The following is a 72,089-nucleotide window of genomic DNA, read 5'->3' as shown; positions in this document are numbered from 1 at the left end:
TAAAATAAATTTTTCTCCAAATCTCATATAGACAAACAGAAGAGGGTGGCTAAAGCTCTTATTTAAAATTGGTTTAAACTAATTTGAGGATCACAGATCGTCTGGGTAAGCTCAGATGCAAACAGAACATCTTGACTTGGTCTGCACCCAGGTGCATAAGAAAAGTCCAAGAAACTTCAAGGAACCAATGAGTGTTTCAGGCTGACGGCTAGCCGAAGTCTGCAAGATATCCAGTTCTCTCTTTCTCTATCTCTCAGCAAAACTCTAACTTCCAGCTCAGGGCCTTAGCTGGCAGCACTACCTGTGTGCTGCTGTCCTACTTACAGTAAACCATTTAGTACTGCATTGTGATATGTGGTGAGAGAAACAGCATCTTGCAGATAATGAAGATTATCAGTTCCTCAACAACATGTGTGTGTGTGTGTACATAGAGGAAAATAGAGTATGGGTGTTATGAAGAGAGTGGAAGAGAGAAGGAAAAGACAGACACGGAAGATAGCATTTACTATAGATTAATCTTTACTATCAGGACAGCCCCTGTACAGAGAAAATATTTTCCCCATCAGACTGCTTTTGCAGGTTTTTTCCAAACTGCAGCTTGAAGAAAACAGGAAGAAAAAAATCCCTCTATTTTTCCAGATATCATACCAGGATGCCAGCCTCTTCCTAGGTCATCATATCAACCTTGCTGATTGTTCAGCTCACTGTGATCTGCGTAAGTTGTTTTAGCAGTTGTGTACCAACAGCAAACATTCGCCTTTTGCCTTCCTGTGTCACTGAGCTTCTCTCTTTGCCCAGGAGTTCCTGGCCAGCTGCCACAGACAGTAGACTCACCATCTTGACTCGGTCATATTTATTAACTCAGTCTAGATAAACACAGCTGATCAGCAGCAGCTAGTGTACCTTACTCAGCTATTTTTCTTGACAAACTCTATAGTCATTGGGCAAACTGTGTTATTGACTTGGAGGGTGACTATCTCCACAGAGCTCTGGAGAAGAACATGGTGTCAGTAAGTGAGAAGTGTGAAAACACAAGTCTCCAAAACAAGCCCTGTGAGCCTCTACAACTCCTAGGAAACAACCTTTTCCAGGTCGACTGAAGAAAGAATGAATTAACAGACATGAGCTTAATTAATTCACTGGTTCCAATGGAAAATGACATTTCTTGGCCCGTCTAAAGAAAGGAAAAAATGTGAGTTTAAAGAGGGGAAAATATTACAGCCAAAAGGGCATAATTGTCTTCAGGGAGGGTGATTAATTGCCTGAGAATTAGATCGTCTGAAAGCTGATGTATAAATGTTTAGTAAGCACCTAAGTCCAGTTCATAACAAATTCCTTTGAATGTAACTTTTGCTACACTTGTCAGTTTTGCTTTCAGCTTAAAGATACAAGCATGTCTTGCATCAAGGCTGCTGTTACAGAAAGGATGGGTGTCAGCGACTGTTACGCTATCTGGGAGAGCTGCTGCATGGAAGAGAGCGTCCTGGCAGACCCTTACCACTATAATGATGCCTCTCATCTGCAGCGACTCTGGGGTGGGCAGAGATACATTAAGCTCACATTCACCAAAAGAAAATACTGAGAATCGGAGAGTCAAAACAGTAAGCGAAATGATTACATGCTGTCATCCAGTCTGTCTGCTGTTTAACCATCTGTCACTGCATTGAATTACTCTGTCTTGCATTTTCGGGTTTACATTTTTCTTTTAAACAGTACAACTAGCTAGATGCTTTCTGAAATTCTCTGTGTGGGAGTATTAAAGCTCTGCTAAACAAGCCCTGGAAGAGGAGAGTTAGCTTAATGCATGCTGGTTGGTGAGCTCCAGTTACTACCAGAGATCTGTTGTGGGAGGAAGGAGAATGGAGTCTTTTCACTACTGACAGCTGTAGCATAAATCTTTATTAGTTTTATTGTATTTGATTAAAATAGTTCTCAGCTGGACTCTGTGTGGAAGTCAAGGCTACACATTGCCCCTCTTTTTCACCCTGAATAGGGATTTTGTTCCTATGATCCTCTGATGTCATGAGCTCGATTCTACCCTCGATGCAATGCCCACTTGCACTTCTTCCCTGACTGCCAGCAGCATGGTAACAGGCACAGGGAGATGAGAGAGCCTGTGTGTCCAGTCATCTACCCACTGGGGCATGGGCTGAGAACAGAAAAGGAAGATGAATAGAAAGCAGTCCAAATCCCAGCCCGAATGAGCTGAATAAAGTTACAGAACTGGATAAAAAGTCCTTCTTACCTTTGGACCTGCTGTCTCAGCTTTAGAGGCAATAACAAGCTGGCTTTGTTTTTGTGATCCAGCCTCTGGTCTGTGGGAGAAGGCCAGCAGCCAACTGCCCTTACCCCACGCTGGCAGAGGAGCTGAGGGACGCACTGTCCAGGGCAGGCAGTAGCGGGGTGGATTTAGGTATATCATGCACACCTCAAAATGTCTTTATTTTCCACTACTTTGATGTTATTTGGGCAAGCATGAACCTTTCCAAGGAAGGGATGATACAGTAGAAACAATAAGCAACATTTTCTGAGTAACTTTTCCCTCAACTACTATCTTAAAAAATAAGTTAATAATATGTTATTGGCATTTACCCTGTTCTACAGTAAAATTACTTGAGAATAGAGCAGAAAAGAAAGGGAGGCAAACTGTAACTGCTAGTGATGCATCATTTTCTGGGTGATTTATATTTCAGAGTCTGCTTTTTCATAACACAAAACTAGCATGGGACTTGTTTACCATAAAACTCACAACTAAGAATGAACATGTGTGGTACAGTCTGGCTAAGTCTGTAAGAAACCTGAGAAAAATATTAAATTTTGAGTTTTTAGTAATTCTCACTTCTAATAATCACAAATCAGAAAAATCATGCTCATCCTTCTACATGTGACAAAAATGCTGAAGAAAAGGATGATCACAGTGAGTAGTAATATTTTATATTAGCTTCTGAAGGGAGATGCCAAAGTGCAATAAACTGTCTCAGGTACTGCTATAAACATAGGAGATGAGTTAGAAGGGAGGTAAAAATCCGTGTTGAAGCAGAAAGGTGAAAAAGAGTAAAAAAGATTGAATCTGTTTTCATTTAATTTTTTCAACTTTGTAGAAATATTCAGATTTCCAGTAGGATTATTGTAAAACTGCTTATCAGAATCAGTTACTACCAAGGTTTCCCCATCATTTCCCATTTGCAGGTCCTATTAGCCGTTGTGTATAACGTTTTTGAATTCTTCATTAGGACAAAATTTTCCATGTCTAGTGTCTGCTTTAGGCTGCTTTATTTGTGGAAAAATTCAGCCAAAATGATTCACTGGTTTCCAAGTAAAAGGTTAGTTAAAAATACATTGTTTTTCACACAGTAAAAATGTTCTGGTCGCTTTTCCCTGGAGTCACTGAAGCACCCCTCTCATTTGAAACCTGGAGTAGAAACTGGGCTTGGCACGAAGGCTGAGAACTTGGCACAAAGGTGCTCAGGCAGTACGAGTGGGCTTAGAGCACACTCTGATGTATAGGTAGTAAACCAGCAAGTCTAGTAGTGTCTCCTCACTGGGCTGCTGCCAGAAGATGTCTGTCAAATCTGTTGTTGGGTCATGCATCTTTTTCCCTCTCTTTGCTAGCTGCCACTACTGTGAAAATCCTGTGCAGCAGTCTACATGAACCAGAGAGCTGTGGGCTCTCTGCCCGGACCACTCCTCAGCAGGTGCAAACCATCATGGCCAAAAATTACAGATGCTTCTCTCTCCTTGTCCAGGAGGAACTGAACTGTAGGCATTTGGCTGCTGAGTTGTCGACATTTGGGAAGAGCAGTTGGCATTTCCATGGGTAACACCTAGGGGTATCTCTCTGATTTTCTTTTCTTGTTATTTTTAAAGATGAAATTGCAGAAAAAACTTTTTGAAGAACATCTCACAGGTTGCAAAGTCAGGCAGTGACAGATTGGCTCTCCCCCATCTGTGCCTTTTCATCGTGTGCTGTGGTTTGTACAAGATCTCTGCCTCATCAGTTGTAGAGAATAAATAGTGGGAAATAGTGAATAGTGTGAATAGTGAAATTGGCTGGCAGGTTTTAAGTAATACAGAATCTACTTATTCAGCCTAGGAAAAGGTGCATTGTTATATGGCTCATCTCCATACACAGGGGGAGCACAGAGGCATGGTGATGGTGAGGGAACCCCAATAATCCATCAGAGAAAAGGGACACTGCCTGGACCCTCCCAGCACATCACAAGGGGAGCAATTGGCCCCATGGGGAGTGACTGGGGGTGACAGGCGCCACAAGAGTTAAGGGGAGAGGCTTTCTGGAGCACTCCATGGATTGAGGAGGACTGTGTCTAGGGGTATGAGACTCAGTATGGGATGCAGGAGAAAAGCATTTTGCGGTTTATTATAGGATGTTTATGGCAAGAACCAAAGGCAGGGAGGCAGAGTGATCAAGGTGGCTGGGCAAGAACAAGGATAGGAAAACACAGGGCTAAGGGAATAAAAGGGGTCAGTCACATATAAGCAGGCTGCTGGTCAGTGTGTTTGCCCGGCCATGCCCTGCACTGCATCAGTGCAGCTTGTCCTGGCTTCTCACTCAACTCAATTTCTAATTATTTTCCTCTGCATGCATGCATATGGGTGTCTAAGTGCTAGCAGCTGGACCAGGACCATAGGTCACAAGGCCATGTGTCCGGGTGACAGCACCTGCAGTGGGTGGGGTGGAGTGTGTGAGTGTGTGACTGACAGCCAGCATCTCACTGGACTGGCTGGTGAGCAGAGCAAGGGGCTTGTGAGTGTGTGTGGGGTCTCTGTGTGTGTTTCTGCATTATTATGTATCTTGGCACCAGCTCATGGAGCAGGGCATTGGGCCTTGGGGGTTCGTAAGTCCAGGGGCCAGCTACTGGAGGAATTCACATTAAATATACTTACGTATTTCCCACTGATGGACCTTCATCATGAACTGTCAGGGAAGGGAACAGGATTAGTCTGTTTGTGCTGTCTGTGCATGTGTGTCACTGTTGGTATTGCTTTGTGAGTCCAGGCATGTGTATATGTATATTTGCATATATGTTTGTGTGTGTGTGTGTCTGTAAGGGATACACACTCAGACTTGTCACTGGCTGGACCTGAGGATATGCAGTGGTGGCAGCCTCACCTCTGTTGGGATGCTGGATTCAGCAAATCCAAATAGATATGGCAGTGGTTCTTAACCTGTGGTCCACAGACCCATGGGGGGTCACAATGTCATCACAGGGGGTCCACAAAGGCTTTCTAGCTTTCATTTTCATGTGACTTTTGCATGTGTATGTCGTATTAATGGTTCCATGTGGTTGTAGTTTCGTGTTAGTATGGTTGGTGGGACCCACTTTAACTAGGCGGTTTTTCTCAGGCGGTGAAGGAAAGGTTGAGAACCCCTGAGATAGGGTGTTTCTGTACTGGGTCTGGCTGAGCCGGAATTGGTTTTCCCCTGTAGCAGCCCTCATGGTGCTGTGTTTTATGTTGGGAGCTGGCAGGGTGTTGATAGCACACTGGTGTTGTGGCTACTGCTGAGTAGTGCTTACACAGCACAAGGCTCTTTCTGACATTTCCCCTCCCAGTGGGATGGGGTGGGCAAGATCTTGGGAGGGGACACAGCCAGGACAGCTGACCCGAACTGACCAAAGGGATATTCCATACCATGTGACATCTGCTCAGGTACAAAGCTGGGAGAAAGGAGGAAGGGGGTGGGGGTCACCCTTGGTCCTCCGAGGCAACCACTATGCGTATTGGAGCCCTGCTTCCTGAGAAGGCCCGACATCGCCTGTTCATGGGAAGGAGAGAATAAATCTGTTTTCTTTTTTTTGCTTTCGCGCATGGACCTTTGCTTCGCTTTGCTTATATTAAAACTGCTTTTGTTTTACCCACAAGGGTTGACTATCTTATATTCTTTCCCCTCTTTGCCCTGTTGAGAAAAAAGGGGAAGGGGGGGAAGTGATAGAGCGACTTGGTGGGTACCTGGCATTTAGCCAAGGTCAAACCACCACAGAAAGGTTGAGAACCCCTGAGATAGGGTGTTTCTGAATGTAGAGTCAGCACCTTGTGTGCTAATGGAAACATGAAGGTGAAATGGACAAATAAAATAGGCAGGTAAAACTGATAAAAGCCTTTTAATAGTTCCCATTAAGTGAGAATTGAAATGCTGCTGTGTTTAAACCCCTGCCTCTCCCATGGCCTGTCATTTCTTTGAACACCAGTGGTTGCTGGTCTGTTGGAACACATGGGTCAGGGCTGAGGGGGATGTCGCCGCAGCGGGGGCAGCACCCCAAGAGCAGCCTGATTTTGGGCCGGGCCGGGCCGGGCACCCCGCACCCCAGCGATGCTCTGAGCAAGGGCTGGGACTGAAAAATCCCCCTGCACCGCGGGGTGCCGGGGCTGCCAGTGCCTGCTGCAGCACTAGAGTCATTCTCCCTTGGTTCCACAAGGTGGCAGTGCCTTAATTTTAAATATCTGTTCCGTATTTGTATTTTCTTTATTCTGCTTTTTTCAATTACCTTTCATTTTGGGGCTCTCTGACACTCTCCACTAGTGCTATTTATATCATTAAACTTAAACGAGGCGTTGAAATGATGCTGTTTAGTGATGAGGTTTTGTCTGTATAGCAATTTTGCTTTAGCTCTGGGGTAGGTTAAACACTTTAAAAAGTGACACTGCTTTACCAGTATAACTTGGTGTAAGTGCACCTTTTTTGGCTCCTTTTTGGTGGCATTTATTTCCTTTTTCTTCTGGGAGTAGGCCAGCCACTGCAAATATTTTTATACCGGTATAAATTACAGAAGATGTAATAGTTTACACATAAAATGCCTCAGCTTCTGTCCCTGGCCAAGACCTTAGTAAAAAGATTATTATTTGAAGAAGGCAGGTCTCTGGGTTGGGGTTTTTTTGCTGTTGTAAAGGTATTTTCTCAAGTGCACTGACAGAGCCCGTTGCTGGCGTTGCCTGGATATCAGCTCCTCCCCTCCTACACCTACATCTGTAGGAGATTATCCAGATGGGGACTGAGGATGGGTTTTAATGGATACGTGTACACTGAGCACCCACACCTTCCTTTCCTTTCTTTCATTACTACTGAGCTCTTCCCCTTGCCTGAGAGGGCAGAAGGCAGGGTTTAGGATTGGCATCAAAGACTGTTTAACACCATCCCGTCTAGCTCCTTGTCAGAAGACGGCATTTCTCCCATCCTATGAAGTGTCTTAGCCTTGAAAAGCTGAACAGATACCACATGCAAATCTCTCAGGAGACAGCAGAGAGTGCTGTTCAATAAGCAGTTATTTTTTCAGTCTGGTTCTTTTTTTGTCAAGTTTTAATGCAAAATCGAAGAGGAAAACATGGAAGAGGAAAAAGAAGTACTTGACTGCTCATAGAAAAGAGTCCTCCATCCTCCATCCTGAAAATTAAATGGTGTACTAAATACCAGCTGGTATGGGACAATAAAAAGATGAAAACAGCTTGTCTTGTACAGGCCCTACATCTTGCTCTGTGTGTGCTTGGCAAGTCCATTTTTCTTGTCTGGGTATCTCAGTCGCACATTGCTTAAAGACTAGCGGGTGGGCATAAGGGGACAGATCCATAGCATAGTGTGGGAATGTGACAATTGCCTGCTACCAAGTCCAGAATTCAGCCCTTTAAAATTCCTCCTCTGCTGTTAATCTGCTCTGCAGGCAGGAGCAGCACCCTGTTCTGGTAGTCCTCAGAGCTGAACAAACAAAATAACTACTTCTTTATGCCAGCCAGAGTAAAGTATGTGGCTTTTCCTCTTAGGAGACAAAAGAAAAATTAAAACCTTGGTAGTAAAAGCAAGATCAGCAGGGATGAGATAGTGAAGTAATACAAAATTTCTACCTAGGGTTGTGGAATAGGAATAAAGGGAGGGAAGCCAGAATAAGGAAATTATAGTAGTAAACCAGTTGGGATCTAAACCCAAATAAATGAAAATAACCTCTAGTCCAGCAAGCAATAATTGAAAGGGAACAGCCCTATTTGGCTTGTTAGTGCAGAATTTGAAAACTGAGAGTTTTCAGTGAAAATTAAACTTTGAAGAGGACACTGTATAGATAGATCTATCTTTCTGTCCATGTTGCAGTTGAGACTGACTAGTGAATTTAATATGTATATTCTTCTGATATGAAATCTTCTCCTCAACTTGCAATTTCCAAAATTTTTAACCTCTTCCAATGTCATACAAACACTTTTTAAAAACAAATATATAGAGACACACTCTGTGAAACTGTATTTACAAAACAAAACCCAGAAAAGAACCATTTCTGAGTATCAATTTTGGCAATTTATTATTAGTCCTTTAACAGAGTTTTGGTTATGAACATGATACATGCAAAAATATATCTACAGAAAAAGGAGGTGCTTGGAAAAAGCATGTTTTATCTTTCTATTTACAAGGGAAAGTTCTTATCTGGTTACCAGACTATCTTCTGCCAACACAGGAATGTACTGTAAAGCAGACAGTTTTTGTCAAATCTAAGATTATCTTTCCCAGACAATAAAGACACAGGCCTTCACATAGGAGATGAACAAGCAATTGGAGAGATTTAATGATCAGGAAGTCTTGGCTAATAGTCTTATCCAGCCTTCCATAACTATAGCTTGCCTAATTGTCCCAATTTTCCTTTAATAATTCCTTCTCCTCTTCTGTACCAATACACTCCCTGTATGTTTTCAGCACATTTTCAGATTTATGCACCATCACCTGGTTCGGAGTGTGTCTTGGTTTAGCTGCACGAATATTTCTGGTGATGGCATGGGTAGACTACTGAGCCCCGGACTCCTAGGCTTGGTGTTAAAGGATTTCACCAGACTGTGGGTACCTCTGAAGCCAGTTGTTCCTTCCATCACGCCTTTCAAAAATACCCACAGATGTCATATATAGGGATCTCTTCTCTCTACAGCTCAGTTCTTTCCCACCCTAGCTAAAAAGCTCTAACCTCTAGAGGTATGTTCAGCTGGACATATTTATCTTTACATTCCTTTCCTGCTGTCAGGTTTCTGTGGTGCCTTCCTCAACTTTCTGACCTGCTTTTCTAAATGTTGACAGCCTTGAAGGACCAAATCCTTTGCTGTTGAAGGATGAGGTAGACTCATATAGCTCTATAATGGATTTGTGTCACCTTCCATCAGCAGTGAATCCAACCTAAAAATGTGTCCAGGTTCAGTATTTCAATTACAGTCTCCCTAGAGAGCCACAATCTGAGAGTAGCTTCTGTCAGATTTATTACATGATGCCACAAATAATGGCCAACACTTGAGCAGCTTTTATGGCTTTCACAGCATATTGCAGACTTGTAACTTGATGTCTAAAAGACATAGATATTTATAGAAGTTTTCTGTATTCCCCAGAAATGCCTTGCAGGTTTTGCACAGGTTATAAAGAAGTTTTCAAACCCTATCCCTCAAATATCTTAAGACATCCTCTGATGACAAGCCAGTCGTATAATCTTAAGACAACCAATGAAAAAGAAAAATATACTACGTAACATCCTCTTTTAGTCCTGAGAGCAGAAATTTTTTGTAAAACCAACAGGAGATCCACAGAAATGCTGTTTGCCTTGATTAAGTAGGCATTTTTAATGTATTTTGTATGGTACTGATAATATATGCTTAAATAAACCTGAAAGCCATTTGAGATTATCATATTATTTTTGATCCTTCATAAAGCAGTATTCTGTCAAGCTGTAAGAACCTTTTATTCCCTGGTCACTAGGTTAGAGCAGGGGAAGGAGTTAGCAGCTTGGCTTTTGCCAGGTTTCCTTTCAAGAGATTAGAAATTTCCAGTGAAAAAATACTGTTATCTTTCTTAAAAATCACTGCAAACAGGAAAGTTAAATCATGTTCAAATAATGACAATGAGCTGAGGAGAGGGTTGCTCAGGCCTGTAAAGCTAAAGGACAGAGTAATTTTTTTTTGCTTTGACACTGTTTCATAAGGGAATTGTAAACCACCTGTAATGAGGCTGCCTGGTGGTTAATTAGTAAGAGAACATTCAGCTCCCAGCTGGTTTCTTGCTCACTAAGATGCAAGAAGCTGAAAATATTTACAAGGTGATGTATGTGTAACCCATGGGAGGCATACATAGGAAAGGAGAGAACAGCCTCACAAAAGGCAATTTACTTTGCCAGTAACTCTGAGTCTCCAGGAGTATTTATACAGTCTGTTTGTGTTTTACAATAAGAGTTTTCTGTGCCTCAGAGGTCACCTCAACACCACAGTGTTAGTTGTATTGATAGTGAAATTGCAGTATGTTGTCCTAGATAAGATGTGATGCCTCAGATTTGCTGTTACATGAGTCTGTGACATACAGAGTAGCAAGTGTAAAAAGACATTCACTTAAAGTAAATATTTTGTTCATATGATCTTGTGCAAAGCATTCCTTCACATGAAATACTGCCAGGGGAAAGTTGTCCCAGGAAGACCCATATTCTGCACCATCCTCCTCTGCTAAAAAGAGCAACTAGAGGAGTCAACTGGCTTGAAGCTAGGTAGAGGGAATAACACTTCATGTCATTTAAGGAACTCCCAGGTAAAATCAACAGTATGTAGGGATGCACGGCACCTAGGAAAAAAGGGCTGTCTTTCGTACAGTAAGTACAAAAAAAAAAAAAAAAACCAACCTACATATACTTTTATCAACTAAGGCTTAAAAGACAAGGAAAAGGTCTAAGTTGAATGGGAAATATGTCCCATTGCATATTCTGTATCTTTTCAATTATTAAGAGGTTGTGACGTTTCAGACAGACAGTCAACCCTCTTCCAAAAAGCATGCTCTGCAAGGTAAGAACTGCTGCAATACATATCTATTTAGTTAGTTGTCTATATGCTGCCTATGACATAATAAAAGTTTATTCCGGCAGTATGATCTTAATAATTAAAAACATAGTAGAAATAGTTTAACTCAAATAAAATTAAATAGAAATAATTTAATCCTAGTAAGTCTGAGAGATGAAAGCTTTTGCCTGTCCTAGCTGACACAAGCTGTACTCTGTCCATCTTGGACTCTTCTAGTCAAGGGAGCAAGCAAAGAATTGCACAATGGTTCTATTCTCAGCAAGTGGTGATAAGGCAGTTACTACCATCTGAGCCTGTAATGTTATCACTTGCACACTCCCAGCATATCACCCTTCCTCTTTCTGAAGTAATTTATTTACACTTTTAAGGTTTCTTTGCATTTAAGTAAAAGGGTGGATATTTAATTTGAAAGACCGTCTTAAAAAAAAAAAATACCATTTAAACTTCATTAATTTCAAAAGAACACTCCAACAAGTATTTAATCAGACACCTCTACACCATTCATCAACCTTCCTAACCATGCATGATGGTTATATTATAATGAAGATTTTGCTTTTAAGGCAGTTATTTGCAGGGTACTAAATATTTTCCCTATATATCAGAGCAATTGCCCTCCTTTGAACCATTAAAAAAGTCCCAGTTTCTTTATACCTTTATATTCAGCATCCATGAATATTTAAAATCCATGTAATATATATAATCTGACTATGTGGTTTCTTCAGTTCAGAGTTTGTGTCACATATTAAAATACAGTCTTACCCAATTTTGTGAGTGTATTTTAAAAACAAGGAAATATATTTCACCTACTCCTTATCAGTTTCATTCAGACCCAAGGCAATTTTCAGGGCAGCCATGACAAACCCGGGGGCCACAGTCAGTTCTAGCCCTCCTCACCATGGCCAAGGGGTAAAGAGCAGCAGAGCCCCTGAACTTCTCCACGCACAGCCAGCAGAGAAGTCACCTCTGAAGTCATAAATGACAGGTCACCACCAGTGCTACAAAGACTGGAAAGGCAGGACATGGAGCAAACAAGTGTTGCTGGGTTCAGTGGTTCACTCACCACAGTTGTCTGGGAAAAGCTTCCTGTTCTCTGCATATTTTTACAGCTGTGGTACATGTAGTCTTTAAAGTGTTTACAGGTTGTCTTGAAGGTAGTCAGATTTAGTGTAGGTACTGGAAGCAGGAGTTACTGTTCTCCTCTGCCTTCTGCAGTTACACAAACCAGGGTAAAGTAGATTTTACAACAATTATCTTAATGACAGCACTTAAAAATCATTTTGCACCATTTAATGTTGGCATTTACGCACTACGCAGAAGAAAATGCTCCTCCATGAGCATTACTTCCTAGGTAATATTCATCTTACCTTGAAGAAGAGCAGGATGAGTAGGAGAAGCAGTCACAAATTTAGCAGAGAAACACATTCGTAGCCGTAAAAAATTGCGGTGTAACTGTACCTGTTGAAAATGCTTTTCAACCTTGAATTCTGTGGATACAATGCAAACCAAGTGGATAACAGGAAGAGCCACATCTGATTATGTGGGATTGTTCAAGTGGTGATAGGTGTGATTCTTGGTCAGTAGTTTGGAAGAGCTTGTACTGAATTTCAGCATGCCTTTGTTTGAGCAGGATGCAGTAACTCATTCTAAAATGGCCAGATCTCAGAAGCAGACTATAAGTCACAGTTTAAGACATCCTAAATCATCTTATGTTCACCTGATAACTTATAGTTTTCTTGCAAACTGTACTTACCACAAAAGTAAAAATTCAGTCTGGGAAAATATTCTATTTTGTTAATTTTGATGTGTAAACATAAATTATGTTTATACCTTTATCCTAGGTGAGCACACTAAGTACCAGGCTTTAGGTTTTGGTAGCCAGGGGCAGGCACCTGCACCACAAGCACTTTACAGGGGCTGAAGAAAGGAAACTGCATGGTTGCCCCCACCCCTTTGGTCAGCCTGTGTCAGGCTCACTGCGCCCATAGGGTGGTGGTCTCTAGGGGTCTTAAGCTTCTGGGTGTACCCATGGCACAGGGAAACCTCCGTGGGGATGGAGGAAGCAGCCCATAAGAGCTCTCTGTGCCACAGCTGTCATTTTCTTCTCCCAGGTTTCCCCTCTGCTAAAAGGTCTGGGATAGTTTGCTATCTCTCTCTCTCATGCAAAGACAGAGATGTACCAAAAGTCACAAATAAGAGGCAGAAAGTAGAAGGAGTGGAAATTCTTAAACATTCCAGAAGTAATAATTGGTCTAAAAATAGTCACTTTCTGCATGAAGGGAGCAAAGAGGAGAATGAGGCCAGTGTTTCTGCTGGGTTTTATTTATTAAATTTGTGCCTCTTCAGCATCTGGGATAACATGGCCATACACTCCCTCTTTTTAACCAGCCAGTTCTGTTACCAAGCCAGACCTCCTCAGAGAAAGGGCTTAAGCCCAGCACAGTTGGGCTGACATGGGGCTGTAGGATGGACCTTGTGGATGGGGTATGCAAACAGAGAATATCAACCTCCTCTGTAGGGGCAAATCAAAGAGCTACACAAACTTCAATGCTCCTTTCCCAGTCTTCCTGAGTCCTGCTTTTAAGACACATGGGCAAAATCCCAAATGGTTGTTGATTCAGATAACATGAATATTTGAGGAGAGCCATATGTTCATTAAATGGAAGCTTCATAAAGAAAAAATAATGAAACCAAAAGGGATTAGGTAGTATTAATAGTATACCTAGTCTACAGGTGACAGTCACCATTGCGTGGGGAATCTGATTTAAGGAGAATGGGATTTTCTGCTGTTCCAGAATGCAACTCCTTATCCCACTAAAATATTTATATATTTAGTTTCTCACTAGAAACTCTTAACACATTTTTTCATGTTGAAAAGCTTCGAATGGCAAAATTGTTAAAAGGAGGTATTACGTTTAGTCATTTCGTGTTCATCATCCCTAACTCATTGATTTCCTAGTATATACTCAACATCTTCTCCTTTACCATTGTTTGCTTGAAAACAGTATTCACTGTATATACTTTTAACTATAGCTATTATGAAAGCTTTGGGTTGCAATACAATGCAAAAGTATATGTTTTAGCATAGCACAGTATTGAAAGAAAACCACAGAAATCTGTGCCTGAGAGCTTTTTCGTGTGCAATGTGACCAGGTATCTGTTTACCCCACATATTTTTGCTTCAGTGGCATAGTTTGTGGCATTTGTCACCTTTATCCTTTCTTTGAATTTTCAACAATTTCAGACTTTCTTCTTTTATTTATTTTCTTAAGTTTCTTTAATAATGTAATGTGCTTGCATTTGTTTTCGTTCCTTTTAGTTGGAAGTATCCCAGAACTGTATCACCAGTGTCTCTTTTTATTTACCTGTGAAACCAAATTTTCCTTTCCATTCCTCCAGAAGTCATAAAACACTGTTGCAGGTTAAACAAAATGAACTTTTAGTGTATACAGCAGGTCTTCCTGATATACTGGCAATTACGTCTCACAGACATCCTTTCTGAGCTGGCTTTGCTTTACATCATCTTGTGGCATACTGGATGGTAACAACAAACACCCATCTCTTCACATGTTCATAGGATGGGTGCCCATGGAAAGGAAATCCCCATAGATAAGAAACTGCATCAAATCAGAAAACAGCCAAGTGGATGGAAAATAACCCTAGACCTTGTTGCAAACCAAATCATCATAGGACTGATGCCAGTAGCCCATGTCTATTAGCAAATGAGAGAGGGCATTGTATGTGAAAGGGCTCCCCTGTCCAACACAAATGATCTTTTCTCATTTCATTCCCTATTATTTTTCCCCTCGGTCCCTGACAAAAAGCTGTTCAAATGTGTCCACTTTAGGGAAGGGTTTAAGTGTAAGAAAGGACAAGGCTCCCGCTGACTGCTTTTACAACAAGATGCACCCTGGACTCTGTAATATCTTAGCTGGAGGCTGCCCTAGCTTTTCACATTCAGAACAGATCTGTACAAACAAACACTCTGAAGATTTTTCTGCCTATAATTCACTGTGACTGTTATTTTTCATTTTTCAACCAGTTCTACTCAGGAACATGAAACAGAAAAGCATAATTGTTCTGCTGGCAGGAACAAGACACCTAAATAGTTACATTTCTTTATTGAAACTTCAGGGGGGTGACATAAAAAAATTCATGTTATTTGGCATACACCTTTTCTTTACCTTATCCAGCACCAGTAGGAAGGACAGTGGAACATACCACTGTCCAGGTACGTTTAGAACAAGCAGCTGCCCAGCAACAGCAAAGAGATTTCCTAGGATTTGGTGGGAGTTGCTTTTACCCTAAGTACAGACTGCAGCATCAGGAGGATTTAGTAGGCCCTGTGAACCTCTGTCTTCATGGCTCATTTTAAACTCCCTTTATGCATAAGTTTTGTAGTGAGATTGTTATAGCTCCTGGAAAATTAGCCTATACTTGATTAATTCTCTCATCTCTACTTAAGGCATTAGCTGCTTCAATGCCTCTCTTCTGTGTCAATTGTCACACACATTGTCACTTTGGCTACCCACAAAGGAGCCTTACCAGCTTTGCGATGCTTTCCTACTCACTTCTCAAATACAGTGAGAACAGTTCCCAAATCCTCTCTTTATTTTCCTTCTTATGTGATATTTCTTTGCATCAGAACAACCTGCCCCCATTAAGAGGTGCAACTGCACAGATAGGTATCAGTCGTTAACAGTCAATGAACAAAAATGTTCAGAAAATCAGTTTATCTCAGCTCAATCAGGTTCTTGATCTGCTCTGGACTCACCACACTGCACAAGAGTGCTCAATGACATAAAATGTACATATGTAAGTAAGTCTACAGAGGTTAGTTGTAGTGCAGTTGTTGCACTGGTCAGGGAAACACTCAACATGCAAAACAGACTATTTTTATAGCCACACTCCAGTAAAGTTTATGCAGCACTGTGGAAAAAATTATAGTTTACTGTAACTGCACTCTGGCTATGAAAATAAGGGGTTTTTTTGATGTTCAAAGTCCTTTTCTACTGTGTTGCATAATTTAATTGGGGAGCAATAAATTAGGCATCTTTTGGGAACCTTCCCTGCCCAATACCATTTGAGTAAAAAGTTGCAGATTTCCAAATAAATAAACAAATAAATAAAAAATTGAATACTAGACACAAAAATAACCTCTTAATTAACAGTTTGGCCTATCATGATGCTTGGCATGTGCTAACAATAGCTCCTGGCAGGCTTATATGCTGGTTCCCTCTGCGTGCCAGAGCCTGGCTGTGAGATAGATCTTTATTGCTACTGCTGTCCAGATCATATCTAGCAAAGGTGTGCCTATACCTCACCAAAACTTTATTCACTGTACAAACACCTTAAGACAAAAGAAACGCACTGAATTGCCAGGGACTGGGGAAAAGAAATCCCTACCAAGTTAAAGTGCTCGTACAGGAATCACTATGGGAAGATTTGGGGTTCCACCTGCATTTTCATCCCTTTCACACCCATAGCACCCACTTCTCTTAGGACTTGAGACAGTTTGCAATGTGCTGCTCTCAGAAATGTCCTCCCTGAATGAATCCTTCCTGTAGCTTTATGCCACATGTCAGTAAGACATGCCCAAACACATGTTTGCAAGACATACAGCAATAATTTCATAACATGCAGATGTCAAGAACTGAGACAAAATAATACAGCACACACCAGGTTGAATGTGGTTAACTAAGTTGCTTTTAGTTTATTAATTTTACCCATATACATAGTTGATTTTGAAAACACCACGTGAAAGAGCCAGGACAAAGTGTTACAAAATGGTACGGGAAAAGATTTTAATATGCAATATGCAATGTGCCAGTGTATCTACTGTGTTTTATACATACTTTACAATGAAAACTAAAATCGCCACAGTTTTCAGAGGAAGTACACATTTTATTTTGAACTGGCAAATTTAGTTTATTAATATGTAAAAAAATAAATCTACAATAGCAACAGTGCAAACACATCAGAACTTGCATGGCACACAGAACAGAAATGAATAAAAATTATTATACAAAGGGCCCAATGTTTCCTATGGTACTGGCTGTGACATGTACAATAAACAACAGGGTGAGGAATAAACTGCAATGTAAAGGGGAAGATGAGCTGCATATTACTGGTTCTGTCTTGTACGGTCTCTCTATTTCAGGGGGTAAAGCTGTCATGCCTTGGATCTGCAATTAAAATAATAAAAAATTATTAGAGTTTTGTCACATAAGATTAGAAATCTGTATTTTGCTCTCTAACTAGTTGGCAGCTTCAATGAGAATCTACTGTTAGTTTTGTAGTGGGGTTGTGACTCTTACTGTGGAGACATCAAGCTCAGTAAAAACATTAATATATTGCACGCCAGATGATAAGCCAGTGTGCACATCCATTGTTCTCAGCTTGGAAGCAGCTGTGCACACTGGCATCCTCTCCAGTAAAGCAAGGTTAGGCTTCCATTGGTTGATTGGTATGACATTATTTTGCTTTGTTCAGTTGGCTTGTTTTTTGTTTTCATCTTTCTGGCAGATAAAGATGGAAGTTAACCTTGTAAACCAGTGCTATAGGGATATAGGATGATATTTGAACACATTCATTTGTATATACACAAGGCTTACATTTGCATGTACAAGGCAGTTAATTGTGTATTCATGATTTCACAGAATCACAGAATGGTTGAAGTTAGCAGAGATCTCTGGAGGTCACCTGTTCCAATGTCCCTGCTGAAGCAAAGTCACCTACAGCACTGTCATATTTCTATACATTGAGCATTTTTTACTCTTCCCTTAGAACTCAGTGCAACTTTTATGGAGTTGGACATAACTATTTGGGTAGACTGCTTGGCTATGTTTTTCCTAAATGTACTCCCTACATGAAAAGAAGCTCTGTAAAAAAGCAAGCTCCTGGGCACAAACATTTTTGAAAGTTTAAATGCCCACCTGCACATCATGTTATTGCTTTGTTTTTTTCCCATGTTGCAATTATCCTGCACCGCAGAAAAAAAAAAAAATCTAAATATTGACTTAACCCTAGCAAACACAACACAAAGTGAAAACTCATCAAGGAACCATTCCTACAGAAGGATGAAGGTATTTTCAGCTCAATTCCTCTGCTTCAAATTTATTCCTTCTTGTTACAACTCACTGATTGTTTGACCATTTAGGTTAAATCTGTTCTTGTTTTGATGAGGATGGCCAATTTAATGTAATATCACTAATAAGGGAGGGGAAAGGAAAGAGTCCTAATCTTAGTTTTGATGAATATGCCCTAGTCATTTGAAATAGGAAACTATGATTAAAAGGAAGATCTAAGCACTCCCAGTTCCAGTGAGCTCACCCTTCGACTACATTCCTTAAGTTGTAAGTATTGTTCCTTCATCCTGTAAGATAAAGGGGAACAGCATTTTCCAGAAAGCATAGCATTTAAAAAAAAAAAAAAAAGAGAAGCCTATCCCCTCTTGATAAAATTTCTGTGTGCTTTTCATCATCTTAACTTGTCCTCTGACAAATAGTCAGTGAAAGAGTGGCTACACAGCTGCTACCGACCAGCAGTTGCAAAGGTCAAGAAGTTTAACCAAAACTGGTGAATAGTCGCATGTACTGTCAATAACTACTTTTCACAGGTCTGCAGTAGGACAAATAACAGAAAAAAACCCAGAAACTCTCTGATTACTTATAGTACACAGTGTTTCTTTGACATGTCATGGGCAAAACAGTCTGATTGATGTTGGAAAGACCTGAGAACGCAGCTGCAGGAAGGGCAATTTCTCCACAACCTGAAAGCACTGTGTGACCCGCTACAAGGCAGCATGGGCTGTTCTGTGGGGTGATGAGAATGAGGCAAAGGTCCCTTTCTAGGAAGCATTTCATAGGTAGTATATCGTATCAGCTCTGTTAGCCTGGCCTAAAATCATGGTAGGAGATAAGCCAGTACAATGAGACAATCTCCCCTTCTGAGCAGAAAAGCTCAAAAAAGTAAAATGGAGTCTTGAATTTGGACTCTGTAAAGGAGTTCAAGGAGCGGTATATACTTTTCAGCATCTCCTTCAGGGATGATACTACATGCACTAGTAGTTCTTTATAAACACACATCAATACTAAGGATGACAGCTTTTCCCAGCAGCCCTGTTAAAATACCAGTAGACATTTATAATAAATAACTTACAAGGGAATTATTTTTTATCTCACAGATTTATTCATCAAGAGAATTGGGAAAGGAAAACTACAGAAGAAAAAATCTTCCAAAGGTGCACAAAGAAAACAAACAATCCAAATGTACTTTTTTTGGCCCAATACTATAGATATCTCTAAGACACAAGACGAACAAAAAAGCAAAAGATATTGGAAGAGTACTCGTATAACTTTAGGTAGTCTAGATGCCAGAGTCAAGAAGTTAGATTCTTGAGGCTTTCTTATGCAGTCAATAAGCTTCCTCCTACAGAGTGACTCAGAGAAGAAACCTGGTTTAGGGATTTTGAATCATCTATTGCAAGACCCTGACATAAGTCATTGCCAGTGGAGGCAGTCAAGGGAAAGGAGCTTTCTAACTTGGTCACCTGATCTGGACACATATGGTTACTCCCTGATCAGTCCCAGACACACTGAAAGACTCCATATTACTGATCTCAAGTGCACCAACTTTTCTATTCTTTTAAATACTTCTAGAATTCCAGTTAGGTGAAAGCATTGCTAAAACATTCTCAACCTTTGTTATTGTATGTAAACGTAATATAGCCATGTAAACAGTCTAAAGACGTATAGCCAGGTACTTATTCATACACAATGAAGCACAGTAAATCACATTTGTTTCATGGCATTGTTTACTCCTTTTCAACACTTAGACTTACCGACCATTCTGCATTATCTGTTTTTGAACATCTCACGTTCACTGGTAGTTTAAGCACAAGTTCATTATAGGAGAGACCCTTCGATCTGGACCACTGGAATTTGTTCATTGCATCCATAAAAGACAGGTTTTTATATTGTTTAGGACTCTTGATAATAAAAGGCCAAGTCCTAAAGAAAAATAAATAAATATATTTTTAAAAATAGATAAATATCATCAAGTTCGAACTGATGAGGAAAAGCTTTTGGTGAATCTACTCAGAAAAACAAATGTACTATTAATATGTATATTATGCCAAACTCACATTCTCAGCTAAGTTCTCTGTTACTGAAAACTGATGTAGTTTCATTGATTTTGACAAACTTATATGAAAGTTCATCAGTAGTTTAGGACTTGCTGCTAGATGCTTTTAGAAATGAAGGACTTTAAGTTAAGAAAAAGAATTATATTGCTCTTCTCTGATCTACAAAGTGAATACACAAGCAATACAAAACAGATCTGCTGTAACTTCTCAAAAAACAAAACAAAAAGCCACACCCTCTACTAGGCTTGGCAGACAGTGTTGCAAAGAAACGTTTGCCATTAGAAAGCTACTTCCAGATGGCTCTGCCAAGCTCTGGTCGTAACTCAAATAATAGATCAAAACTCAGCCTAGCACAGGAGTTGCTCTAACATGCATTGGTTGGCAGCAGTGCCAAAAGATCAAATGAGAATAACTGGTCTTGTGGACATTGCCTTTTGTCATGTCCCTACATGCCGGCAGCAAGGAGATTTTTGGTAAGGGGTGGGATAGAGACCTGCTGTGCAACTGTGAGAGATCTGACTATGTGCCCACATGTGGTAATCCTCCCCATGAACAAGTGGGGCCAATCCCATTCCCCACCAGTCAAAGATGTGGAAAGGGAAGGAATGAGATTTCTTTTAATTTTTTTCAAGAAAACTCAGAGAAAATAATGAAGGAAAATAAATAAAAATAAATAAATAAATAAATAAAAAACCACAACAAAAAAACCCCAAACCAACAACAACCCAAACAGCTAAAGAAAACGTTTTCTACTGTTCTTGCTTCCTCCTTGTTTGACTCTACTGGGATGAATGGAAATAACATGGTAAATGGGTCAAGTTTTTTAAAAACAAAAAGTCCAGTACAGCTAGTGGAAGAATGAAAGCAGCTAAAACTTTATTTAAGGAACCTAATTAATACTTTGGTTCGAGCATGAGTTATCTTTTCAAAGCACTTTAGTCAGACCTGTGTTATCTTGCAGTAGGCTGTCTCCCACTTACTTTGGGTTAAGTGCTGCCTATGTCAAAGTTCTGCTCTACTCAACATCTAGGCACAAAGGACATAATTTTAATCAAGCATTTATTTTACACTATTGTGGCCCAATTGCTTTCATCTCCGTTACTCATGATTTATACCACTGTCTGTGCCACCAGACTGAGGAAAAAGAGTTTTAAAGTGAGCCACAGTGCCTTGATCCTGCTTCCAGTTTGCCTTCATGTGTAAGACAAGAGAAACTTTACAGGAGTCAGTGAAGCAATTTCAGTGTAAGACTGACACAAGAGAGATGAGTATCAGGTCACATATCCTTAGGCTGACAGAGTTTAATGAAACAAGAATTGTGGATTAGGTCATAAATACTAGAGGCATTAATAATCTCTTCTTCTAATTACTATTCCATTTGCGGCAGACAGTCTGCATACTTACTCTATTCAAAACATCTTTATTTCCCCAGGCCAAATGTGCATTTTTTCCTTAAGTACAGTTATCATGAATGAACACTCAAGAGAGCATACATTTGTTAGAATATTTTCTTTCTAAGCTCAGAAAGACTCTTTTAGCTAGGACTAATTTAGAAACTGTTCTCCCTGTATTAAAAGATTGTAAATAGAAATAGTGTGGCAAATGAAGTAGACATTGGTTGCATTGTGATTTTCTTCAGACTCTTCTGTCTTGGATATAAATTTCAGAAGTAAGATCAGTAAGCCTGTACATCAAATTACTTTGCAATAATATGGTTTTGTTAAGATGAACTGTATAAGGAAAGACAACTTTTAAACTGTAAATGTGATGACACGCTATTAGTCTATCCATTTTATTTTAAAGTCTTACTCTTACCTTAGTTTAGTGCAACTAGCAATACAAATGCCTTTCACTTTTCACCACTAAAAGTGCATTCTACTTTCTATTGTTTGATTATTTTTCTGCATTTCATTCATTTGGGAACTTTCCTCTTTAAGCTATTCTCACTCTACAATCACTTCTACTGCTGATCTGCTATTGAGATACTTTAATTTTAAGCACTGTAAGGAACACTTAAAAACTGAAATATGCTATTTATTGATTTTTATATATTTGCACACATTTATTCTGTCTATCGTGGGCTTCCTCCCATCTCCTACTGAAATTTAAATTTTATGTTAGATTCTGGAAATCACTCTTGCTCTTAGTGAGCTCTATCATTGTGCAGGTCATCCCATTGACACTAAAGGACAGAAAAGCCAGATCCAACCACACACTGGGAAGCATTTTTGTTCTTGCTGAGGACTCTCATGATGAAGGACAGGAAGATTTCTGCTGACTTACCAGAGAAACTGTAATGCCTTGTTTAAAATTCACCAGCCTGAGGTTTACCCCAGTGGTCAGATGCCAGCTGAATTGCGTGGACCTTCATGGTGGTTATTATAGATCCTGAATTGTCTAAATGGTAACAGCTCCCCACCCCCCACCATTCACAGAGGGGATATTTAATATTTGTGAAGCACTGAAGTAGACAAATCTTACAACAAAATGACATTACCCCTTTTGAGCTGAGCAGCAGGCCAATATTCAGATTCTTGTGGGTTATTTGTCTTAGGAAGAAAAACTGATGAATGAGCTAGGGGTTTTTCATTCTGACATGGATGTACATCTCAAAAATGTTCAGTGTCCTGCGTCTCTGAACAGTAGGAGTCCAAGACTCAGGAGACAGTGTCTTTGCACAGAATTGCAAACCCCTGCAGCCAACGGTTCACCTAAAAAGCTCTTTTCTTCCTGTTCTGGGTTTGTGTGGCAGGGTTTTTGGTAGGGGGGGAGGGGGCTACAGCAGTTGACCCCTGTAAGAAACTTCTTGAAGCTCCCCCAGCTCCAAGTCGGACCCGCCTCTGGCCAAGGCCAGAGCCAATTAATGACAGTGGCTACACCTCTGAGATAAACAACATATTTAAGAAGGGGAACCTGAGAGGGGGTGGGGACTTTGAGAATGAGTTATGAGAAGGCCACCTATGTGAACACCTTCACTGGAAGGAAGGAGGAGGAAGGGGGGAGGTGCACCGGAGCAGTGAGTCCCCCTGTATCCTGTGGTTAGATGGCAGGGCCACCCCCCTGCCACCCATGGAGGTCACCAGAGGAGCAGAGATTCGCCTGCAACCTGTGGATGACCCCAGGACTCTGTGGGAAGAATAAGCACCCACTGTTGTAGTTTGGAGCTGGGAGGACTGCAACACATGGAGGTGACCCACGCCGAGGCATCTCGAGAAGAATGCATCTTGTGGGGAGGATTCATGGCAGAGAAAGTTTGCAGAGGACTGTCTCCTGTGAGGTGGACGCCATGTCGAGCGGGGGAGTCCCTCCCCCTACCTTGGAGGAATGAGCCGTGGACCGACCAAAAAATCCCCATCCCCTGCCACTGTACCACTGGGAAAAGGAGGTAGAGATATGGGCAACAAAACTGAGCCTGGGAAGAATGGAGGGGTGGGGGAGGTATTTTTAAGATGTGGTAATGCTTCTTACTGTCCCATTCTGTCTGTTAAATATTGTTGTTAGTGTTTTGAATTAAAGTGATGGTTTTTTTATTTCCCCTAATGAGTCTGTCTTTCGCTTGTGACTGTAATGGGTGAATCATACCTCTCTGTCCTTATCTCGATTTCTCAGCCTTTTGATTCCTTCCCAGCGCTGGAGGGGAAGGGGTGAGTGAACGGCTGCATGATGCTCAGTTTCCCTCTGGGCTCAAACCACGACACTTCCTCTTGGCTAGATTCCTACCACTGGTTCCATGTTTTACTCTCTACTTACCTTGCACATTATCCTCTGATTTGTTATTCTTCCAAAGCCTCCATTCTCTCATTTCTCCATCATGGTGCATATCTACCATTTATCTTTTACTATGAACAATTTAATATTCTCTCAATCCCTCCATTTCCTTTCTAACTTACAACTTCTTCCTCTTTTGTGAATTTTTCTCAGTGTCACCAAGTCAGTGTTAAGCTCTATATGTGAGCAACAGTTCTAGGATCTGGTTGCACCAACTGACTGCAGCAGAATTACTGACAACAGATCTACCCAGGGTAATTTGATACTCATGCTCCCAAACTCCTTTTTCAAAAATATCTCTATATATGTGAAACACATATGTTTTAATAAACTGATAATTTGAAACATTGATATGACATTGATGCATAGTCTTTTTACAGATGGCTGTAGTGAAAAAAAACCTGCTGTGACAAATATAATTTTTTTAAAAGAAGGAGCTGCTTTTTTATTACAAAAAAAAAAAAAAAAGATGCAAAATAATTTGGCAGGAGAAAAGGAGAAATAAGTATCAGCAGTGTAGTGACCAAAAAGAAGCTGCATGAGTGACCCTGCAATATGTTGCACTACCAGAAAGAAACAAAGGCCGTACAAAAATGACCTTGTAAGTCCACAGACAGAAAGAGAGGTGCCACACATATTCATAAACATTTTACTTGCCTGACTGGTCTATAGATTTCCTTAACACCAATGAACTGGAGCTGTTCCATTATGTCTGGAATACTTGCACATCGGGTGAGGTTGATTCTTGGATAATAGAGCAGATATGACAGGCACATTTCATTCCTGGTGCTCAGACCACCCTGAAAATGGGATTTTTCTTTTAATCAAGATAACATTGGAATCCCACAGATAAAAACACTGATTAGCATTTATATGCTAATGAAATGTGTATCAAGAGGCCTAATTCAACAGGTTTATCTTGCACATTAGGCTATCAAGTAGCAAGAAGTTAATATATAATTAATTCTGAAATACACTGCAAACTCAAGCAATAGCTCCCAAGCTTAAAAGAAGTCAGAAAGAACAACTATCAAGAAAATAAGACTTATGTTGAAGAGTACTATCTGAGAAGTTCAGGTTTATATTCAGCTGTCTCCAAGGTACTTATATCTGCGATGTTTCAGAAAAGGGGCTTCAAAGAGGAGCAGATGTAGAAAAAATCTGCCAAGATAATTAGTGCATTTAGTAAGAAATTACATGAACTTTGCCTAGTAAAATGGAGGTCAGATGGAATATGCAACTCCATGGACTCTCCTTGTAAGTACATACAGATATAAAGAGTAAGAAAGAAAAGTTATTTAAGTTAACAGATAATGTTGACTCAAGAACATATGAGCACTAACTATAAAATGATTAATCAGAGTAAGATTGTTAGCTAGCAGAAGAAACAGACTCTTAAACAGTCTTCCATTGAGAGCCATGGGGCAAACAACTCATTTAAAATTAATCTTGGTAAATATGGACAAGATTATGAGATGCACGTTCCTAAATCCCATGTGGGAACATTTCCATGAATCTCACAGAACCACAAGAATAAGAATGGAGAAGACAAAACACACGAACCAAGGGCCAAGAGCTAGTGTGGTCACCACACAGGAAAATAGGACGAAAAATAAAAAGCCATCATTCTCATTCTTTTGCTTTTCTTTATATACCTACTGCATGTGCCTACATGCAAGCCATGATTCAGGGAGAGGTATCCTTGTGCTCTCTGGATGCCAGGACCAGGTCTTTCTTGCCGAAGAGAAACCCCTCAGGTCTCACCTCCTGGAGGTCTGGATCCAGCCCCTCCCAAGGAAGCGGGCTCAGTCCCTGGCAAAAGCTGGGTGCCGGCAGCTACATCCCTCCCATAAACACAGTGGGTCTGGCATCACTCTCTGGTTTCACAGCCAGCTGGCACAGTCCAGCTCATGTCCCAACAACCGAATTTGCTTCACCTCCATAACCAAGCGGCCACGTTGCAATGGTCGGTGCCTGGTCTCTGTTAACTTAAAAAGCTGCAACTGGGAGACTGCGCACTGCCATGTGCTAAACCTGAGCCGTACCGCCTCGACCCTGGAAGGGATGCCTACTCCCTGGCTGTGGCCCTGTCTTGTCCGCTGTTGTGGACATGCACCCAGGGCTGCAACACAGCTGTTCCTTGTGCCTCAGTTGCAAGGGTGCACAGGTACGATGCAGGCTCCTCCTGCACCACCCCGGGGGCAGCAGCTGTCCAAGAGGGTCCCTGCCACTGGAAAATCCACCCTGTGAGAAAGGTGACACACAGAGGCTCACTGCACCCAGCCTCCTCCTCCCAGCCCAAAGGACCTGCATTCTGCCTGGGTTCTATATAAGGCACAAAAGCAAGTGGTCCCATCTTGGTCACAGCATAAGTAAAAATCAATATGTAAGAACTGGCAACTACAACTTCAGGGGAAAATGCATAACAAGCTCATAAAAAAATTCATTAAAATATGCTGAATTTGCATGTTAATACATGTTATGAAGAAAGCACTCCTTATACTAGCAAAGTCTGATTTTTAAAGATCTTTTATGAGCTGGCTTTCTTATTTTTATAAACTAGTCCTATGAATGTCTTATGTAAGAGATCAGACTATGACCATAATAGTCCTGAATGACTTCAAAACCTAAGAATCTCTGAGAGGAAAGATAATACATAATTACATGCACACAGGCATTAGCACATTTTTTAATAACATTTTATGAAAAAGAATTTAGTCCCCAATATTATCTTTGTACTTATTTTGATCCATTCAAATTTTTCTTACCCATGTCATACGAATTCGGTCCACAGTACTGTAGTGACATTCTGTGATTAAATTATCCCCCTGAAACACAAGATTTAGGAAGTTCACAGTTCTGAAGTTTATCAACACCAGCTTCAGGTAACCACAGATGACAGCAAACACTTAAGAAACAAAGATCAGAGCAGTGGATACAACTTTTTGAAAGAGCAGAAGATTAATTAACTGGTGTATGTTAAGGCCTTGGCACTTAGCGTTCATATTATCTCAGATCCTCAGGGATCCCCCATGGATTTAAACAGAGTCTTATTAAGAGTCTTGTCTGTTTTATTAAAATAGCAATGGAGGTGCCCATCTATAATCCTATTTTCAGGAAGATTATATATATGTGGACGATGTATACACACGATTCTTGCTCCAAAATTCATCCAGTGCTGGATAGCTTTCTCCAGGCTAATTTATCCTGCCAACTTCAATAGAAATACTTGCCAAATGAGGAAAAGAAGATTTTCCACATCACAATAACAACTATTTATCTGCCAAGCCTGGGAGTAGAGGAGTGGCAGGCAAAGACTTAACCACATTGACAGATATGTATGAGAAAGGCTGAATACTTACCTTCTCAAGTACATACAATTAACTTTTTGCTGTCTTGACAAACTGGTCTACAGTTTTGTAGTACCTTTATTCACTGTACCTAATCAAATACAAATCTCAAAACCACCATGATAATCAAGTGGAAATTAAAATATTGAAGAACATAGCCAGATGTCAAAAATCTGATATTTTTGGGTAACTTCATATCACAAGGATGACAGAGGTTTATTTGCTTTGGTTCATTTTTTTGTACCATCATCTTCCCTTATCACCCATTGTATTAATCTTCCCTGAAAAAATCAGATCATCCTTCAAAGGCTGTCTCATTGCCACATCAGTGCTAGCACTAACTGTACTCCAGGCTGCTGGAAGAAGGTGCATCAACTTCATGTCGGCCAAATGGAGACGGAGGTTTCTGAAGCAGAGTGGACTGGCACAGCTTCACTGCTCCCAGTGGGAATATGCTGGTTTCCACCAGCAAGGTCTCCAGCTCTTGTGGCTTATGGACTGGATAACATTCATTAGAAGTGTTCCTTCTCTGAGATTAGATCTTTTGCTTCCAAATTCAGAAGAGAGTGCTAGTACACAAAGAAAACAAATAACCTGGACTCCATAAGCTGAATAGAAGGATACACTCTTGGAGGAGCTTGCAGAAGGTGGGAATAACAATAATTGATATGAAAATTTTTAATATTATTAGTTAATTGATTAGACTGTGGTCCAAATTACACCAGATGATGCACTGGTAATTTTACATAAAATGAAAACAATAAAAGGCATGAAAAAGTCTCACTTCAGCGAAAGAATTCCAGCTTCTACTTGAGCTGTCTTTTTAAAGTTGCTGATACTATCAAATACCTCTTTTAGTCTTTCTGCTGTCTGCTCCCTTTTGTTCTTGAATTTTAAGAGGCCTTTCTCTATAATCTGCATGGATTTTCCTAAAAATATTACAGGCTTTCTCTGCAAACCTGTCATCTTCTGCCAGCCCTCTTCCTAAACCCGTCAACACTTCTTTCCTGGAGGAGGTAACACCAGTTTGTCTTTGAAGTCCCTGTGGAGTAGAAGCAGTTGGACTTCAAAGAGTAAACGCAGCACCTGAACATCCAGGGTTTGCTGTAGAAATTAAATTAGAACATCAGCATTTTAGCTTCTTGCCTTTAAAGGACAAATATCAAAGTCTCCCAGTGTGGGAGAAGACACGTAAGAGAGAAGGGGACTTCAACAGAAGCCTGGAAGTTTAAACCATGGGGCTCCTAACTATACTTGAAGTTCAGTTGTTGCAATGGTCTTTTCAGCTTCCCTTTCCCTCCAATCGTAAACAAAATCCAGTTGCTTGGTATTTTGTATCTGACCAATTCCATCAAGTAAGGGGCTTGTTCACATGCTCCAGGACAAACACATCTCCAGCTGCCTTGCTGGCTAGATCTGGAGCACCCAACCTTTGCAGCACTAAATTTTCTGTCCTCAGGCCAAAGCTTAAAAACCAGATGCTGGCTGGAACTAACAAAAGATGAGTGAATAATTTTTAAATGAGTGACTCATCCAAAAATATACAGACTCTTTTCATGTAATACCTATGGATATCTACTGCTTTATGATATAATTGTAGTTGGGATTTTTCTAAAAGTTATATTGCATTATTCTCACAAGAACAGCAGATAGAATTGCATGATTTCTTCTTCCAAAGAGTTTTGTTTACTAGTGAAACCTCATGTGGAACATAAGCATGGAGTTCTACTACCAACAACAAATAAAAACGTGAAACCAAGAGAAGACTTGGCTGATTTGTAGACGTGTTTGCAAGGCTGGATACTTGCTGTGTGCAGATACTCAGGATGTGCTACTTGGTTTCAATGGCTCCATAAAGCCATGCGGTGGCATTTCCAATCTTCAGCTGGCTGGATGCACAAAGATGGCACAACCAGGCACATGTGTGATTTTATAATCTGCTTTGTTCAAACATTTGTGATAGTAAAGTTCAAATCAAATAATTGTGAATACCAAACACAGCTAAAGAATAGCTTGAATTGATGGGCCAAGCCAGTTCTGTAGTGAATTGGGTGGACACTCCTGAGACACTGCAACTTTAATGCATTAGTAACTCTGTGATAAGTGGAAAAATTAACAAAACATTAAGAATTCTATGATTCTATGATAAGAAATTCTGTAGCAAAATTAATCCTAAATGTGAGTAAATGTTAGGCACGCGATCTGTTAAACACTTTCAGGGAAAGAATTAAGAGTGTCATACGGGCAAGATGGTTCTTTCTTCTTTCAGATACTGAAACTCCTGGAAGTTGAAGTCAAACTCATCGTCATAAGCAAGCAGCTTCTGCTCCTCGCCATTGTGGAAGTGGCGCATCCTGATAGCTCTTCCAGCAAGATGAGCATGAAGAAGTACCGCAAACACATGAATCCCAGCAGGTCTCTCAGCACCTAGAGCCTGGCCATGGGAAACCCACACCATTAGTGTGCCCTGATGCAATTCAATGTAATGTACATTAGAATGTACAGAGTGGAAATACATTAATGAGTGTATTTTATATTCCCTCAGTTTACAGCAAAATGCAGTTTGGAGCAAAAGCAAATCTGTATGTGAAATTAAGGTTTTATATACAAAAAAGGCTAGGTTTTTTTCTGTGGTTTTTTTAAATAAAAACATGTTTTTATTCCTAATGCAACAGTTTTTATGAAAATCAACCAGACTGCAAATAATTCTCAATAGATTAAGACTTTCAAGGGAATTATACAAAAACCTACACATTATTTAAGTGCTAATGGTTGATACAGATGAATGTGGATGTTTATTCTGAAAAAGAATTTCTATGCAGTTATGAATTACGTTATCATCAATATTGTGCAAAAAGAAGCACTTTGAATTAAGAGACTGTAATTATAATATGCTCTTCTTCCCTTCTTCAGGTCAACTGGTAGTGAAATATTGTAAGTTTACATCTGAAACTTTTTTCCAAGTCAAAAACATTTTAAAATTAACTTTTCCAAATTGACACAAATCTGACATCACTCCCATTCCAGCTGCGATATATGGATCCAAACTTTTGGTATGCTAAACTTTTATTGTTGTTTAGAACCTAAACTGTTATCACAATACCTTTCAAGTACAGCCTTAAGGTCAGAAACTTCATGATAATAGATTACGCAAGTGTTTTTAGGCTGAAAAATGCTATGACAATTTGCAACATTTAACACCACCAAGATCAAATCTAAATTCCATATTTAATTTACCATTCACTCTAAACCACATCATAAAAGCATTGATTCAAACATTCTCTACAAATTACAAAATATACGAGAATCTCCCATGATACATTAGTCACAGATTTTAGACAATGCTTCCATTATCTGTAGAGATATTTAAATTACCTTAATGAAACCAAGTGTTTAATAAATGCATAATTTTTTACTTTGGGCCATACAAAAAAATCTGTTCATGTCTTTAGTTTCTGTTGGTCTAAGAATACCTTTCAGACTTTCACTTCACCATTAGGAGCCCTTTGCACATGCACAGATCTTAATTAGTCTCTCTCAACATTTTTTCTCAGCTAGCTATTCCTGTCTATTAACAGCTTTGCCATCGAAAGCAATGCATGCTTATATATTGAACACACAATTAAAACATCACAAGCACTGTGTCATCCAGTACTACTCATAGCAGGAAAGAAGCCTGAATACTGAACACCCCAAATACCCAGATCAAAAAGACTCAACATTCTGGAGGGCAGCATGTAGCAGATGCCTTTGCTCACATGTCTTTAACCAGTAACTATCAATCTTTCCAAGAAGTTAAAGTGTCTGTCCAAAACTATTTCTAAGAATGAAAACCAATAGATTCAGGCAGGAGACATACCTCTTCCAGACATTCCAGCGTGCAGTGACCCTCTGACACAAATTCAGGCATGCCTGGTGGGATATTGTGGAAGAGGCTGACCCAAAGACCGGCTTCAATAACCCCAGCATCGTATTTCCTTAAAACCGGAGTATAAATTAGCCTCAGACCAGAGTTATCTATCAAGCCTGCAACAAAAGAACACAGTTAGCATGGCTGTTTTAAATGAAAAAAAAAAAAAAATTCAATTGTTTCACATTTTTCAAGGCTTGTCTTAATTTTTCTACATGAAAACCAAGGATAAACTTCAGTATCCTGGAAATGAGTCAAGCCATATGCAGGAAGTAATAAATAGGGGCAGCCCACAGGAGGGTTGTTAAACATGGTATCTTGATATCTGTGCTGTTCAGATGTGAATGAAAAATGTGTGCTGTCTGTAGATGCCATGTCCCTTCAGCTAAGTTATCCTACATGGACCTCAGAGAAAAGCAGTTAGATCACAGGCAGAGCAGACTATACAAGGAAGTATAAGACCTCAAAAGGTTCCCTGTACAATTTTCAAATGAAATATTTAAAGCACAGCTTAAAGTTGTGGGTTTTTTCTGTAAAGGTTTCAAGCCATGTGTTGTCTTCTACTTGTGAATTTATTGATTCTTTCACCTTGAGCCCTAACATTAATTATATTTTTCCTTTGTTTTGGATTGTCTGTCACATTACAGCATACCTCAGATGACCAAATACATGCCTTTTACAATCTCCCCAATTAAAAGATCATCAACTAAACATGAAAATTGGCTTCCTAAATTACAGACTTGAAGATAATACCAGCACCTTGAGTAAAGTAGACAGGAGAACTACAGAGGATTTTAATGCTGCACTCACTCTCAGACTTCTCTTGATTTCAAAAAGCTGTTTAAAGAACCAAAGCCTGCTGTGAAAAAGTTGAGGTTTTAAGGGTCAAAATGATATGAATCTATTTTGTGTACCTACATGTTTAGCCATATGTGTTTGCTTGTGTATCTATTCATAATTTATGTTGCCTCCATCATCTAAATGCTTATAATTATTTCTCTACTAGCCAGATTTATTAGGCAAGATATAAGTAAAAAACAAAGATTAATTTGTGTTGCACAAGCCCTGCATTCTGTTAGTTCATCTGCTACCTTCTTTCTTGTCCATTTTCAAATTTCAATTTTGAAAATTAGAAATGCAAAAAACATACCAAGTATCTCAGAGAAGGAAAGAGGCATCCTAGTGACCTATGTTAGTCTTCTAAAAAACATAACAGACATAGCAGTGCCTGAAACCAACTTTTACATCAATATGAAATCAGCAGGCTATTTTAAGATAAGCAAGTGACAGAGGGACAGAGCAGGGACTAAGTTACCCAGTCACTAAAATACCTAATACAGAGTAATACACAATTATTAAGGACAAAGGATATGAACTATGTATAGCCAATTAAGAGTGGTAACCGACTATAAGACATTCTTCAATATACAAATTATGACATTTCAGGTTATATATACTGTCTCACAACATCCTAACTTTAAAGTGTTTGGGAATCCATACTCATTACCTTTCTGAAGCTATTTGTACAATCTCATCAACCTGAACTTTTCCTTTGTGGTAGTTTCCCTTGAAGCTTGTTGCTAATATCTAAATGCCAGGAATTTTTATGATATGTAAGAGTTTTTGATACACAACCTCAAAAGAGGCCACCTTTCAAATGAAAAGTGAATATTAAGGATTTCAGAAACAGAAACACTCAAAACCAGCCATGTTAGGAGCAGTTCAAACATTTTTGACTCTAACTGGGAGCCTACGTTGACTACCAAGCTCAGTCACTTAGGAAAGCATTGCCCCAGATCACAACAAGAGGCTAACAATGCAGCCTTTAACCGTAAGACACCAGCTGGGAAAATGCAGATGCCAAAACGCAAAAACAAAGGTGACCCGGTGGTAGATTTGCTGTTGTGTCAGGAGGACTCACATGCCCCCACCTGAAGAAGATGGAGCACCCCAGTCTACTCCCTCACACTCCTGGCACAATCTTATACCATGTATTTTGTCAGGGAGGAGAGAAACTTGACCTAGATTACAGACACCCTGCTCTGCTTATGCTGTCTGAATTTCCCCAGGTCTTTGGTGAGACCCTGTGTTCACCTGGGACTGTCCCAGGAAAGGCAAAATTGGCCCCATTGCTTGAAAAGGGAATGAAACATTATTGATTCCCAGTTTTTGTATGTGCCACTTGAACTAAAACAATGGTATCATACAGCACAGTTGGTTAAAATAAAATAGCGAATTTAGGGACACAACAAATTCAGAAACAGTTTTTCTGCATGCAACTTCTCAGGCAATATTTGATGGGAAAGTGTGCAACGTCAAGGATGCAAATGAAGTTTACTGTACCCCATGCAAATGTACATGCTGAAAGGAGTCTGTCATTAAATAAAACAATTTCGAGATAATACATCTAGTACAACACAAAGAGGGGGAATAACATTAAGACAGAACATCATAACCCACACAGAGGATTTTATTTTAACACATCGGGGTGTAAAGAAAGGCCAATACACTGTACTGCACTGGATTTTATTCAGTCCATATATAGAAATCACCAGGATATTCTCAGGTACAGTAGCTCAATAAACTTTTGTTTCAGAACAAAAAGTATCTTTCCAAAAATCAGCTTCAAAGTTCCCTAGATATTCTGGGGCTCCCTGGTTTCTTCCCTTTGCTTCCTCTATATATAAATGAATTTTAGAAAGAAAAATTGAAAAACACAGTTATAAATTAAAAGCTTATCTTTTAAGGTAAACTTTTACCCAGTGAATGTTCTAGCAGGTCGAGTCTACACAAAGTGCCCACAGTTCAGGTAGATGTCTTAAAAAAATTAATAAAAGGCTCATTCCCTCTATTGGTGTCTCACAGTCTGGGTACTGTGCTGCTCTCTCTCAGTCATTGGATTTCCCAGCAAAAGGAAAGGAGAGACAGATAACATGAAAAATGTAGTGATAAAAGGAGTTATATCCACCTGGTCCACAATTCTTTGTATATCTGAATCTCCCACTGACTTCAGGTCAAGCTTTTGAGTGCAGTGAGAAAAACACTGGGAACCAGAAACTATTGAACAGGGAAAAATAAGCCTCAGCTGTGTATTTGCTCTGTTTGCTGTGCATGCAATAAGAAGCACTTGTGTCTAAAACATTTTCCAATCTTGCATGTTTTAAAGAGTGTAAGGATACAAACCTTCTGTGTACGATGGATTGTCATAATGCACCTCCATAAGAACGAACAGAGGGTCAGCTGCTGTGCCAATGGATAAGCCAACGTGAGGAGGGTAGGTGAAGCCCTGGAAATCAACACATGCATACAGAGTTAAGGTATTTTGCCATGACTAAGAGTTACTTTTTTTTTTTATAAATAGATTGACTTTTTTTTTTTTTGCAATGATGCAATCATATTAATGAGAAAATTTACAAAAGTAACTTCTTTCAAAACTTTCTGAACATGACACACTCAATGCACTAAATATGTCAATATAAAATAGTAGATCCTGTGCTTGTTAGAGGATAAAGCCCTGAGCAAACTGGTCTGACCTCATCACTGACCCTGCTTTGAGTAGGAGGCTGGACTAGAGACTTCCTGAGGTCTCTTCCAACCTGCATGATTCTGTGATCTTATGATTATTTATCTCGTATTTACTGCTTGAGTGGAAAAGAAAAATTGCATTGTAAATGTATAAACACTGCATCATCAAGTAGTTAGTCCGACAATAAAACCCTTATGAAAAAGTGAAACTACATTTTAAATGTTCCCAGTTTCTAAAAGCAGCAATTTCCAGGGAATACTGAGTTTGTACATAATTAGGTTGTTTTTCCTGCACAAATGACTGCATTCTAAGTAAAATGATCTGAACAATAAAGACGGTCTTCATGGCCACATTTACATTAGCAAGGCATGCAGTGCAAAAGAAATAGGTCTGTACAGTGCAACAAATTGTGCTGGACCCACTGTCCCGAAACAATGCTCCTTTGGACAAGCTCTGGTCAGACGCCATACACCTAACCCCATTTATTGCTGGGAGCTGCTGGGTTCACCCCTGCACATTCAGTTTAACTTCATCCCAAAGCAGGCTGTGCAAGTTCCCAAAACACTCATGATGATAAATAGAGCTTCATAAGTGGGGATAACTGGGAGATTTACTTCAAAAGCCCACTCCTGAAACAAACCAAAATACCAGTATCTTCTAAGTGAACTCTACGAAATTCACTTATAGGAATTAATCTGCATAATTTTATAGTATATAGCTAATATTTTAATATGCAATTTGAGATTCTAACTTTCTGAAATGTCCAATTTGAGATCCCAACTTTCTGATGCTTGATGGACATTAATGAACTATTCATAGTATATAGTAATAAATATTTTCACCTCTGTTCTATGTAAGGGCAAACTGAAGTAAGTGAAGTGAGTACTCCAGTAAACCTGAACGTAACACAGATCTGTCAGATTCCTCTCTATAGATCATTACCAAGGGGATCATCCTTGCAAAAGCCTCCATAGTGCTTGTCAAATGATAACTTATTTATATTAGTTTTTTTATTTCACTTAGATTAAGACAGTTGAAAGTACAAATACTAGGTCAGAGCATAGCCGATGGCGAAAATGCACAAAGCATACATCAAGGATAATGTTCATAGGGGATTAAACTTCTTTTGATGAGCCTGTGTAGCAGCTCTGGCTTCCTCACACCACAGCACTCGAAGATGGTTTTGGACTGTGGGCTGGCAAACGAAGGCTCTAGAAACTATCACCACCCTAGTCTCTCTGCACCCACAGCATCATTTGTGTGGGCACGCAGTGAATCAAGGACATAAAGAAGGGGTGGGATTCTTTTGGCAGTAATGCTGCCTTATGTCAGCTGAAAACATTAACTGCAGCCTAAATTAACATATGAAATAAGCTGAAAACACAGCCTGGGGTCAACACGGCATCAGATTGTGCTTTCTGTAGGTATGCCCCATTGCCATGAGTAAAGTGGTCCTTGTGTTGGCTCTGCACTGACACAGGATCACTCCTACACTGAAATGATGTCTCTTTGGGTCTAGTAGAAAACTTCAGAATGGTATGCCTGAATGGGACAACACTGTAACCAGGTCCTGGTAAGGCACAAAATAAATTAAATCTATTGTCTAACTTCATTTGCAAAGTCTTGCCTCCGTGTTTTTTATGAAGTTACCTACAGAGAATGCTTTTCTTTCTGTCATTCTCCACTGGTAGCAGACACTGGTCATTGCTGGCAGCAGTGTATTTCCATCCCAGATGGGACAAGCTGATACAGCAGCAGACTTCCATGCTCCCAAGCCATCTTTCTTCCCCTAAGGCATCAACTCTCTCTATACTATTTTCAATACTTTAGCTTGTCACTCAGGATGATCATTGTATTTCATACTTAAAAGACCAACAAGAAGTTGAGGAGATACTGGTGATAAGACATTTTTGGATTGTGATTGTGCACCCTTAAAAACAGACAGATTCAATAATCACTAATATACTAGGAGGAAGCTTCATTATGATACACACCCTCCTAAAGTCCCATTGATGCTAGAGAGCCATTCATCCTACCTCTCCTCCAATGGCCCAAGCAAAAATGACCGTCTCACATGTGAGAAAAGAGTCTGGCATGTTGGGGTGGTAACATTCATGCCCGTAGTCCAGCACACTGTCATTCAAATTGCTGCTGCACTGGTAGAGCAGGATATGGTGCACCAGGTTCTCATGGCCTTTCTGGATCAATGGCTCAACCTGTCAATGTTAAAATGAAAAAGAAAGAAAACACATCTCAGATGTGACTATTTCAATGCAGGTATGCAGACAGAACTCAAAATTATATGGTGCATTTATTTTTAAAGAGGAAACTTGACATTAGATTGTAGTTAGGTTGAGATGTTACTTCAGCACTCTGTAACCCCAAGCATTGAAAACTTCATTGCCAAGTGCATCGATGGGGGGCAGGAAGATGATGCCTTGATGAAACCTCTGTTGCCATTTGTCTTGTCTCTCTCTCCCACCCCCATCTTGCACTGTCACTTGTCTTTCTCCCTGCCCAATACTTGTTTAACCACATTCTGGCATGAAGGGGATATAAACCAGCTGAAAGTGTGTTCAGATAAACCTGCTCGGTGTCTGAACTACTCATAACTTTTCATCTCTTTTTCTGCCTCTTTTGTACTATTTCAAGCTAGAGCTGCCCACAGATTCTGTACATCTAGGGTGAGCCTGGAGGTATACCCACATTCCTCAACTGCTCAAGAAGGACTTTGAAATTTTTTTGACATCTACAAGAAATCAGAATTATTTTACAATCTGCTCAGTTATAAAGACTTTATTAACATGAAGTCGTTCCTAAGAGGTTGGGTGCTCCAGCCTGTTTATGGCAGTGATGAGCTGGAGGGGCTGTCAGGGGTGCCCGAGTGCCCCCAGTATAATTTGACTACCGAACTTCAGGGTAGGCTGAAATGATTTATTCCCATATAACACTGTCTGTTTGGATGGATGATGTTAAATCATCTCTGTCAGAGATGACATCCCTGGGGCAAACATGAATACTTCTGAGAAAAATTATTTTGCTTTTCAAAAAGATCATATTCCACAAAATATCAGCATATAGAAGATAGTATTAAAATGAAAGTAGCTTTTCCCTTGGTTTTGATTTCAAAGATTGTGTCCCATTCTATCGTATCTACCTTCAAGTTGAATAAGATAAGCATTAATATTTTCACAAGAAAAGTAAAGCTTTGGAAATGGAACTCTTAAGGTGTAGGGTGCCATGCAGTATTACCTTTTAATATTAGGTAAGAGAAAGAGGCAAAAAATGTATATAAATCCTAACTTTGCATCCATTTGTTTTGCAAGCACATGAACCCCAGCTACCAGAGGACCAGAACAGGGTAAGCAAGAACAGTTTATTACATTATTAAAATATTGTCAGCACAATATTGTTACCAGAAATTTATCTCTCTGCACTTTGTTCAAGCCACTAAACCAATTACAAAAGAGGAAGGTCAGGAAAAAGCAAACAGAGCCTGTGCATATCAAGACCACCCTCATTGATATGAATCTGCAAAATACCATTGAAGTCGGGCTCTCAGGGAGTCAAGCTGCTGCTGAGTACCTGTATGTCTGTCCAAGAAGTGCACAACCGAAAACCACCCACTTCACTGCGCTTAGAAGTGAATGGAAGGATGCCAACTTACACGGATGCACCAAAGTTTTGTTCTGATGGGAAGAATGAAGTACTTCACAAGAGATCTTCTGTACTGTTCTCAGTAATCCCTATTTTAGTTAGTGTTACCATCATCATGAATTACTGTACTATGGAATTAAAAGGTATTTTTGAAGGAGATAAGAATCCGTTTTTCCACCAGATAAGAATTTATTCCCAAATATATCAGACTGGCTGACAAAGATTCAGAAATCCATTTCAGCTTGTTGTTGATTCTTCCCTCTGCTCAGTCATATACCTGCATCCCAATACTGCAGAACCAAAACACACTCATATCATGGCAGCTTATACATTAAATAGCAGTATATATCTCAAAAATTCTGAAGCTCTACATAATGTATAGGTTAGTCAGGGAAATGGTTATGAGAATATTATCCCCATATCTACCAAGAAAAAAAGAGTATTTTTTGTCCCAACATGTGATAGTTCTGCCTGCTGCTACAAGATCCCAGCACCTGCTGTGCTTACAATCGCTACTTCAAAACCAACTTCCCTTCAAAACAATGGGACATCACCAAAATTAGAAACTCACATCCTGTCATCAGTTTTTAGTGTCATTACCTAAACAATAACAGCACTTCAAAAAGCAGTTTTGTTCAGCTTTCTTTAGTGAAAAAAAGAAAAAAAACATAGAACAAACACTTAAGTATCTTTCCGATGCATCTTGTAGAACAACTTATATTCTTCAGATGCACAAATAAATAATGAAAAGCAGCAACGAAGTTACACTTTTTACACATTTTTATTACAACTTGGTTAAAGAGGTGATGCCTTTCTCTTTCCCCTTTTAAACAAAGAGAGAAAAAAAAAGAAGAAAATATTAGGAGTGGTCAAAAATCTAGGAAAATCTTAGGAAAATCTCATTAATCACAAATTGTTCATTTCCCAGAAATGCATAGAAATATTTTAATGGCCATGTCCCTAAGGCTCACAGCATCATTTCCGATTGAACTTAGAGAAGGAAGAGGTGCAGTCTCCCTAGAAACTTTAGGTTCCCTTTCTCTGATCTAATGAATAGCTAACTGTATTTACTTACTAGAATAACTTCAGCAGAAAAGAAAATTAAAAAATAGTATCTCATTCTCTATTGTAGTGATTAACTGGAGCATGGATTTAAACATGCCATTCTACATCCCAGGTGAGTGCTGTCCTATTTACTCAGCCATTTGTTAGTTTAGTTTATAGACTAAGTCAGTTATTTAGGCTGCCTCCCTCTTCCTCTCTCACTCTCCACAAAGAGCATCTGTACAGCTTAGTTTGCTCCAAGCTGAAAAGAAATTCCAAAACCTCTTTTTTTTTTTTTTCAAATAAACAAAATTCTTGTTTTCTGGCCAGCCTTACAAACAATGATGAACAATGACCAAGTTTCTCAAACATGAGGCCAAACTCAGCAAATCACTGATGCATTTAAAAGTGTACATAAGTAGTCCCAGGTGTAAAATTAGTTGCTAGAGCAGGTATCTACAATTAGATATCTAGATCAGGGTGGCCTGGTTTCCAGAGTACTTGTAGCCTCAATGAATGATAACACAATTTGCAGGGCTCATCTCCTATAAGGTTATTCCTATTTATACAGATCTTTATTAGTCATGATCCCTAACTATAGGTATTCATTTTTAAAATGTGGACTGTGTAATGCACACATTCAAAGTTTCCAGTGTTTGTAACCTTTAAAACATAAAGGTTTTGGTTCTTTGATAGTCTTTAATCCCCAAATCACACAACAGAAAGCTAAGCTAAGGTCTACTTTTGCAGGTCTCCAGACACAATAATAGTGGACCAACTCTGTCTTGTTAATTTGTCCATGACTGTCTTGTTAATTTGTCTCAGGAAATAGGGCAACTTTTAGAATATTTTTGAAAAGATAATAATTTATTGTGGTAAATTAGGACAAACAGTGAAATACAGAAAAAAAAAAAGTAAGAAAAATAGGCATAGTACACAATAGTCAATAAACTCCGTAGACTTAAGGTAACGATTAATTTTTATTTGGATTCTTATTCATACATAGCCTTGTTTACTCTGTTCTCATAGTGAAGGGGATTCTCAAATGACACTTTCAGCCACCAATAACTCAGTAATTTTGATGTGCTGCAGTGAAAATGGGAATTCACCTTTCACTTTCAAGAATGATGAGGAAACCTATGACTTCAAAATGTAGTTTCTTCCCCTGTCCTTGCTAATCCTTACCCACCTCTTGTTAGACAAGGGAGTCAAGAAAGAGATTGAAAGGAGACTGAAAGGGAATAGGCTTATAACTACCTATTTCTCTCCTTTTTACCTCGTTCTTTGAGGCTCATTTGTGACGCTTTCACTGTTGCTGACATGTAAAGAAGACCCAGCTGTCAGAGCTCATGTCTTTGCCATGTTGCGAATAAGCCTGCAGAGATACTGCACCACCAGGGCACCTCGGTGACTTCTTCCCCTGCAGGCAAAGTGCATTTTCTGCTTGACATTTCCCAACTGCCAGAGGCTCAGAGAACAAAAGCCTATATCCATCCTACATCAAAATGCCGAAAGCATTTGGGGCTGTAAAAAAAAAGTGCATGCACAACACACAGTCTCTCCTGCTTTTCATGAAACCTGCAGAAAGAAGCTCCTGTTTTATTATTCATGATGATTTGCTTTCTGAAACCTCTCTATATTTCTTGAAAACTTAGGTGAAAGATCTTTCTAACAGAGCACACCGACACACATGAACCTGACTTCCACTAATAAAGGTAGAAAATAATAGATGTACTATAATTCACTACCATGTCAAATCAGGGTTTCCAAAGAAGGAGGTATTTAAAATGCACCACATTCAAATGCAAAATGAAGACACTGACTTCTGCAACTAAAAGTATGGGTAACAGTTATGGTGTTTGGTTAGCATGACCTGTACTCATCAGGCAGGTTGAGAGATTTTACAGATCTCCTTTCATTATACTGAATCTCTTAGCACGTCTGAAAATACTGACTTTCAAAGAATATAGTATAACAAATTTTCAATTTATTATCAAGTTAAAACAGATAAGAAGTGTGCTTTCCATCCGTTAATTTAACAAAAGTCCCTGTCTAGTCAACAGACTGACATCACATGAACAAAGAAAATGCTTACATCTGCCAGTGCCAGGTTACTCAACTTCAATTTTACTCCCTCTCTTCTCTATTTCCTATTATCCCTTTACCTACTGCACAAACTGAACATACCATATGTCATTGTTTCTTAAAAAAACAAGTAAAAACTGTAACATAATAGAGCCTTGCGTCTCAAGCTGCTGATAAGCAGAGTCAAGATACTAATATATGATATATTAAACAGGATGAAAATGCAAACAGCTTAAACAGTCCAAGAAGTTAGATTCCCTACAAGGGAAAAATATCTCCAGAAACCTGGAAGTCTTTCTTGCTTATTCCTGTTTTTCTCCCTTTTTATTTGCTTTGCTTTCTTTGATGTTAACAGCTGTGGTTTGTTCTTCATGCCTGCTTGTGCGAATGATGAAAGTTAGTAAACTATATCCACAGTGACCCCATAGTGTCCCTGTTAGAAAATACAGCCCACTGAATGTCAGAAAACAAAAAGTTGACTTTATTTTTATATATGAAAATGGCAACAGGCTTTTGATCTTGTTGCAGTGATGCTTCTACACTAAAATGTCAATGAAAAATATGATTCTATTTTTTCCAGCTCAAAAGGTAGCTTCAACTTAATCTTACATTTTAGACACTGTGGAATGGTATATTACCATATAAATGGCTCTGAATAAGGCCACAGCCTTATACAACACCTTGTGTATGTAGCTGGTGGTGACACAGGAAAAAACATTATTCTATAGTCTCAAAATTGAGAGTAAAAATTTGACACAAGACTTTTGTCCTGTCACTGCTGCATCTAAGAGAGTTTTTAGTCTGCGGTTGGTTATTTTATTTATATGAGCTTGCCATGTCTCTGATTAACTCAGACTAAAAAGTGATGGTTGCAAAACTACTTGCTGAGTTTACCTGAGAGAATTCTTGTAGCAGAAGACCAAGTTATAGGGTCTCTGCCTTCTATACTCATCCTCAGGAAGAACTATTACCTTCTTACTGATTACTCTGGTCTTTGTACTTCTTTCACAAATGTGTATCATGTACATATATTGAAATATTTGTCTGACTTAGAAATGTTCTTAAAGGTAGACATGATGTATTCTTACTAGGAATCATCAAGATTTTTTCAGATTTTTTTTTTTTTTTTTGCTTTTCAAAACTCTAGTTGTGGAATGAACAAATATTTATCTAAAACATCTCTTTTAAGGTTTTAGATTTTTCTTCAGAAAAGTAAATACTTAGGATACTTGGTTTAATAAAGCCGGGTCTTTTTCAGCAAAAAACTCCATGTATTCCAGAAAGAACTCAATAATAAATAATATGGGTTTATTTTCATATAAATATTCTGAAAGAAAAACAGCAGTCATTTGCTGCCTAACAACCCAGAGGTGTGCTGCGCAGAAACTCAAGAGCTGGAAATATGCCTCTGAGCTGGGTAGGTGTTTAAGTCTATGACCCCAGGGCAGACCAGGATTTTAACCCTAACATCCTAACAGCTCTCTCATGTCAGTACAAAAGCCTGCCTAGGCCAGTGTCACATCTGGGACACTAATCTGCTGCAGACTTTCAGCCTGGAGTTCAGGCATCCCAAGGTCAGGCAGGGACCATACTCCCAGCACTCCCACACCACCCCATCTGTCAGAAAGCATTAAATTAATGCCACCAAATAGTTAGAGCTGAAAGAGATACTCCAATGCTCAGCTGGCTGCAGTCTAGTATGGACTAGCTGCCATAATCTTTCCTGAGATCAGCAGTATCATTTGCACGTACACAGCTAAGTGCCCATTCCTCACTGTACCATCCAGGTCCTAAATTCAGTCATCATTACTAACGAAGTCCTTTAAATTGCACTCTGTCCCAAGTGTTTCTGAGTTTATACTGTGCCGCTTACTTAGAAAGGTGTATATTTTGGTGAGTGAATTACAGGAGGCAGAGCAAAGCCACCATTCACTGATGGTCATCTATGTACAACAGACAGCATTACTCCTTAACTTGAATTGTCCTTCAAACATGAAAATGTTCACCCTAATTATTTTCATATACATTTTTCACATCTTCCCACTGGACAAAAATATAACCTGTGCAGTTAGTGACATATCTTGACTCTCGTATTTTAATAAAAAAGAGATGGAGATGAGAAAAAGGTCCAGGCAACAGCAACCATCCCCACCCCCAATCTTATAATGTGATTAGGTAAGGTTTCCTTGGAGGATGGAAATTTTCCAGACCAAAAATAGAGGTTGCATACAACTTAAGGCATTGAAATTCGCATGATTTTTCCTTAATATGTGTGGAGGTTTTTTTTTTTCCAAAGTGAGATTCAAATACAGAACATAATCCCAAGTTGAAATAACAGTGCTTATTTATTTAATTATTTATTTAAGCTATATTGTTGGCATTTGGGTTTAACTGGTTTTGGGTATATTTTAAAAAGCATAACAAAAATTCTAACATCACTGTGGAGAAAAAGTCCTTACCACATAAATGGAAAACCTTATTCAAGGCACAGATATTTCCTGTTCTTGGTGTAAAGAAAGAATTTGTTTACTCAGTGACTACGTTGTTCACTGAAGGCTCTTATTTAAGTTTTATTAGTATACCGCATTAAGAAGTAATTATCATACCTCCATTTTAAGCTGCAGAATTTTTATTGGAAAAGAATATGTACTGTCAGGTAAAAGTTACTGTTGCTGTGTTGTTAGCTTGGAGAAGAGGCTATATATCTAAATTCACACAAACCCTTCTATCCCCACATACTGCTGCTAATGATTACACTATACGTCCAGAATTTCTATAGGTCAGTGTGCAGAACAACTTAAATATTTTAATTAAGAAAGAGGAATCAAACAACACAATAACCAGTAAAACCAAACATTTAAAAATGAGAACTAGAAATGGGTTTAGGGCTTCTTGTTCTCTCTGACATCAAGTCCATTCCTAATTAATCACCTGGAACTCCGCCACTCATAAAAAGTTTCAGACTTTAAAGGCATGCAGTAATTTAGACTAAATCCAAAAGAAGTATACCTCAAAAAATATTCATAAAACATTGTTTCTGCCTGAGGTATGTCTGAAGATTTAAGATAATGCATATAGTAACAGTTAAAAAGTATAACCCTGAGGAGCAATCTGATAAAAAGCTCAGGTCAAGAAAAAACATGTTTCATTCAGTTACGCTTCCTGGCAATACACTCACTGCACTCCCAAGCAGCAGAAACACCGGCAGAATGGCTGTGGTATTCAGTACTGCCATAGTCCCTCAGCACAGTTGACACACTCCAAGCAGAATTAATCAGCAATTAATTAGCAACATCATTAGTTTCTTGTGAAAACAATATTGTAATAAAGTCCTATGTAACCAAGTATGTTTCAGATCTAAAGCCAAAATGGGTACTCTACAAAGAGTTTATATTTATTCAAGAGGAACATATAATTTGAATAGTAGCAATAATAAAGTCAATGAAGGTACTTTCTTTAGTTCATGAAATCACCATTCATGCACAGCGACGTCTATCAATTTCTTTGAGATGACAATGGAAGAGATTTTAAGTCTATTGTATAACTGTGAAACATTCTCTTCCATCATGTCACTTAATAACATTATACTTTTTCTCCTCCTGCTTGGGAGTGAACACTCAGCTTTGCCCAAAGACAGAGAGTGTGAGAATTTACAAGGTGTCTGTTTCTTTTTTTCACACATACTGGGGTATACTGTCAGGAAAAATGTTTTGTGACAAGGAAAAGCAAATTTCTGTGAAGAATTACAAAAGGGAACACACACAAGAAATACCTTAGTCATTTGGACACTGAGCTTCTACAGGAGTCACCAATCTGGACTCTCCTACACCTAAAGTTTGCTGAAGGGAAAGCATGGGATAAATAAGCACAAGGCTCGATTTTGACATGACACAGCCTCCTGAGTCAGAAGAACAAATCTCAGGAACTGTTTCTCATAACCCTCTGAAAATTTATATTTACAGGGTTAATATACAAACATGAGATGGTTTACAAAATAAGTGTGATTAGGTAATGCCTACATTAATACTATGATTTCCACATTTTCTCACCCCAAGCCAGATTCTGGTACCCTCGTGTAGGGCTCCAACACCCCTCAACAGCATCCACGAAGTTACACAACAAGGGCCATTTTTAGATAACATGGTTCTTTTGAAGTCACTTGAGAATAATGTATTAAAATTATACTGTATTAATTCTCTAGAAACCAAAAGTGTAATTGACGCTTCGTAAAACAGAGACACAGTTCCAGTCCAAGCAACTTTAGCAATAGTAATGGAAGGGTTACTGAACTGAGGGGATGGACAAAGGAGACTGAAGAGCATTAATTTGCTTAGATACTTATGTTTTCCCAGGTTATGGGGTTTTGGGGTTTTTTGTATTTTAGTTAGTTCCAAGATGTAAATTATTTTCATACAAGGTAAAACTTGACTTCAATCTTGGTGCAAAGAGAAACTGTTCACCATCTACCTATGGTTCAGTTGTCATCTGTGTGAATTTTGATGTCATGTATGCTATGTGTGGAAGTGGTAGAGTGATATTGTCTGACTGTTGTCTATGTATTTTTCCACTGTTATTAATGTTCTTTCCTTCTATTTTACCCCTGGGAGTCAATGAATCTATGCTCTGGATATAGCTGCAACTACTGTACATTGCAAGTGGAAGCAGAGATGGAGAGGGTTTCTATCATAACATCATTCTCTAATGCTGCGGTTGCAGAGTGAGAGGTGGGTATTGAAAAGAAATATTTTTACCAGTTAGATGGGAAATGAAATTTCTTCTCCATATAAATGATGTTGGAGCAATTAAATGTGGCCTTATAGAAAAGTTGCTTAAGATGCTACTATGTGACTTGTCTGAATTAGAAAGTTGATCTTAAGAAGCAATGCCAGGAAGTCAGTAGGACCGAGGTAGATTTGTTCTGTGATCCATCCAGACACTTGTCTCACACTGTGCAAGTCCCATCAAGTCAGATTTTACTACCCATGAACCTGCTGTTCTGGTATTTGCACAAAAGATGGCGTATAATTGCTCACTTAAGGCCCAATTCTACTCTGAAATATTTTATTGCTTGCTACAAGAAGTGTGGATTGGTTAACTGCAGACAATTCCTAGATATGTTTTTCTTATCTTTTCAGTGCACTACCTAATCACAGGCTTACTCTAAAACCATACACAAAGCTAAGGATGAGGAAGAAGAAACAAATACATGGGGCAAGACAAAATGGGCTCAATCAATAGTAATCCTCTCCTGAAGATCACCACAAAGACCTCAGAACTGGGAGGTGAAACTCAGAGAGTTTCACAAAAATTGTGCCCTCCCCTTCTCCATGCTCACTGTTGGTCATATTTTAAGTTAAGGCTGCTTTCATCTAACACTTGTATGTAATTAGAATTTACATAACTTCTGACTTCCATTTAACTAGAAAAATCACATAAAATACATATTTTTCAACCATGTGCTGGCATAGTCAATACATTGCCATAATGGATGAATGTTGTTTAAATTTAAAAAAAGATAAATCAAAGAAATTAGATTAAACTAATGAGATGTTCAAGTTTGCTGATGACAGAAATGAGGTAGATTATTTTTGCATACTAAGTATGGAATAAATAATCCAGCAATACCTGCATAGTTTAAGTATTCTTATTGTAAATATATGCAAGGGAAACGAAAGAAGACTACCGCAAAATCATATGTTCCACTAAGAAATATAAAGTTTGGTGTGCCAGTAAAATCTGTGCTCATATGTAGTTTCATCTTTGATCACAAAATGAAATAATGTATGAAATAATTTAGCAGAATATGAGAGAAGGCAGTATTTCTATTATTTCCTGAGACAGTTGCTTGAGAAACTTTTAATTTCCAGCCAGTTCAGTTATATGATTCTTTAACATGGCAAAGCCTAATGGGCCAATTCAGGCTTGCGCTGGAGAGACAGCCCTTCAGATCAAAGGGCAGATAGCTTACAAGCTCTGCAAGCGTAAGATGATCGTTTTGTTGCCAGTCTAATTTACTGAGGCGTAAACTGCTTTGCAGGGCAACATACAGGAAAATACAGAACGTTTGTTTATGTCAGGCTGCATGATGCAATTTGCTAGAGTTATCACATTGAGCAAAACATAAAAATTCAAGCCAGAGAACAACAAGCAGTTACTGTCTGCTATCACTCAAGTTAAAAATCAGTGCCCCCATTTAGGTACTGAAGGCTACAAGCTGCCCTTCTGGCTTTCAATCAGTCAGTCTCTTAAACTGGAGTCCCTTTGTATTTTCACACTGGGGTCTTTGGTATTACTAAAGCATTCCACTGTCCAAACGCAGAGTTACCCTTGGCAACAAGTTTTTTTGGAGTTTTTACTTCCTTATCAGAGATTGCCCCGAAACCGAACATGAAGATTAACTAGCAGCTGCTGGTGTGCTCTAATATAGGCCTTTCTTTAATTGAAAAGAGGCTCCCTTTTTCTAAGGAGATCAACAGTGGAAAACTTTGGTGCTTATATAAAAATATGCCCAATGTAACTCTTCTCAGCTAACGTTAAATAATTTTTTCTGGCGATACGCTTGGCCTGTGTTCATTAGTCACATCCTAAGTTCAGTGCCAAAAACTTACACAGGGTTGTGATTGAGAAAAATCCATTTTTCCTAAAGGCAAATTAAAGAGAAAAAAAAAAAAAAAAGTATTACTTTGCAATTTTTGCTCCTATCACAATCTCTTCTCTCCCCTGACCATTTTTTGATGGGACATGTCTCCCCTGATTCATCCATCTGAGAGCTATATATTTAATGCAGGCTGGTTATCTGGGTTCTCTCCTCTGTCAATGGAGAGGGAGAGCCTGAACCATACAGGGGATGCTTGAGCTCATGTATTTCAGACACCTCCTCTCGTATAATACAAATGGCTATTTTTGCCACTGTAAGGTCATTCAAGCAGCTGGCTCAGACCTGTAGATAAATCAAGTTAGATGAGAGGAAGCCCACCTTTGTGGTTGGAAATTTACTGTCTTTAATATGTTGCCCGAGTTTACTTTAGTATTCATGAGGTGTACTTAAGAGATACTGAATTTTGACCACATAGCCTAATCCCCAGCATGGGGCTTCTTCCCCATTTCAGCAGCGCTAAACCTGCTCGCTCCATTCTCATAAGCAGGTTCAAATAATGCACATGAAAGGAGTGCTTTACACAGGAATCCAAACATTTAAAAGCTTACAAAATGCAACCTACTATCCTCCCTTCCAACACCAAATGCCCTCCAAAACTGGGTGCCCCATTAAAAAGTTCTCTAACAGAATCTGAAGTATTTTATGCTCTCGAGCACAGCCACATTACAGTCTCTGCCAGTATTTCTCTGACTATACTAGTTTCAAAAACCCCAGAAAGTTTGGAAGTATAGGAAAATGAGTAATTCTTAGAGAAAATACATGTAGATACAGCTAAATGACCCTACTACCTAATTGTATTTGTTATTTTACATAAACTGTTTTTCCTGCTCTTATTAGTGAAATTCAATGTCTGACATATTTTTGTCTATGGGATTATTACTACTGAAGCCCAGGGAACTACTTTCCCTGAGGAAAACACAGTATATTTCAAAGAAATCAAGAAAATACAGAGGAAAAATTTACAGAGTGTTGAAACTAGCATGGACATGCTGTACACTGAAGCTGAAAAGCTTGATTATGGCACGTCTGGTATGTAGAATATACATACCATTCCTTCACCAGTATATACTGTAAATTTTCAAAAGTTTACACACAGCATTAAACAATTTGTAAGGTGTAGTGGGACACCACAGGTATAGAGAATTTACAGAAAATCTAGAAAGTAGGGGAAATACTGTATCTTAAGGTTTTTTAATTGCAGCAGAAAGAACAGTGGAGCACATGGGAGACCTGCGGTTGATGTGAAGTCAAAGTAATGAATCCTTAGGAGATGCAGTTATATTCTTAGCAATATAATTGAATTAAACTAACAGAAGACTTCGAGTATTGAAACTTAAACTAAATACAGTAATAAAAAAGAGCTGTGTCGGTAGATATGTAGAAAGATACATAAGTAGAAAGAGCAGTAAAAACAAGCTTTGAAGATAAAGCAAAAGCTGTATTTATTGAAATACTAGGAGGTGTTCCGCATGAACGTGGAACAAATTTTCACTTTCATGCCACTGGTAAGCATCTGCATGATGCCAGCTCACAGTAAGCAAAAAATAAATTCAGAAAATAGGCAGAAAAAAAGTCATCAACAAATACTCTTACATTCTGTCAAAGTAGAGAGACGTGTCAACACACACATATCCACACACACTGAAAATCATGAAAATCAGACATCTTGACAGTACAAGAATTAAAGGATTTCAGAAACTCCAGTGTGCTGCCACCAAATCATTTAAAAAAAAAAAAAAAAAAAAAGAGCAATAAGAGACTTTTAAAACAGGTGATTTACAAGAGGGAGGGTGCTGCAGAGACTCCTCTTCTCAGTGTGTGCTCCTTTGGGTAAGCACCTCTGGCTCCACAAGTGCCCACTCCCAACCCTGGCATGGCAGTAACTGTGCCTGCAAGGGCTCTCCACACCCGGGAGACAGAAACCTTTTCATGCAGAGGTCGGTGCATGGACATGCCTGTGTGCCTGTTCTACCAGTGGATCCCTCCCTCCCTCCCTCTGAGACGTCCTGCCAGAGCAGAGGTCCTTACCCAGGTCCAGTCAGTGAAACCAGAGAACTTACTTTAGGGATGCAATTAAGAGGCACACTCAGGACCAGTCAGAGTAATGATATTTACAGAGAACTGCAAAAATCCTAGCAAGAAATAACCTTAAATCCATCTCTGGAAAGTCTGGGCTAATAAATGGAATGCCTTTTTTTTTTTTTTTTTCTAAGAAAGCTCCTTCTGAGAAAGCTCCTGGCTAACTTCCGTATGTGAGAAAAGTAAAAATCCCTATGGCAGTAAGCCTGAGGCATATATCATAGCCTGAAGCTCAAAGCAGCAAAACAGGTCAATGCACACACAGCTGCAGGAGGAGTTTGCATCTAGGCAGTGATGTGCGCTCTCTCACATGAGGAGCAGCCAGGGTCCACCACTCCAGGACCACTGTGGAGCCATCCTGCAAACAGCTGATTTGGAGAAAGATGGTTGCCCGCTATTGCCTCCAGGCAATCCCTCTCATCTGTTCTGCATATTGTTATTTTCAAAATTGACATATTACCCTGGTAATTGGTTCCACTAACAAAAAACACATGGGAGGGAAAACCTGTAGAAGTTTAACAAATTTTCAAGCAGCCACCACCCAGTCAGGTAAGCAGCTTGAAGCTGAGGAGTGATGTACTCCATCAGAGTCACAAAACCAGTTTGGTGCCTGGTATTGGTTGTAATCTGGGTAACTCTTATCATTATTATGCCCAGCTATGAGAAATAATCTTATTTTATTTTACTTCTTAGCAGGCATAATGTTATTATGAGTTATTTCTCCAGGAGTTCCCGGAGACATCAGAGATCTTGTAACAGAAGGCATTGTAGGGACATGTATGAAGACACAGTCTTTTCCCTAGGGAATAAGTTTCAAGAGATATGAAAGAAAAGAAGACTAAAAAGAGAAGTCTTAACTCTGGCTGGGTGCTCCCTTATCACAGTGAACCTCTGTTTTTCATTGGCAAATACAGCATAAGGAGAAATTGCTTATCTATGACTTTCTTCTACCTATGAGTTGGCCACAAGATTACAATCTTATCTCTTGCACAATTTACATGTCATGCAGTGCAGCTTGATCAAGAACAGTCAATGAAAATATGCTGTTTCTCACTACCTGAGGTTCTTGGAAAGTAGCCTAAATATTATGTAAAGAGAAAGAAAAGACATAAAGTCTTACATAATTTACCTTCAACTGATTTTGAGATCTTTTATGCTAATTATTTCTTTATCTTGTGCTAACAGAAGAACACAAAAGAGCCCGTTGATTCAGTTCAAATCAAAAGCTTGCTCAATAAGCAGTCAGGTGGAGGACCATGCCTGAGCTACCCAGAAGGCAAAGGCAGCATACTGGGACACTGGCAAAAAAAGCTGCTCATTGCCCAGAGAGTCATTCAGCTTGAGGGACTTTTTATTCCGTGAGAAGAAAAAATACGAAAGAGGAAAAAGATGTCTTCTGGACATACTCATTACCCAGCATCAGAAATGTTTAACTGGTACAAGCACTGGTCTGGTCCCATGGACCAACGGCCCATTTCCACCTGGGGGACTTCTGTCGTGCTCCTTGTGCACACCATCCTGTTGAATTTCACCCAAAGGCATTCAGTTCATAAGTTCCATGACTGCTCCATGGCAGTAACCATGACGAAATAAGCAAGAATAACTTGAAGATTCACTTCAGAAGTGTGCTTCTCATCCAAACTAAAACACTGCTGTAGACACACTCCGGGACCAAGTGTTATCACTTACCCAGCTGTTGCACCACTAGATGGTATTTATGAAATACATTTGTAAATGCTTTGAATATGTTCTGCTCGACAACATATAGTTACTGTTTTTTAAAATAATGCATGATCAATGGAAGTTAAAAAGTCTTTTTTAATTTGGAATCTGGATTCAGAATCTGGCATTCATTAACCAGAGGTGATTAAAAGTCTTGACCTCTACCTTTAATGATAGGTCTAATTTTTTCACAGAGAGTTTCCTTCATGAAAATATTGTGCTTTCTTGATGAAACTGATATTTTAAAACATACATGATTATAAAGTTCTCAGAGCGATTTTCAAGAAGAAAGGAACAACAGTGAATAGCAAAACAGTATGAAAAAAATTCTGATTGTGGCTGTTGCACCTACTTGAGACTCCAAATCACCAACAGATTTACACATACGCACAGCTAAGCGCACACTTCCATGGTGCTGGTGGCACACACTGTCCAACAAGAGCTGCACTGCGCTTCAGTGGTCCACAAAATCATACAAGAAGACACAAATGGCCAGTCAGCTCATGTATACACTGCTTAAGTAGACTGAATTATACCAGAGATGAACGTGTAACATCTTCTAAACTTTTTTTTTTCTGTCTGTAAAAATGAGATATGTAGGTTTGTATGAAAATGGTGCTACAGAAGGAATACAGAATCAACATCTATGTAAGCATTTAACTAACACAGACAGTTTGATCAGGCCAAATAATTCCTCTGTCCTCCCCTTTGTGAAGTTCAATCTTTGTTTGCATAGCTAATATCCTCCTGAGTAGCCATAAGCCCCATCCTTTTTGTATCAGTAGGCTTTGGGAAATGTTTAATCAGTTTGCAAGAAAGCATAGATATAATTTCACAACCTTCTATGTGCCATCTAGAAAAGTCATGTATATGAAAATATAAGTTGTGCCCCTGAAAAGAAATGCTATGGAAGGGTTCCTACATAATTCTTCTCTTTTTCTGTAATAATTTTTCTCTCTCTAAACATTTTTTAAGTGGCAAGATGAAATTTGTTTGCTTTTTTGAAGGTGGAAAATAGCTGAGGATGCTAGTCTAATTTTTAACTTTATAAAAACCAAATAAATTGCTGATTTCAAAATATAACTTCTAAATTATAATGTTCTTTATACATAATTGTAAAAATAATGAATATAAAACTATTTTGACAAATTAGTGCATTTATGAGCTAAAATAATGTTTTAGTTTCAACCAATTTTTTTTTTTAAAAGGAGTAATCTTATATGCAGTCAGGCAAAACATTTAAAAAATAAATTCAGAAAATATAAATAATAAATAGTCCCAGATAACTTTTTAGTAGAAAAAGGATATCTACAATTTCCACCAAATTTAACATGGAAGGCATGATTCCAGTACTACCATTTTGAAGTGCTCTCACTTGAAAGCAGAAAGCTGACCTGTATACTGTATTACAAGCAAATTCTGCTTTTCATACAAATCTGTAAAAGTAGCGGTCAAAATTTCAAATGTGATTAAAGATCAAGTACCTGAAGGCAGAAATTTGGACCTTGCAATTCTTCATTCTGATAAAGTACAGAAACCCACAGTATTTCAGAATAACTACAGGTATTTCTCAGACCTACACTGGAGATCACATGTTAAGTTCTCCGAGTTAACTTAAAATTTCAGTCTTAGTGAATGCTGTGACAAATATGACTGATAATAATCCAGAAAATGGAATAGAACTGTATACTTAAAAGTATTGATGGATTCACACGAAGATAAAAATGAAGGCCAGAGCTATCTCACTGTGCTATCTTAAGCAGTTTAGAACAATTATGATAAGCTATTCTTTTAGGAGATCTTCAGTACATTGCTCCTGAGAAGGAATGTAAGAACCATCTTCCCCCAGCACTCTTAAGTTTTCATTTCCAAACTGAAAGAAAAGTTAACAAATGGGTTATAAACACGTTTATGCATGTGGGTTTTGAAATCACCTTGGATCCCACTGAACCTTGCGTGGATGTTTACACATTTTCATTAATTTTTAAATAAAGTACAACATCCATCTCTTTTTTCATAATATTTGGCTTTTACACAGCCGAAGATAATGGAGTCTGTGTTCACGTGATGTAACATGGCATAACTGCACTGTGGTCATTGCAAGAGAGGTGAGTGGAATCAAATAAGAACCTGGCCCTTTATTTGAACAAACTTCACCATTCCATTACTTTTTAATCTAAAATTACTCTTTGTTAAAAGAAATTCATTAAATTCCCATATAAAAGTAGAAACTTGATGGTGCATGCTTTTAGAGAATTTTACTTAGTCTTTGCCAGAAATGTTTACAGGCAGAAATAATTGTAAACCTCATTTTCTTAAGGGAGAGAGGATGCAGGAGAAGAGGAAGAATGGGGCTCTGTCACTGTGCATGCTGGTTATCAGGGCACACCAGAGTCAGGTCCTGGGCACATGTACACAATACACTTGACCCATGTTTGTGAAGACAGACAAGAGGGTCTTGTTTTCACTCCAGCAAGTAATGAAACAAATTTTGAAAGTGTAAGAATTGATTTGAAGTGTAATCATTATCTGAGCTCCTCTAAATTTGCTCAGTCTGAATCACTCACCTTTGTCACATGATGCTTTTCATGTTGTACAGGAATCTTAAACATTTGGCACCAATATGTTGTATCCTTGTCTGGTACAGGCACCTGTCTTAATAAAAAGGGCAAGAACACAATATTATAAAAGTCACATTACCCTGTTGCGTAAGTCCAAAGCTTTGGCTACCACCTTATCCCCATCTTCACATAAACCCAAAACCCAGAGTAACTTACGTCTTTGTTTCTCAAGTCAAAGTACGGCAAAGAGGCAGATAAGACTTCTTCTTTCTCAGGATTCAGTAAACGTAAACTCTTTGTACCACGATTCAACCCATGGTAATTTTGACCTGCTTCTCCCATGTCTTTGTGGTGGTAGGCCCATATTACCCGCACTGTGCTCTCCTAAAAAGAAAAAAAAAAAAAAAAAACCAAAACCAAAAAAACCCAAAACCAAATAGTCCATAAGGAATAGGAACAATATCTTCCTTACATAGTTCACGTAATTCCTACAATAGATATGATGTAAGTGTTGTTGTATTTGAACAATGACAATGTACACCAGAGGAGCAGTCATCTACTGACACAATTTTGCCTTTAAAATTAATAAAGTTTTATACTCATAGGGTATATCCATTGACGATACGCAGATGTTGAATCTCTCCCTGATAGATTGCTTTATTAATGTCATAAATTTAAATCATATCTGCAAATAACAGAACAAACTCACAAAGAGATAACCAACTAAATACATGAAAAAAAAAATTTCCTAGAGATGTCTTTTATTTGGTCAGAAATCAGCAGGTTTCCCCCCAAAACATTTTCCAGGCTCAGCTCTGTAAAGATGTGGATACCTTCTGTGAACTGCTGTCCTTACATGATAGAGAAGACAGACATTCAATTACAGAACAGATTTACATCTTAAAAATCAATCTGCAGCCACAGCATAGATCAGTTCTCTGTAAACCATTCTCAGATTACAATAATCTCTCTTGAGACAAAGTACTCTAATAAATCCTGAAGTTTCCCAGAATGTTAAATTATACTGAGAATTTGGAGCAGGTGCGAAAACCATAGGTCCATTGACTGCCTGGAAATCTGGTGTTTTATACAGCTGTGGTTTGCTTCCTGCATCTTTCAGCTCCCCATGTTGTTATTATTACGTATATTGTGAAAACATAGATAATGAAAATCGTGTTGAACTAATACAGCAATTCTTCTGAAATGAGTAGTAAAGAAGCCAAAGAATAGAAAGCCTTGCAAATGTCTCTAACCTATCTGTCATTTCCAATATAGAAGTAATGAACTTCATATAATTTAAAATTATGTTTAGGAAATAGTACAGCTGTCCCCAGGGTAACAGAATTTACCATTAAAAGTATTTTACCGCGGAAAGAGTTTTATCATAAAACTTTTCAACTTCTTGATTTTGAATAAAGAAATAAAGCAAATATATACTTTAATATATCTGCTCCAAAATTTTAAAAAAGTCTGTCTTTAAGATCAATTACAAGTTAGTGTAAGATCTAAAAAGTTTTTCTCAAGTTGGCAACTCTTGAGTGATTGTAACTGTGGGAGATAGGACTTGATGGCCCAGAGGTACCTGTTTCAATCCTGTGTTCACTTGGTGTGTTAGAAATTAGAGAACATAATGCATTAAAGTAGAACGAAAAAGAAAGCTGAAATTAAAATATAAGAGCTTAATAAAATTAACACAAGTACTTTACCTGGTTAATTTAAGTTTACCAAACAGATGTTTTAAAAAGTGAATTTCTCTAATTTTGTCCTTTTACTAAAATGAGATTTTAATAACCAGCTTCATAACCACGTATACATTTGGCCTGCATTAATTACTTCATCTCTCTACATATAGGCAGAGCCTCTTACCGTTATGCTCTTGTCATTTGCATCACAAGTGTGCAGTTCTCTGCTAAAAGCCAATATTGTATGTGTACTGTTTTCCATGGCATATTCCAGATGGTAATCCTGTTGAGGGTCCTTTCTTAGTACTCTGTTTTCATCTGTAAAATAATCCTGTTGAAAAAAAAAAGGTGGCCCATTATGAAAATCTAATATTAAATTAAAAATTAAACTTTATGTCCAATACCAAAGCCCCCTAAAGGCTTAAAAGACATCTTTATGTCAAATGAAGTATCAGAGCTTTGAAATGAAAAATTTGAGGCAGCACTGAATTTTTTTTTATTAAAAATCTCCAAGAAAGCAAGTCTCCTTGATAAGCAGCTTAAAGAGTGTCTTGAGCAACTTTAAGAACACTCTGCCTGTACATAACTGCAGAAACCAGGAAGCCTAATTTATAACAATTCTTGCGAACTTCGGGAGAAATTACAGAGAGAACGAATGTCACTTAATATTCACATCAACGGTATTGTTGTTCCCTCTTTTCCCAATTTCTTTTTTGTTTTTTTCTTTCCCACAAAAAGCAGATCTCTTGAACGAACATAGACTGGAACCAGAAACCCTACGGCTTAACTAGCACAAAAAGTACTCAGTTCCTACAAAAGGTGCTGAGTTGGGGTTAGGTTGGGGTTTTGGCGGGGTGGAGCTGTTTGTAAGAATGACACTCCCCCTCTGGGGTTCAGCAGAGGCACAGTACAATGGAGGAGCGGCTGCAGCAATGCCGGGTCATTAACCTCCTCACCCCAAATTCCTGCAGCCCTGCGCAGCTGGGACCCGGCCCTCCCTCTCCTCCCACCCTGGCCACCTGGAAAGGGCTGGCCACCGCCCCAGAGGCACCTCCTCTGGTCGCCCTCCTTTTGAGTTTTAGGCTATTTCTGCCGGGTTTGGGATGGGGAGGAGGGATCTTAACTAATAGTTATATTTCTCATGCCGAACAGGCTACAGGCAGACACCATTAATTGTGTGGTGTCCTTCACAAAACAATGCAGCACTGGCTCTTCCTGGAAGACGTTTACTTCTGTAGCTCTTTGGACCTCACTGACTTTTAGAGAGACTTTATTAATCCATTAAGGGATCATTTAGCATCTGTAATCCTAAACTTAACCCACCCCCTGGAAATCTGTGTGTGTGCAAGAGAGCACATGTATACCAGTCCGAATTCACAAGCTGGTCTGCCTTTTATACATCTACATATAACTGCACACCCAAATATTTCATTAAAGTATATTAATTTGGATGAAAATTTGTATAAAATTATCTGTCATGGTGCAGTTTCCAGGAAGAAAAGGGTAAAAAGTTGACTGATTTTTAGCAGTATGAAAATATTCAGATTTAATTGTCTTGCCAAAACTACTGAAACAGTTTGGATTTTTTCAGTTGTGGAACAAATCTAAATTTCAAAAATGTTGAAAGGTACTGAAAAAGAGTCCTTCTTTTCCTGTCAGCACTTCTCACAACTACAAATGAATGAGTACATATGTTAAAGAATACACACATGGAAAAATAATCACCAAAAAACAGCAAAAGAGGTTTCTGGGACCTGAAATTGTATGCTGGAAGAAAGGGAACTGATGAGTTCTGTTTGTTCAGAGAAAGAATTTGAGATTTGCTTTTTAGAGGAAAAAAATGGGCCTGTTCTGGGATGGTACTTGAAGATGGGTACTTATGGGACCAAAATGCTCCACTTTAACCCTGCATCAGAGCTTGGAAAGACGCACTGTACATCTATAAGCAATACCATCCCTGCTCTGAAAACACTCCTCTATGGAATCTGTTTCCATCTTAAAAATAGTAAGGGCTCATCTGGATGAGAAACTTAATCTTGTTAAACATGCGTTTTTACTGAAGTGTGATATCTTTGCTGAAATGTTACATTAAATTGGAGGAAGGTACCCTTGTATTAGAATAAGCACCCACACATTGAATTATTGAGGAATACAAATTCAAGAATAGCTTTTCCTCATGTGAACAGGTTGAAAGTCTTTGCCTGAAACTGCTGTGAAGGAAAGCTCAGAAATGAGAAACAAAGTTAGATGTGCACTTAAATATTTTGCTGGTGAACTTCCCCATTTCTTAGCAAGTCTCTAGAGGACACAGCTGTAACCAAAAAGACCTCTTGAGGTATAGCCTTGACTTCCATGAGCCTGCAGGGAAAATGCAAAAATAACTAGAAGAAGTTGTGTAATTAAGGTATTAGTTCAGATGTGCCTCGATAATGTGATTGTCAGTGTAATTATTTCACTCGCCTGGATGACAGTCAAAGACAGGTCACAGCTCTGGCTCACTGTGTGGGGCTTGTTTCGTGGCTGCTGGCAAATGCTTTGGGGAAGGTGGTCTCAAAGCCCAGGCCCCAGGATAGGACCATGCAGCTCCCCACGGGGGGAGAGCTGCATTGGAGAGCTGAATTGTTGGAGAGCTGCGTTGGGCACCTGCAGACCTGCCTGCCCGAACGCTCGCTGCCTAGCCCTGCTGTTAAACACTGAACAACATCTTGCTCAGTGACTCACTTTAAATTATTTTGTGGGTAGATGCTAATCTGACCAACTAACGTTAATCTTTCCCATGTGAAAATTTCTGTGAAGTAATGAATTCCTTGTCTCTACTTACTTCCTCTGCCTGATACATGCCACCTTGAAACAGCCTTGAATATCGGGGTGCTGAGAATATCTGAGAAGCAAATGTATGTGGTGCCCATGAAGACAAAGATGGCGATTTATTCCCTAAATCCTACAACTCCAGAGTGCAGTGGGACTGCCCTGGAGGAATCAAGTGTGAGTACACTTGCCAGGAGTTAAAGAACTGCCTCTATTACTATTTTTATCTCCTTTGTTGAAAATTATCCAGATGTTCATCACAAAAATAAAATCAAATAATGTAACAAAAAAATTTCTGAACAGCTCAGAATTTCATTGCTCAACCTCTCACATGAAAACAGTTTGTTTACCAGTTTTAAAACAAAATAAGGCCACATTTCCAAGGAAACATACTGATCTCTTTCTGTTCACAGAGAAGATTTTAAGTCAAACTGCACATACTGTGCTCAATTTATTCATCAGAGCTTAAAAGTCTTTAAGACATGTGTTTGTGTATAAAACGTAATGAACAAGATGAGGTCATCAAAAATGAAGACACACTGTCAAACTGTGATGCCACATCCATTTCAGCAGCATCTTGGGAAAGTAAGAAAAAGTTAGTTGTAGATATATCCTTATAAATATATGTCTGTATCTTTATACATCTTCTATGCTTCCTTTCAGAGTAGAAAAATAAGAATAAATTAAAGTTCTGCTCCTATGGTACAAATACAATCAATCAAAACCACCACATCTGGACAGCCTCCACTCCATCTAAGTCCTTGTATCTAGTCAAAGGAGAAAGCTGGGTACCTCTGAAGGCCTTTGAAAAGTGACTTATAAGGCCAGAGGACAGCATGGAGGAGGGATCCACCAGATGGCAGAGAGTGGACGTTAGGCATCTGGGCTTCAGCTGAACTGAGGATATCTAAATACAGTTCAAAACTCTCTCAGAGGCAAACAACTGTAACACAAAACTCACCTAAATTCGTAAGTTTCACTCATTTAATTCTGTAGAGAAAGGAGTGAGACATTTTCATCAGCAGAATTACAGTGCTTCAATATCTATCACAGATGGTCTGAAATGTGTCTTGTATTGAACCAGTTTATTCTTCCTACCAGGTAGGAGAAGGCTCTAACGTGGTGACCTCTTTTACACAGATTTGGTTTTGCCATCCCATACAGTTAGCTAGAAAACCTGTGTCTTTTGTAGGATAGATTATACTGATACAAGTCCCCCTGAATTTCATGGAGTCCCACAGAGTTCTACAATAATTATCAAGTCCTTAAAACTGAATTTCTGAAACACCCACAAGCACAAACCTGACAACATGAATTTATGTACTGATTCAGCACTCGCATACAGATTCTTTGGGTTTTTTTATACACACAAAAGTATATATCATATATTAAATGAAGATAAAGTTTTCAAGTTTCACATCAGCTTTGCAGAAGTGTAAGCATTACAGAAAGAGAAAATAAGGCTGAAACGACTATATTTTTCTAGTATGAATAACTTTTTTTGGTTAAATAATAAGTGTTTAAAACAAAGTTTCAAAAGTGTTATTGTTCATGCTACATAATAATCAATACGCTATTTTTATTTCAGAATTTGTTTATGTAAACTGTTTACATGTGAAACATTGAAAGTTCCTGCACTCTCTTTGATAATATTGCATAAAATGGCATTTTAGACTCTGGACTAAGTTGTGTGATCCATCAAATAATTAGGTATCTCCTTCCTCATGTTACCTAGAAGTTGAAACAACATACGGAAAATGAAAAATATTCCTGACAGCACAAGTTATTTTATGTTCTTTTCCAGATGCGAAGCCAATCATGTTATCCTGTTTTTCAGATCCATTAACCTCTCTCTTTCTTAAAAAAAACAAATGTTCTGCAGCATATATGGTTTCTGATTGCTGCTCTACAAACAGTCAGGGAGAATAATTTCTTAAGGATGTGAAAAGAGGCTCGTTTCTCCTCTGAGAACATAAGCACAGCTGCAGAGGGAAGCCTGACCCCACAAGCACCACCAGCTGTCATCGCAGATTTGAACAGGTGTTTATGGGACTCTCTCCCCACATCTTTACAATGTGCAAGATTGTTTTGTTTATGATATGCATTTCCCATCATAAATCATATACAGCACCTTTCAACCTCAAGGATATTAAAATAACTCTCAAACTGTGGTCCCGTCCAGCAATCGCCTTGTGGGCTCGGCTTGTGAGCAGCTCTGCCGCTGTGATTTATACATGCTGTCCTTCTCTAACCAGGAGATCGCTGCCATTTCAGCAGCGATTTAACACTTACAATTGAGTAAAGGGACAAGCCAGGAATGGGAAATGAGGGAAAAACAAGCTATGTTGAAACTAGTCCTCACCTGTGGTCTGTAGCCAACCCATGGAGTTTTGAACATTCCCAAACTACCCAAACTGACGTCTAAGACCAGGGCTGAAGACAAGTTTGGCAAAGGAATCAGGAAGCTGTAACCAAGATGAAAGTTGGTGCAGGAGAGCATCTATCTGAGTATAAATAAGATGGATAAATTGCTACAGTATGCAAAAGATCTGAACCAAAATGTTTGTTTGAAATAAGCACCAAGCTATGCCTTTCTGGGTTTCCAAAAAAATAACTGTGGTTAACATTTCTCTTTTTTATTGTTGCATTCAGTTTAGATGGAATCCTGCTGCTCATGGTTCCAGCGCACACTGGATGTTACCACCAAAAAGAAGCTGGTTTTACATTGTATTTGGCAAGAAGCAAACAGACCATGAGTTTACAAATAAGCAAACCAAACTTTTTTGCAACCTCAAATAAATTTCAGCTTGAGTTTCAGGCAAAGATCTCACTGTGCTCTTATGTTAGGGAAAACCAGAGCCCACCCACAGAAAACTAACACAAAGCAGGAGTCTGAAAGCATCACTGCTCCTTATGAGAACACCTTGAGAGCATTCCAGTTGACTGATCCAGTCTTGGGACTGGCCCCAAATGAAAAAATATCCACAGAAATGGTACAGTGACAGCAATCAAGTGATTGCAAGAAGTTCCTAAAGTAGCTGGGATCAGTAAGTTCAGCTGCTGCCCTATGAGCAGTCTGTTTGTAATTAATTTACCAATTTATTTATTTTTTTTACCTACACAGCAGGTCAGCATGAAGTCATTGATAGGAAGCCTGGATCTCACTCATGCGGGCAGTCTCAAGAAGCTGCACACAATTCCTGGTACAATTCCAATTAAACTGGCTGAATTACACAGGAGTAAATGCAGATTATTTACTCCAGGTGTACTACTAACTTTGACAAGGATATAAAACTTTTATCTGTAACAAATAATTGTGGGTGTGTCTGCAATTTAAATGCAGACATACACATATACACAGACACACATTTTCCACTTGTATATTTACATAAACAGATAATGCATGTATGTGTGTGTACACACACATATATTTCCTTTGCAAAAAGAGGATGTGTATTTTTTATACATGAAACACAATTATTTACTTAGAGACATGTCTTTCCTCATTCAGATTATAAGTCATTTGAATACACTTCAGTGTATTTCTTATATCTAGTTAAATGTTGCCCAGGGCGGCTTCCCGGTAGCCTACAGCCAGCAGCGACACCCCTTGGTTTCTGTGGTGTTCCTGGGAGATGTGAAAACATCACTTTCTCCACACACAAATGAAGAACACTGAAATGTGGAAAGCACTCTGACTTACCACACAAAGGCGTAAGGAGCACAAGCAGTTAGAAGTTGAAATACGACATCGCTTATCGGCATGGATAATTTGACTTAGCAGCAGAGTCCCAAGGACCTATCTGAGTCTTTACATCAAGAATAAATGTTGATTTAAGAGGTTATATTCCAGTTATACAGAAGCTATAAAGCTAGATTAAAGGCTGTCCTAACACAAACAGACTAGACAAAACATGTAGCAAAGTATTTTAAGGGAAAGAAAATCCGTAAGTAGGAGATACTGCACGATCCAATCTTACAACTGCACTTTATCACAAGGAACGTTCCTTACACAGAAGCCACATTTAACCAGTACAAGTTTTCTTGTTTTAATTACTTTAATTACTTCAATTATGAGGAAGTTTTAAGGGATTTCCAAGCACCACTATTAGTGATACTTGTTCCCAAAATTTCTGTATGTGCCTTAGAAAATCTCACCTCTTCCCTCTCCTACTTCTAAGATACTTGTTTATAATGAGAATTAAATAATTCCCCCATTATTTTAAGCCTTTGCATCACTCATGGTGGCTACATTTCCATGCTGCCCCAGGTACCTATTTTTGCTGAGCTGTAAGAAAATTTCCTTTTCTTGGTGTTTCCAAAATCCAAAGGACAAGAAAAATACCATAAAGAACAAAAAGCTCTTGCAAAACAGCCCCCCAAAGCCTGCAAAATACAAGAGCTACAGAATTCTTCTCATCTTTTGTTCACCAACTGTTGCTTCCTTGTCCTAACTATTGTACCTCTGAAAGGGAACTACAAAGCACCCAGCCAGTGGAGATGTACACTGGAGTGTCTCTTTATGCCCCACACCGAAGCCAAGAGGGACTCATTAGTCATCTGGAGATTTTGCCCCAATGCCCAAAGGCATGAAATACCTCCAACAAAGCACCAACTGAGATATGTCAGTGTGGCACTCACTTTGCATCTCTCTCTTGGTGCCTTTCAAGTTGTTTTCTAAACACTTCTTTTGTTGCTGTTGGCATGAGTGCACTTAAAAGCAGCATATCGTTAAGTACAGAGAATGCTCACTGTTTTCTGTCCTTTAAAATCTCTTCCAAGTACTTCCCTATGAGCAATTAAGCTAACTCTATGGGATACATTTGATAACAGATATTCTTTAGTTTGGGTGACAGTTAACAAGCAAGGCTGTAATGAATAATAAAGTGCTTTTTAGTGACACACAGTCCCTATTCACCCTGAGTAGGGACTATTTTTGTGCAAGTTCAACAGAAGATTCTAACAATGCAACCCTCTTGTATAACTTGCACAAAATAGGCATTCATCAAGGAGGATTACTGTCCCCAAAATGGGGCTCTCAGCAGCTACGTGCTGTGGGTGGGGATGCACAATTCCAGACAGGGGTGGAGACCAAGGAAAAGGCATGGGTCTAGCATGAAAATGCATGCTGTGTCAATTCATAAGCACAAAAGAGATGCATTTAAAAAACATTAAATAAATAAAGAAGAAAAAAACTAGATGCAAAAGCTAAGGCTGCCCCAAAAACTTTCACAAAGAGTGTCACGTGCTGCAAGTGACCATGACAATATTTCAAGGTAACATTTTCCTAATTATGAACTCTCCTTCTGAGTCCACCCCCTCCCTATAGAGACAAAGGCAGCTTCCAGCTTTCCAACATCAACCCCCATTAGTATCTTTTACTTGTTCTCAAACATGCTCACCCAAACCCCATGTAATCCGCCGCTCTGTCACCACATGGCTCTCAGTAACATGAAGGAATAATTTGTTCACTCGTCTTCCTCTTTTTCTCCTTCTGCTTTGTAGAGGTGCCTCCCTCACAACAATAAAGATCTATGTATGTATATATGTATTCATGTTATGTCCTCTACATCCTCTGAAAATACATCTAGGTTCCCATTCCAAATACTGAACTTCTGAAATGTTAGGATAGTAAATATGTAATTCTCCGATCATTCAAATGCTCTCCAAAAAACTACGCTGGTATACCATGAAGGTTCGTTCTTCTCTCATGACATCATAACACTTTTCACCTTGATATATTTAGAGAGAACTAAACCTCAGACTTTCAAATCATTTTAGTCTTTACTTATACCAGACAGCCTTTTAGCTTAAATACAGCTCAAACATGGAAAAGCAAACCAAAACAAATAACTCAAGTTCAGGATGCACCTAAAAACTGAGAAAGTAAAACCCAATCTCAGACATCCAGAACTTTGAGTCACCAGATTTTTTCAAGGCAGGCACTGTCTGCCTGCAAGCATCTACTTGCTCTGAGAGGATGAAGAATAAATGCCAGAGGAAATGTTCTCTCTCTTCTCTGAAAACTATCTGGAGGTTTTCCTCTACCTCGATACACGGATATTCCACAGACTAAGGAGTATCTGCTTTTACCTTTACTGACGGCTGTGGTCTAACTACATTTACATGTTTGCTCCCAGAAGAGGACTCTTCCCTTCTGAGAACACTTTCTATTTTTAAAAGAGGAGAGAGAATTTAAGGGGGGGGAAAAGAGGCTAAAATCTCCCAAGAGACTAGCAATTTCAATGCCCACTTGAAAGGCTACAAAGGTGTTTCAGAACATCTTCTGAAAATCAGGCCACTAACAAGCATCTCAAAACTTTCAAAGAAACCAAAAAATGACCCTTCTAAGAGTTTAGACCACGATGCACATTTTCCAACTGATGATCATGGAATAAAAACATATTTCTAAAACCAAAAAGAAAAGTAAGTTCTTTCATTATAGGGTGTACATATTTTATAGAGTGCAGCTAGGCATAAAACCACATACTTTCAAGGACACTATCTATGAAAAATTCCTTTTCAGTAGTCAATAATGTAAATGATGATGATATATACTTAACACAGAATGTGCTTTTAAAATATTAACTTTGTGTCCAGTAAAGGGAAGAATTAGATATTATTGAAATAGCATTCTAGAACATTTTATAGCAATTCCTGCTGAGTGGCCAGAAAAAGCCTTTGGACAAATTTTGTTTCTTCATTGTCTTTGTTTCTGGCCTTTCCTTGTTGGTGTAAGTATGGAAATATTTTAACAGAGCAACTTCTTAAAAGACCTCAGTCCAGTTTTAAAGAAACCTTGCTGCCTGGAACTGAAGAAGGAATTGGGATGGGGAAAACCTCATGTTACAGGCCAGTTTAAGGCAAGTATTTATTCCGTGTCTTACCTACTCAAAAGTGCAACAAAATAACTCATAGCACTTAGCATAGCAGATGTTTATGTGCTAAATCAGTGTTTCAGGAAAAATATCAGGTGTTCTGTAACAGGAGGCACTTGCTACAGTCCTTCCCTCTTCTATCTCAGCTATATTTGTCATGGGATGCCAGTGAATAACATCTTTGGAATAAGAATAGAATCTGTATGGGGCCACTTTTAAAAGATGCTGAAAACCTGCGAGGGGTACTGAAAAGAGCCACAAAAGTGCTTTGAGTGCTGGGGAAAATGTCCTGAGTAGGATGCTTAAAGAGCTCGATCCGTTTATTTCATGAAAAAGAAAATTGAGGAGTGACTTGATTACGGCATATAAATAACTTTATGGAGGTGGGATGGTGGGGGGAGTAGAGTTTTTAATATAGTAGAGAAAATACATAGCTGGAACCTGAGCCCAAACTAATACTGGAAATCAGGAACAGCACAGACTCACCATTGCCACAAACAATCAAGCGATGCATCCTCCATCACTGGATGTCTTTACACTAGATTTGGATGCCTTTCTAAAAGGCTTGCTTTACCCTAACAGGATCTATGAACTAACCAAGCACAAAGTTTGAATTTCTTTATTGTCTGAAGTGTAAGGCTCCAGAAAGACTCACATTCTGGGAGCTAAGCTCATTGCTCAATGAACAGAATAGGGTTTTTTATTATTAGTGTTTTATTTAGACTGAGGTTTTCAGAAAATTGATCTTAATTTTGAAATACGAAGAAAAAATATCCTGAAAATCATCAGTCTGAACTTAGGTAAGACAAATACTTGCCTGAACTTCATATTGAAAAACTAACAGGAAAAAAGGAAAAAAAAAAAAAAAAAAAAAAAAAAGGTGGGGAGGGATTTTTATGCTAAAAGCTCCCTTTTTCTGGAAAAGTTTTGATTTGATAAAATCTTAATAGTAGGGAGAACATATTAAGCATTTAGTTTTCTTATGGTGAAATGTTAATAAAAATCTGTATTCTTAAAGAAAAAGCTCTCAAAATTTAAGCAGCAGCTTCAAAGATCAACTAGCTCTAACACAATGAAGAAAAGACAAACAACTCCTAGACTGTGCTCTTAGCAACTGGGTGTTACTCTGCTCTTAAATTGCCTCTCTAAAAGTTATTATTCAGGCAACCGGGGGTGACAAGATGTGATGCCGGGCCTGATTCCCCTTTCACTCACCCGCGGGACGAGCTGTCCCTACTCCCCCAGCTCCAGAGCAGCTCCTCCAGGCTGGATCTCAGGTCGCTGAGTGGGGACGGAAGGTGTGGGTCCCTTCCCCTCTCACGTCTCCTCCTACCCCACCGGCCACCGGTGCCTCTTGGAGGGGACGCTTGGCTGGAAGCACCGGCGGAGCCTATGGCCCACACGCCTGTTCCCAGCCGTAGCCCCGGCTGTAGACAACTACAGGAACACACCTAGAGAACTACACCCGTATGGTCGGGCTCCTCTGAGGTTGCTTTGCCAGACCAAGGAGAAGCACCAGGAGCCCCAGTGGTTACTCTGTAACTATCTGGGTCAAAACTCCTCCAGGTGAGGAGAGGAGGAACACCAAGGACAGGAGCAGCACCGGCTGTGCCCCAGCAGGCGAGGGCGGCAGCAGGCTGGGCAGCTGGTGGGATCGTGCCCTCACGGCAGTGGGGTGACAAAGAGGAAGCTCGGGCGGCACCAGGACGGCCAAGCTCGGTCACTTGTTGGCAGGTGAGGGGAAAGGTGCCGCACCTCGCCGCGAGGGGACTCCGCCATCCCTCCCCGCTCCCCCTCGGGTCTAGGCTCGGGGTCCGGCAGGGAGAGAGGAGAGAGAAAAGGGCTGTTGCATTTTCTGGGTAAGGAGGAAGGAAACCTGACACCTTTGCCGAAACCCATGGGGAAGTTTAGAGAGGAGGCTGGCAGGGAGCGGACCGAAAAGGAAGAGCTCCTCCGGGAGGAGAAGAACGCAGAACAATAGGGATAACCAAAAAGCTGGAAGTTAGAAGCAAAGAGGTACGGAGATGAGGGGCGAGGAGGCTGCAAAAGGAAGAGGGGCAGCGAAAGAGGGGCGTCCCGAGAAAGAAACGGCAGGGGAAGGCGGACGGATAAAGAGGACCCGGGGCGCGGGGCGGGATGCCGGGAGCGGGGTGCCGCGGCCGGCGGGCAGGGAAGGAGCCGGACCTTACCTGCAGGTAGGGCTGGCCCCTCTCCACGCCCCCCACCACGATGTCGGCTGAGGCCATGCCGCCGCTGGCCGAGAGCCCGAAGCCCACGTAGCCGCGGGTGCGCACCTCCAGGCGGAAGGCGAGGGCGCTGCCGCGGCGGCCCCAGCGCAGGCGGTACGCGGCCGCGCCGTCCAGCACCGCGCTGTGCGGGTACCTCGGCGGCGGCGGCCCGGCGGCGGCCCACAGCAGCCCGCCCAGCACCAGCGCCCAGGGGCGCAGCCGCCGCATCCTCCCGCCGCGCACCGGCGGCCGCCCGTGGCTCTGTCTGCGCCCGGGCGTGTGCGTGTCTGCCGCCCGTGAGTGTCTGGCTGCGCGTGTGTGTGCGCGGAGAGGGGGGGCCGGGTGCCCCGGTCACCCCGCCCCCGCTGCGGGCGGCCCCGTGCCGGCCGGCCCCGTCGGGGCAGCGCGCCCTCGGCAGCCGCTTTGTTCGCTCCCCGCCCCGGCCCGGCGCTGGCGGCCGCCCCCGGTTTCCCCGCGCCGCCCGTCGGGCCGAGCCGGGCCGGGCCGGGCCCCCGCCGCGCCGGCAGCACCTGCCGTGCCCTCGCCGCGGCCGCCGGGCTCCCGCGAGGGCTTCCCGCGGAGACGCTCGCAGCTCGCCTTGACGGGAGAAAACCCTCCTCCGGACGGGGGAAGATGCTGGCGGGGACCCCACCGGCCCCGCGGAAGCTTTCACTCCGGTGGAAGAAACCCGCGGGAGGACGCCGCGACTTCCCAGCTCGCGGCCCCTCTTCGCTTACTGTGAGAGCGGGGTGCCGCGGGCGGGCGGGCGGCTGAGCCCCCGGCGGGAGAGTTATTTTTGCTCTGTCAGTGGGAAATGGGGAGTCGCAGAGCTCAACCCCCCACCCGCGTCCCTTGGCACCCCCGTCCCCGGTGCCACCATCGCTCGGCCACGCGGTCCCCGACGCTCTCGTAACGGCCGCGGCGTCCACCCCCCCTCCGGGCACCGCCAGCCCCACCGCCATGGCGGCAGGAAAGCGGGGATCAGAAAGATGCTTCGGGAGGAATGATCCCCACTCCCCTGCAAATCTAGATGGAAAGGAGAAACAGCATAGCACCCAAAACGGGAAAGTCATGCTCCACAAGAAGTCGTATTGGCCCTTGAAAGCTTCGAGCCATGCGAAATAGGTTTTAAAATGAAGTTATGCTGTTTGAAGCGTGTTTTGTTCATGTTTAAACGAAAAAGAGCCTAGCACTCAACAGAAATTAGACATTAATCCTATGAAAACCAATCAAACTAGTACATAAGGGAAATTGGCAATGCTTCCTTTTTAGGCTTTTGCATGAAAATATTTCACAAGTATCACTGGGGCTTCCAGAATATCACCACCTACTGTGATGTGAGGAATCCATCAAACTACAAAACAATTTCTAGAAAAGAAAACGCTTAAAAAATGATAAGTACCAAAAATTACTTTCACCTAAAACATCATAAGAAATGAGAGAAAAACAATAATTAGATACTGGTGAAATGAAAATAATTTTTAAAGGGAATAGATTAGCCTGACTTTTCTTCCAATTATAGCAGTAACTTCAAAGGTACAAACTCAGATGAAGGACAAAATAGAAAATGGCGACATGGTGGGTGGTTAGATTCTCTTTTAAAAATTTCCTAACACCTACAAGTGGATGTGGATTAATTTAAAGAGAAATTGCAAGTGCACGATATCTCTCAAGGCCGAAGTTGTGACCTCAGAACTCAACTGGGGGGACGCAACCTTCGTAAAATTGTGTGTTAAAGAAGGGATCCTTAGGAATCTTAGGATCCTTAAAGGATCCTTAGGAAGAATATGTTTATGTTTTCTGGGGGCAGGGACAAAGAAGGAATGAAGGGTGTTTCTTAAAATTAGCTTTTTTCTTCATTTTCGTGTAAGACTGTATACTCTGTTCTTACATAACAGAAACCCTGAGACAAAGTTTCAATCATGTCAACATGACCAGCTCACACAACACCTTCACTCTCAGAAAGAATGATTGAATTACACATCTGGTAGGAGAATTGCTGCCTTTCAACCACAACAGTGGTCACTGAAGTCTAACTAGTGCTTCCTATAACATGCACAGTACAAGTGTTCATGCAAAATAATGGAAAATACTCACTTTAAAGTACTGCATCATGTCTCAGTTTGGGAAGGATGGTACTGATAACATTTTAGAAGCCTCTACACAACATGGGATATTGTTATATAGGGAAGGATGATGGAATACCCCATACAGCATGCTATGCTGTACAGCACAGCAAGCAGAAATAGGATTCCCCAGCCAGCTTGGATGCAGGTGCCATGAGGGAAGGAGAGCTGGAAGTATGTGTGCAGCTCAGAGGCTGTTGTCAGTAAGAGCTGCACACCTTCCCAGCCTCCCTTCCTCTATCCAGCTCCCTGCTCCTCTTGCTGCAAACAGGCACAGACAGAAAACTGACAAACAGGCTCTAATGAACTCAAAACTTGGGGTCGGCTGAGATCATTCCAGTAATTCAGCCAAAAGCCAAAGCAGCAGGGTCATCTAGTGACTTGGACAAACTGCAGTATCTCAGAAAAGCCAGAGGTTTGTTATAGTGGGTCTGGTAGAAGGGCTGACACTCACTGGTGTTTCTGGTGAGCTGCAGGGGCCTTGGAGGGTGGACAGCCCCTGCACAGCCCGGCATGCGAGTGTCCTGTGCCAGCAGAGCCTGTGGCCAGGATGTCACTCTTTCACGGCTCTGGAGCTAACCCCAGATTGCTCCCTGCCTTTATTTTCTTTTGTGGAGAAAAATGACATTTTGGAGGCCGAGAGCTGGAATGGAAACAATACTCGAGTTCTTGAAATCTCCTGTGGGACTGAATGATCTTCTCTTTGCACAGCTCGAAGGTCAGTCTGCTGCTTCTCAGCAGCTCTGAAGCCCTTATTCCCCAAGTCCTTGTGACTCTTTACCAAAACCTGGGAGTGCTGATAACCTGTCTTTCAGCAATGGAGCTGAACTCAGCAGCACTGCTCACCCCATCACACTGCCCATGTTTAGACTAGTAGAAGTGCAGGAATAGCAGACTTATTGCTTTCCAATCTCCAGCAGATATTTTTCCATTAAAACATACCATCCAAATGGTTTTGTAGAACTGCACACTTGATCTACACATACTGTGACAAAACCAACCTTTTTCAACTTGCTGCTATTTATAATCCCAAGAACAATACTCATGTAATAAAACTTTCCTAGTACAGTTACAAGCAGCACTTTGTGGGCAGAGTAGTACAATTCCCAAAACTCATATTAAGAGACTTTGATGACTTCACCAAAAATTTTTTGCATCATTAAGAGACCAAACTTATAAAGAAAACACAGTCTAAATCTGAGCCTTGGACTAGAAGTAATTCTGCTGGCAGGAGCACAGGGCAACATCAGATTACCACCTTCGCATGGCTGAACTCAATCCCACCACTTCTCTTCTTGAGGAAGGCACTCACCTAACCAAGCACAGAAAGATTAAGCAAGTGTTTTGCTTTTTAAAGTCTCTTACTACCATTACTAAAGATGATCTTGCCAAGTGCTCACTCACACCATTGCACAGCATGGTTCATATACTAAAGCACTGATTAAAATACAGCACCTTCTTGTTCATATCACAAATATTTAAGAAAAAAAGCACACGATCTATAAAGCATTGAAAACTTACTAAAAACATAGACATCTTTTGATACAAACCAGTGCACTTTGTTGTAGGAGACACTCCACCCACCAATTCCCAAAGCTGTAAGGAAAGAAAGAACATGGTACAGCTGAAACAACAACCTGTGACTATCCAGAAGAAAGCTGGCCCTCAGCTAGTGAGCTAGTTAAGCTGTGTAAGAAACAAATCTTAAAAATTGCTTGGAGCTGACAGTGACAGTGGGTTTCATCCAGAGCAACAACATGACTGTCTCCCTCGAACACACCACTTACCTAAAAATACTCCTGCACCAGACACCCCTTGTCTAATTAGTATAGAAACATTTGAAACCATCTGTGTAAGGATCCTCTCAGTCCTGCAAGAAATGCATACAAATACATTACATACAAACGCATCACCAGGTACCTGTGAGTAATGCTGCGAAGAGCAGTACATAGCAATTACTGTAAAGAAAATCTGCTGTGAAACATATACAAAAAGCATTTAAACTGTGTATGCCCTGTGTGACAGATAGATAGATGGGCAGACAGGTAGAATTGTA

The 72,089-nt window shown here is 39.9% G+C and overlaps 1 protein-coding gene across 3 annotated transcripts; it reads right to left on the bottom strand.

Annotated features, from left to right (window-relative positions):
• Positions 1-16,494: 16,494 nt before the first annotated feature.
• MOXD1 (monooxygenase DBH like 1) lies at positions 16,495-71,884 on the bottom strand. 3 transcript variants are annotated; one of them, XM_074820724.1, is made up of 12 exons: positions 71,821-71,884; positions 56,178-56,324; positions 54,528-54,695; positions 54,318-54,401; positions 36,542-36,721; positions 34,163-34,265; positions 30,929-31,095; positions 29,312-29,503; positions 26,488-26,547; positions 24,377-24,519; positions 19,649-19,817; positions 16,495-16,991 (listed from the first exon to the last, which is right to left on the bottom strand). In XM_074820724.1, the coding sequence occupies exons 2-12, from the start codon at positions 56,253-56,255 to the stop codon at positions 16,827-16,829; spliced, it is 1,509 nt and encodes a 502-aa protein (XP_074676825.1). In that variant the 5' UTR covers positions 56,256-56,324; positions 71,821-71,884; the 3' UTR covers positions 16,495-16,826. The 3 variants fall into 3 exon arrangements, with proteins under 3 accessions (XP_074676825.1, XP_074676823.1, XP_074676824.1); XM_074820722.1 differs by lacking the exon at positions 71,821-71,884 and adding an exon at positions 67,869-68,225; XM_074820723.1 differs by lacking the exon at positions 71,821-71,884 and adding an exon at positions 61,164-61,226.
• Positions 71,885-72,089: the final 205 nt, after the last annotated feature.

Source organism: Strix aluco, chromosome 3 (assembly GCF_031877795.1).
Source record: "Strix aluco isolate bStrAlu1 chromosome 3, bStrAlu1.hap1, whole genome shotgun sequence".
Lineage (NCBI taxonomy): Eukaryota > Metazoa > Chordata > Aves > Strigiformes > Strigidae > Strix > Strix aluco.
This window is presented reverse-complemented; position numbering and strand designations above follow the sequence as displayed.

Coding starts and splice junctions, on each gene's coding strand:
- MOXD1 (XM_074820722.1), bottom strand. CDS start 68,135: ATGCGGCGGCTGCGCCCCTGGGCGCTGGTGCTGGGCGGGCTGCTGTGG. Junction 36,722..54,317: donor AAAAGCATCATGTGACAAAG/GTGAGTGATTCA, acceptor TAACATTGACAG/GTTGAGCCATTGATCCAGAA. Junction 19,818..24,376: donor GAAATCTATAGACCAGTCAG/GCAAGTAAAATG, acceptor ATTTTTCTTTAG/GACTTGGCCTTTTATTATCA.